Here is a 72,089-nt window from a genome sequence, read left to right as displayed (position 1 = left end):
TCTGGTAATTAACACTTGCTGAGTGCTTTCACCCTAGACCACCAGGGAAAGCAGAGTTATAATGGATAAACTGCTTATTTTAAAAGCAATTAAATATGCTTATCTAAAACCACACAAATTAAATGTGAGACATCATTTTATATATATATATATATATATATATATATATATATATATATATATATATATATATATATAGTAGTACAAGGAGGATGCGGCACTCATCAGTCTTTATAATTGGTTCTTTATTGTTGCTACCTGTTGGTAGCAACAATAAAGAACCAATTATAAAGACTGATGAGTGCCGCATCCTCCTTGTACTGTTTGGAACTCCTTGTTCGAGTGAAGGCACCGGAGCATTCATATAACCAGCTCTAACAGCAGAGTGCCGGATTGATTGGAATATATATATATATATATATATATATATATATATATATATATATCCTGACCCTAACCTCCTCCTTGCCCCAGTACTGCCAAAACTGCTATCTACCTTTACCATATAAGCATTTAATGGTAACTTCGTGGCAATGAGCATGAAACCCCTGTATTTGAGCAAGAAACCCCTGGTAACAAGCATGTAACTCCTGGCAATGAGCATGTAGGTAAGCGACACTTATGTGGCATAATATATAACCGTCATTTCGGTGTGTGGTATAATATGTATTAGGCATTATGTCATGTTATAATATGTAATAGGCATTAAGGTTGTGGCATAATGTGTAATAGGCATTACAGTGGGTTATAACATGTAATAGGAATTATGGTGTGTGACAATGTGTTATGGGCACTACGGTGTGTGGCAATCATGTATAATAGGATTTACTGTGTAAATTTTGCGCGCACTATCACTGGTTTTGGGGTGATAACACAGGGCACCAAAATATCTACATATGGTATTGCTGCTACTAAGCCCATTATGTGTTTTTTTTTTATCGTGCGTCTTCAGCAGGCATTGAGAGCGCACATTTTTAGTTTGCAGGGGGACGCCGAACACCCTAGCACCGGCCCTGTCCACAGGCCAGATCCTTACCGCACAAAACAACTTTCCAGTAATGAAGAAACTGAGGCGACGCTGTTCACTACACATGCACAACTGGGGAAAATTCCATGCCATCTATCAGCAAGTACATTAACTCGCTTCTATTAGATACAACACCTCTAGGGGTAAGCAGATATATATATATATATAAACACTTAGTGAAGCACTAAAAAGAAAAGGATTGACAGAAAGGACAAGCAAAGAAAGAAGTGGGTTAAAAAAAAAAACTATTTGCAAAAATAATTGGAAGGCAAAAACTGTAAAAATATATATATAAAAAATGTTTAAGCTCTTTTATGACAATTATAGAAGTTCCCAGAGTTTCATCAACCCATTCTTAATTGCCGGTCCTGACAATTGAAGCTGACTGAGTTGCAGCTGGTGGTGTGGGCCGTTGAGGGACTGTGGCAGCATACAGATATGAAGTAGCGGCCACGAGTGTTCGTGGCTGGTGACCACAGACAGTGTAATCCCTCTGGTGTATCTTAAAAAAGTGCTATCAACGCATGAAACGTATAGATCCAGTAAACAAGAAACCCGGAGTCCCTCTCAAACCCCCTGGCCGTGAACAAGTTTGTAAGCCGGCAACCAACATCTGCAACAAGGGACCCACTGCACGCACCGGAGGGATAACAGAGTGAACGCTGTGCATGGTCGCCTGCCACGAACACCCGTGGTCTCCACTTCATATCTGTATGCTTCCAAAGTCCCCCAACCGCCCATACCACCAGCAGCAACTCCATCAGATTCAATTGTCAGGAGCAGTAATTAATAACATGGGTAGATTAGGAAACCCCAGGAACTTCTTTCTAAAATTGTCCTAAAAGAACTTAAACATGATTATATATATATATATATATATATATATATATATATATATATATATATATATATATATTAGGGCGGAGTGAAAAAACTTAAATTGAGAAATTCAAAATCGGCTAGTGTGGGAAAGTTGTGACTTGACCTGAATAAGAAACGTGCAAAAGCTTTTTGATCTGAGTCAACATCTTCTGTTCTGGCAAGAGGCCTAAAGTTTCACTTTTTAGGTGAAAATAACGAAACCTATGAAGATGCTCCAATCTAGTTATAATTATGTCAGGATGTCTTAGAGTGGTTCATTAATATACTTTAGCATAGTAAAAAACAGTACGAGCTTGTCCTAGTGCAAAGTGAATGACTAGCGGGAGAAAAAATCCCTAATAATTGACCCATTTTCATGGTCACAATTGTGAATATTGTGTGTTTTCTCCTGAACGTGTTTATAATAGAAGAAGCACAAATACTCTAAATGGAATTTCAGTGACACTGTGTGAAATATAACACTGCATAATAGCCCTTAATCAGACCTGATTGCATGTTACATCTGCCCCACCTGCAGCTGCATTACAGCATATAATTATGCCAAAGATAAGCCAATATATTAACAGTTAAATACATTAAAGTACATTATGCTGTAATAAGTATTGCTGATCAATCCTGCCTAGCAGGGCCGTCTTTTTGTATGGGCTTAATGGGCACTTGCCTAGGGGCCCCAGGCGTATAAGGGCTCTATGTTGATAGCTGAGGATCCCCTTTTTCCAGGGATACCAGAATTTTTAAAATCGGCCCGGGGGAACTGCAGATATCCAGCTTCAAAGCAGCAGTCCACATCCGACCTGTTAATTACAATTTCCAGTCATATTTCTCAGGTTCTCCCTGACACTAGCGGCTTGTCTCTATCATGCCCAGAACCAGAGATATCAGCCTTCAAGCAGCCGGTCCCTGCTCCAGCTCCAAACGTCTGGTGTAGTTTTATATTTTTGTCAATGAATTGCTCTGGCTGCTGATCTCTGATACCCAAGTTCCCAGCACCTCCTGAAAGTTGGGTTTTTATACTAGGCTAAGAAATCTATTTCCAGATAATGGCGATATCTGCAGTCAAACAAGTTGCCCTTCCACCGGAAAATTACGAATATTAAGCCCACTCCATTATCCAACCGTCCCCTGTGTATAAAACACCCCCTACCTCCCTGGAAGTCATTTACAAGGGACCCTTCATTCAGCTCAGTGCCCCCTTCCACACCTTAGTGTTCACCCTCCCACCACCTGTGCAGTAAAGGAGTAATTAGCAGAAGTTACTGCTCCAGGTCCTGCATGTTGAATGGAAGATAGAGCACCCCCTGCCACCCGTGGGACATCACAGCTGCTGCTGATAGCACCCCCCACCCCTAGGAGGGGAGAATTGGTAAGGGCCCCAGTGCATTGCTTTGCCCAGGTGCCCACACTGCTGTTAAGACGGCCCTGCTGCCTAGAAATGAACACAGTGATTGGCATATATGTACTGCTGGACACCACTCATAGAATGATTAACCTGTTATTTTTTGAATTTTTTTTTATTTATTTTTTTCCTAAACATTAGATGTATTTGTTTATTTATTTATTTATTTATTTACAGTGTCTTATATAGCGCAGCAGATTACGTTGCGCTTTACAATAGTAGACAGTGATAAAACAAACTGGGTAATGACAGACAGACTTGGGGGTTAGAGGGTCCTGCTGCAAGCTTACAATTTATTACATCATAATACACTTCAACGTATTTAACAGTTAATATATTGGCTTATCTTTGGCATAATTATATGCTGTAATGCAGCCCAATCATGTTCCCAGTATAGGGGATGCAACACTGTTTTTCTGTCAATAAACAGAAGTGATATGTAAAATGATACATTAGACAGTTCACACTGTTACTTGTAAAACTTATTGTAACAGTTACTGTTTTTCAATAACAGACTGCAACAGTTATTTCTTATTTATATACACAGGATTGTCTATCTTTGTATATGCACTGCAAAGAGAGCAGCATAAATCCAATTTCATGTAGTTCAGTGACACTGTGTGAAATATAACACTGCATAGTGGCCCTTAATCAGTGGCGTAAATTCTTTCCAGTTGCCCGGTGGCAAGATATATATTGGTGCCCCCACACATGCGCGGTCACACACACACACGCCTATATAACCTTAAATAAAATATATAATTTTGTTAAGAAATATAGATATATATCGATAGATAGAGAACACATATCTTTCAGAACTCAGCCACATAAGCAATATCTTTTGCTTTTAAATAACTGATTTAGGGGCAGATTTATTAAGCTTGGAGAAGAGATAAACTGGAGATAAAGCGGAGAAAAGGTAAAAGGAGATAAAGCACCAGCCAATCAACTCCCAACTGTCTTTTTCAAACACAGCTGATTGGCTGTGCTTTATCTCCTTTTACATTTTCTTCGCTTTATCTCCAGTTTATCTCTTCTCTAAGCTTAATAAATCTGCCCCCTAAACTTGCAGGGGAGGAGAGGTGCCCCCTTGGGAGCAGGAGCCCGGCGGCAGATGACTCCATTGCCTCCCAGAGTTCTGCCTCTGCCCTTAATCAGACCTGATCGCAGTACAAATTTGTTCTCAAAATGGGCAAAAAAATGCTGGACTGCAGGTGGGGCAGATGTAACATGTGCAGAGAGATTTACGGTGGCCATACATCTACAGATTTATTGTCCGATCTGTCTGGTTGGAACAAAATCCTGTTAAAAGATGAGAGCAAATGACAGTTGACCATTTGCTTTGAAATGCTGAATAACTGTCATTCAGATATTACCAGCTGTTTGTTCCAACCGGCCCAATCTGACAATCGATCTGTAGATGTATGGCCACCTTTAGATTTGTGTGAGTTATTTTGTTTCTGTGCAAGGTAAATACCGGCTGCATTATTTTTACACTGTAATTTAGATTTCAGTTTCAACACACCCCACACAAATTTAACTCTCTCAGCACGTTACATCTGCCCCACCTGCAATGCAGCATTTGTTTTGCCCATTTTGAGAACAAATTTGTACTGGGATCAGCTCTGATTAAGGGCTATTATGCAGTGTTATATTTCACACAGTGTCACCGAAATTCCATTTAGAGTATTTGTGCTTCTTCTATTATAAACACGTTCAGGAGAAAACACACAATATTCACAATTGTGACCATGAAAATGGGTCAATTATTAGGGATTTTTTCTCCCACCAAAGTCATTCACTTTGCACTAGGACAATCTCGTACTCTCTTTTACTATGCTAAAGTATATTAATGAACCACTCTAAGACATCCTGACATAATTTTAACTAGATCGGAGCATCTTCATAGTTTTCGTCATTTTCACCAAAAAAGTGAAACTTCAGGCCTCTTGCCAGAACAGAAGATGTTGACTCAGATCAAAAAGCTTTTGCACGTTTCTTATTCAAGTCAAGTCACAACTTTCCCACACTAGCCGATTTTGAATTTCTCAATTTCAGTTTTTTCACTCCGCCCTAATATATATATATATATATATATATATATATATATATATATATATATATATATATATATAGTCCACAGAGCAAACGCACACGCTGACATATATTGAAAGACCTGTGCCAGGTATCAATTGCATAGAAGTAGAGTCCTGAACAGTACAGAACAACCGGCACCAGGAAATAAGGAAGTCCAAATTAAATTTCTTTAGTGCATATTTAATGCAAACACATCATCAAGCTCAGATAGAACAAAGCATGGTATACATCACCCATCAGGCATTGAGATACAAGGTACTTACTCCCGTCTCCTCGACGGCCGTTTCGGTGCAACAGCACCTTTTTCAAGAGGGTTTGACAACATACTGAGCAAAAGACCTGTGTATTATAGGGCATACAAGACACACTCACCTGCTCTCACTTGTGCTAATCACAGAGATCACGGTCGCCCACTCCATGTGTCTCCTCCACATTGCCGCCGACAGTATCCATCATCGCCGCGCACCGGAAGTGCACACGGCGTTGTGGAACTGATCTTCAGCTAATGTTGGAGGAGGACAGCAGATAGGTTCCCCCGTCCCCGGAAGTGACGCAAGTGCATAGCAGTAACCATGGTAGCCCACAAACGCCAGTCATTTACGTGAATAAAGACTGATCAGGAACACAAAAACTGCATTCCACAAAATACATATACTCCACACGGAAAAGACATTGAAAAAGACAAGAAAAGGGAAAAATATTACATGTGAAAAAACGGGATCGCATAGTTTTTGTCTGACGGGATCGCATAGTTGTTGTCTGACATGTCACTCATAACCTGTATGTCACGTGACCCACGCCAGACAACCACACATCTCTGCTATGCAAAAAACACATCAATCAAATATAACATTTTCAGCAAGAGGGTTATTTGGAGCGGTGCAGATATCAACCATAAATGCATATTAGTGAATAAATGGTGAAAATGAGAACTCCTCATTTAAGCCCATGGGACGCATACAATTTAACTCATATATCCAATAACACTCTTTCTTCATAAGTAAAGCATGTCTGTCGCCACCTCGCCTCAAAGGGGGCACATGTTCCAGTGGCATAAAGGCAAAGTCTCTAATCGAGTGTCCGCTGTTCACAAAATGCCTTGCCACTGGGGGCGTATTTGTGTCCATCTTAGTATAGGCTTTGTTTATTGAGGACCTATGTGCCCCTATTCTCTCCTTGAGCATTCGCATAGTTTTGCCCACGTACAATTTGTTACATGGGCATTTAATCAGATAGACAACATATCTGGTCTCACAGTCAATGGTACTCTGCAGTCTCCCTGACTGCCACACATCCTACAGTCTCCCTACAGTCTCCAATCATTTCCTCTATTGGCTCCATTTGCCAGCCGGTCTCGCAGTACATTGATTTATTCCTGCAGCCGGTGGTACAGGAGAGTCCGTACTTCTTACGTGACACCACTGATTTTTTAAATAAACTCAGCAGATTTGGGCAACCAATCGAAGGGTGTATGCTGGTGACACTTGATGTCGCCATCTTATACACCAATATTGCACATGTTGAGGGTATTGGAACGGTGCGAGAGTGTATCAGTGCCAGTCCAGTATATAAAGGTCCTCCCATTGATTTTTTGTTGTTACTACTGGAATTAGTTTTGAACAAAAATTATTTTTTGTTCGATAACGGATTTTTTTACAGCGCCGTGGTACTGCGATGGGGTCAAACATGGCCCCATCGTATGCCAATCTGTTTATGTTCCAGTATGAAAAACAACATATTTTGTCTAATCCCATTTTTTCCAGGTTCATCAAGTGTTACGTAAGGTACATTGATGACCTGTTCTTTATATGGACTGGCACTGAGGCTCTTCTTAATTAATTTGTAATGTTTCTGAATAACATCCCTGGTAACATTAGATTCACCTCCAGCAGCAGCCCAGTGAGCATACATTTTTTGGACGTACTCATTTCCATTAAAGATGGCATGTTTGTAACATCTTTATTCAAAAAGCCAACAGATAAGAATACTCTGTTACTCGCCACCAGTTTCCATCCCCAGCCGCTAAAACGCGGCTTACCTTATTCTCAGCTCCTGAGAGCAGTACGCATCACGTCTGACGTAACATCTCTGGACAGTGTACTCGATGACATGTGTCAACAATTCATTGAACGACAGTATGACCGCAAGGAGGTTACTGAAGCCAGAGCCAAATGTAAGGGTCTACAGAGGTCTGAGTTGCTATCCCCCAGGGTGAGGGAAGAAAAGGAACAGAGGTTACACTTTGCGACAACCTATTCGGTTGCGTCAAAATCCATAAAGGAGTCTGTAACGATCAGATCAGGTAATCGATCAAATTAACGTATGCCTCCTGTTATGATTATCTGTCCGGTGAATGTATGTCTGATATTGGTGTAATAGTTATGTCTCCTGTGAGTATTGGAATCAGGACTTGTATGTAAACTGTAGGTGACCCTGGTTTGAGTTTGAGGCCTGTATTCCCTCAGTGTGACATCTGTGGTCTCCTCCGGAGTTAGGATGTAAGATAAGATCTGAGCCCCTCATAAACCATGGTCCAGGAGAAGAGGTTAGAGTTTGTCCCCTTCCTTCACATCTCTTATCAGTGGGTCTGCTATGCAAGGAAGGAGGATCAATCACTTTGAAAACAGCAGACTGAAGAAGATACATTGCCAGGGACCTTCCACACTCCTTCAGCATGGAAAGAGTGGAATCCCAAGGGTGGGAGGGATGAGGGAGTCTGCAAGGTATAACTAAGACCTTTCTCCCTATAGTCAGTGTCACTACCTGGGGGTCTAGCAAACAGGCTGTAGGCGACGAGAGATTTCTTGTGGAGAACCCCCCCACTTCAGGATTGTAAGATACGGTTCTGTCTTTTTTCCCTGTTTATTTTATTTCTGAAATTTGCATTTAATCGTTGTGTGTACTTTTAAAATCATTGTAATGTCTTGTAACCATTTTGTTTAAAGCTCTGTAGTATTTCTAGGAATAAATAATATATATTCCCAGTTCTGGTTCTGTGTTCCTAAAACTCATTAGCCTCAGAAGAGAAAGGCTGGAAAACGTTACCATTGTTATCTTGTATTGTGCGAGCCAAGCCGCCCCTTGCGCAGTTTCAGGCGCTAAAATCAGGTTTTGGCTGGTGGCAGTGTACCTCAAGGAAAGGACCCGAGTGTCCTGAGTGAACCCCAGTCACGGCCGGCGCTGCTCAGATTGACGTATCGGAGCAGGCGACCGGTGGGTCCGTGACATTTGGTGGCAAGCGGTGGGGTGGAGAATTCATTTTTCTCTTTAAGAACTTAAGTGAGTGTGGGTAGAATTTTGTGAGAAATACCCACATCACCAGAATCAGAACTCAGAGCTTTACTATAGTTTTAAAAGTCACACAGTGGATGCAATTTCTGTTCCCTCCCTTCTCTTGGTTTTCTTTCCTATCATTTTATTTGACAAGTGTGAGACTCCGGATGGCTGATTACCAGCAGATGAGGAGAGATGACCTGGCGGTCGTGTGTGTGCAGAGGAATATCCCTTGGTCTGGCCAGAGTAGAAAACGTATGATTCAGGCACTAGTGGATGCCGATCGGACTCTAGCTGCTGGAGGAAACCAGTCCATGGACAATCCTACCCCAGGGGCTCAGTCAGCACTGGACAGTACAAACGATTCCGCGCCAGGGTCAAACACTTCTGCTGGACCCAGCAAGTCTACACTGCAGAGCGACCTTCTAGCTGCTAGCAGGCAATTGAAGAATGTGAACCCCGTATTCGCTTTGCAGCTGGTGCAGTTCTGCCAAGCCATTGTCGACAGAGAGGCTGCGGAGCGCAAAGCCACTGTGGACAGAGGGGCTGCGGAGTGCAAAGCCAGACGAGAGGCTGAGGAGCGCAAAGCCGTACGTGAGGCTGCAGAGCGTCAGGCTGAGCGTGAGCACCAGTTGGTGCTGGGGAGGCTCAGAGGCCTGATCGCTGTTGGTGAACCAGTGGAGAATGATACAGAGCATCATGATGGCGAACCTTTACGTGAGACTTTATCTGCCGTGGCTACTGAGTTAGCAGGAGATGGGCTTCGTACTGAACTTTTACTGTCTGCGGAAGTAAATAATGTGTTGGATCATGGTGTGGACTCTGTTATCAATCATGGGGAGCCTAACAAGGGACAGAGGTCCCAAATGACCGCTGACGCGAATTTCACCGGACCGCGTCATGCACAGTTCCCTGTCTTGGAAGCAGACAGAGGAAGCCAAGTGAGTGTCAGCTTGGTTGTGAGTAATGAGCTGGCCCTGGACACTACAACCGATGCTCAGAGAGGTGACATCTCTGCGAGCACCAGGGAGACTGTAGGATGTGTGGCAGTCAGGGAGACTGCAGAGTACCAATCCCCTACAGCACCAGAAGAGCCCAGTGGGTATATTGACCCAGTGGAGGATGATGATATGTTTACCCTACTGAGCACAGAGGAACTAACGGAAGAATGCCAGCTGCAAGGTATCTCCTGCCACAACCATACTCGTGGGGAGATGATCACGCAGCTCACCCAGGCCAGGGACGATGAGTGCAATGCCTTCAGCCAGTATCGTGCAGCATTTCGTTTCTGGGGTCCATCCGCGTCTCCTTGGGTGCTGCTGAGAGAACTGGGACAATGTTACAAATTTGCGCAGCAGGAGGTCGATGCTTGGAGAAAGCTGGATACCCCATTTTGGGGAGATCAGTGCCGCCGGATAGGTGTGGAGTGGCGTCGCCTAGAACAGCTGTTGTTACCAGCTCTGGAAGCAAAGTTCCAGTTTAAACGGTTGGGAGAAGCAGAATCTGAGGATGTCAGCAGCTTGCTCTCACCAGGGGTGCCCCACCAGGGCAAGGTGCCTCTGCCTACTACAGCAGTCATGGAGCCTGCCCAGGAGACCTCACATCACAAGGCCCAGTTTAAACTGCTGGAAGATGTGAGCAGCATGTTCCCACCCGTTGCTCCAGATTTGTTGCCGGAAGCGGCTGACTGCATAGTGAAAGTATGCAGGGATGAGACTATGTCGGAAATAGGAATGGGACTTTCTGACTGTATGCACACAAGTATGTGTGGGACTACTGATGTGGGACTTTTATTAACTCCACACATATCTGTCAATGTCGCTAACCCTTCTGAACCATATGATGCATCTCAGGTAGTATGTAACCATGCTGAACATTGCAATGTTGTTATTTTGTGTGAAGCCCCTGGGATGATCTGTGATAGTGCCGTACCTTCGGTGGAGGTGGAGGGTGAGTTAGAGACAGGTATAGTGGGTAATCCTTGCCAGTTTGTGGGGTTAAATGAATGCCCTAATCTGGTTGGGAATGAGACACCCTCACTCATCAGTGGTAGGAGTGCTGAAGGTGATGTCATTAAGGTTGCTGTGCCAGACGTTAACCCTGTTCTTCCAGTGATGTCTGGTTGTGACATCGTGCCAGGGGTCGCTAACTGCACAAATGGGACAGATCTGTTTTGGTTGCAGGCAGAGCATGTACCTGCCAATAAGTTACTGGTGACAACATGCTCAGATAACCCCATTCCTGCTCAGAGACAATGGGATCCAGATATAGCGTTTTTGCCACGGTGCAATTGTAAGCCAGCAGGATGGGCCCCATGTGTTGTGGAAGATGCACAGGCTAATTTGCAGGTATTGCAGGATGTCTCCCCAGGTTATGATATTGATGTTACTGTTGATAATGTGATGTCTTGCGCTACTGTGGGAAATGTGGTACCAGGTATAATAAGTGACCCGGTGGGTCCTGTGTGCACTGTAGACCTGTCAGATAGGGAGAGAGTGTCCCTTACTGCAGCTTTCCCCCCAAACCCCCCTCCTTACTGTAGCCACACAAACACAGATACAGGAACACAGCAGGGGTACCCTCCAGACACTGAGAACCCTCCAGAGAGTGCATTTTTCCAGCATCACTGGATAACGGATGCCTCTCCTGAGAACCTCAGTGGCACCACCCCAGCCACAGAACCGGCGGGTCTGGGAGGGAAGGTCAGGCTCAGGAAGGTGTCCTGGACTGCCATGGAAAGCTTGGCTTTCCACACAGAACTGAGAATCAACCCTGCACAGGCTGCCCCATACCTGGGAAGTGGGAAAGATACCCCTGGGTACAGTGAGAGGGTTGTGTCAGGAATAGAGCCAGTGGCTAGTAGGGAAGCTGCTGTGTGTAACCAGAAGGGTGGGTGGGCCCGCGAAGCACAGGTAAACTCAGCTCCATTAACCTCGGAAAGGCTGAGCTGGGATGTTCCCAAGACAGGGGACAATGACCTGCTGGTATTCCCCCTTGCAGAAACGTGCCCCCCTTCACAATTCACACACACAGACACAGAGGGCGAATCTCCTCACAAAAGGATGAGGTGTGAGGTGTTGAGTGAGTGGACCTTCCCCCCAGTGAAGGGGAGGGGGGGTCAGTCAGCTCAGGAGAGGTGCTGGGAAGACATTTTTAAATCTGTATATAGTGCTGGGAGAATGCCCCACACCTGTGGTATAGTTAAACGTGCCGAGTTACGAGTCCCAGGGGGATGGCCGTTTGGGGTGTGGAGGAATGGTCTGGTACTGATCTCAGTGAGTAAGGCCAAACTGCCAGCTGCAGGGGAGAATCCGTGCCCAGGAGTCCGACGCACAGCTGTGGTGGGCTGTGTCAATATCAGCCGGGATGGACACAGCTCCCACTATATCAGTGTGCTCACAGACTATGGGTTCGAGGACACCTGTGTGCTTTTAGTTTGCCATCTCCTGCGAGAGGGACAGGGACTATGCCCATTGCCCACCCTAGCCACGGCTATGGCGTCAGGTGGTGCCATGACAGACGTCAAGTATAGTGAAGTGTTAGTACAGATCCCGCAGAATCAGTGGCAGTCTGTCTAAGCACAGAGACCACTGCTACCTGTCCAGGTGATGTAGTTAATAGCGCAGTGATGAGACGGTGACGTGGGTCACCGCCTCTGTGCGCCATTTTAAAAGGGGGAGGTGTAACGATCAGATCAGGTGATCGATCAAATTAACGTATGCCTCCTGTTATGATTATCTGTCCGGTGAATGTATGTCTGATATTGGTGTAATAGTTATGTCTCCTGTGAGTATTGGAATCAGGACATGTCTTGTATGTAAACTGTAGGTGACCCTGGTTTGAGTTTGAGGCCTGTATTCCCTCAGTGTGACATCTGTGGTCTCCTCCGGAGTTAGGATGTAAGATAAGATCTGAGCCCCTCATAAACCATGGTCCAGGAGAAGAGGTTAGAGTTTGTCCCCTTCCTTCACATCTCTTATCAGTGGGTCTGCTATGCAAGGAAGGAGGATCAATCACTTTGAAAACAGCAGACTGAAGAAGATACATTGCCAGGGACCTTCCACACTCCTTCAGCATGGAAAGAGTGGAATCCCAAGGGTGGGAGGGATGAGGGAGTCTGCAAGGTATAACTAAGACCTTTCTCCCTATAGTCAGTGTCACTACCTGGGGGTCTAGCAAACAGGCTGTAGGCGACGAGAGATTTCTTGTGGAGAACCCCCCCACTTCAGGATTGTAAGATACGGTTCTGTCTTTTTTCCCTTTTTATTTTATTTCTGAAATTTGCATTTAATCTTTGTGTGTACTTTTAAAATCATTGTAATGTCTTGTAACCATTTTGTTTAAAGCTCTGTAGTATTTCTAGGAATAAATAATATATATTCCCAGTTCTGGTTCTGTGTTCCTAAAACTCATTAGCCTCAGAAGAGAAAGGCTGGAAAACGTTACCATTGTTATCTTGTATTGTGTGGTCAGGGGCGAGCCAAGCCGCCCCTTGCGCAGTTTCAGGCGCTAAAATCAGGTTTTGGCTGGTGGCAGTGTACCTCAAGGAAAGGACCCGAGTGTCCTGAGTGAACCCCAGTCACGGCCGGCACTGCTCAGATTGACGTATCGGAGCAGGCGACCGGTGGGTCCGTGACAGAGTCCATTCTGCAGCATTGGCACATCCTACGCACCAATCCGATAATGGGAAAAATTTGTCAGTGTCCACCCCTGTTCTGCTTCAAGCGAAGCCACAATCTAAAGCAGCAACTCACCTTTTCGGATATTAGCCCTAAAGTGGACCAGTCAAAAAATTGGCTCACAAAAATGCTCCGGTTGTGTCAACTGTCGACACATGATCAAAGCAAACACATTTATACACCCCATCACAGGCAAGAGACACAGTCTCAAGCATACCATTGACTGTGAGACCAGATATGTCGTCTATCTGATTAAATGCCCATGTAACAAATTGTACGTGGGCAAAACTATGCAAATGCTCAAGGAGAGAATAGGGGCACATAGGTCCTCTATAAACAAAGCCTATACTAAGATGGACACAAATACGCCCCCAGTGGCAAGGCATTTTGTGAACAGCGGACACTCGATTAGAGACTTTGCCTTTATGCCACTGGAACATGTGCCCCCTTTGAGGCGAGGTGGCGACAGACATGCTTTACTTATGAAGAAAGAGTGTTATTGGATATATGAGTTAAATTGTATGCGTCCCATGGGCTTAAATGAGGAGTTCTCATTTTCACCATTTATTCACTAATATGCATTTATGGTTGATATCTGCACCGCTCCAAATAACCCTCTTGCTGAAAATGTTATATTTGATTGATGTGTTTTTTGCATAGCAGAGATGTGTGGTTGTCTGGCGTGGGTCACGTGACATACAGGTTATGAGTGACATGTCAGACCACAACTATGCGATCCCGTCAGACAACAACTATGCGATCCCGTTTTTTCACATGTAATATTTTTCCCTTTTCTTGTCTTTTTCAATGTCTTTTCCGTGTATATATGTATATGTATTTTGTGGAATGCAGTTTTTGTGTTCCTGATCAGTCTTTATTCACGTAAATGACTGGCGTTTGTGGGCTACCATGGTTACTGCTATGCACTTGCGTCACTTCCGGGGACGGGGGAACCTATCTGCTGTCCTCCTCCAACATTAGCTGAAGATCAGTTCCACAACGCCGTGTGCACTTCCGGTGCGCGGCGATGATGGATACTGTCGGCGGCAATGTGGAGGAGACACATGGAGTGGGCGACCATGATCTCTGTGATTAGCGCAAGTGAGAGCAGGTGAGTGTGTCTTGTATGCCCTATAATACACAGGTCTTTTGCTCAGTATGTTGTCAAACCCTCTTGAAAAAGGTGCTGTTGCACCGAAACGGCCGTCGAGGAGACGGGAGTACTTACCTTGTATCTCAATGCCTGATGGGTTATGTATACCATGCTTTGTTCTATCTGAGCTTGAAGATGTGTTTGCATTAAATATGCACTAAAGAAATTTCATTTGGACTTCCTTATTTCCTGGTGCCGGTTGTTCTGTACTGTTCAGGACTCTACAATATATATATATATATATATATATATATATATATATATATCTCACACAAATGAAACAGCACTCTCGGGTCTTGTAACGATAATAGTGTGCTGTTTCATTTGTGTGGTTATGTTATACGGACTTGTCCGCGTCCCTGGCACCCGGGCACACTGCTCCTTTAAAGAATTTTGAGTGGGTAACGTATATAATAGAGGAACAACCGGATTGATGACCATGAGCGCCGAGGCTAACTCGGAAGTGATGGTTCCATCAGATACAGCAGTATTGAGTATATCCTTCAAAAGAATAGAAAACTCAATAGTGGGATCCTTAACAAGTGGTCTATAAACAGTTGAATCAGACAATTGCCTTGAAATCTGCTTATAGTCACACAAGTCTTGGATTACCACGGCACCGCCTTAATCGGCGGGCCAAATTACAATATTAGTGTAGTTCCCAAGATCACGCAAGGCCACAAGCTCCTCTCTGGACATTACTAGAATGTCGGGGCAAAACATCACTAGATACCGTACAATGTAATGCATGCATGAAAGTTTTAATAGTGGCGTTGTTAGACATATGTTCAAACAAAGATTTAGGCTGTAATTTAGCTAATTGCATGGGAATGTCAGGTACAGCAGTGACAAGCAGTGACGCCGCTCCACCCCGGGTGACGCATGCCAGCTGAACCCAGAAGTGGAAGGAACGACTGTAGCAGCGGTGTGGACCTGCTGCCGGCAGCACTGCGGGAAGTGCGGACGCCGGTGAAGACTGAAGAGGACGCGAGGCAGAGATCACCTTCGCTGCAGCAACTGCCGGGTATCGGGTAAGTGTCCAGGTGCACCACCGGAGGGTTTTTCCATGTTTTAAGTGAGAATTCTCCATAAAACAGATGATGAGGTCATAACAGCCGACTACTGCGAGGTGACCTGGACTGCAGAATCGTCCTCAAGTCAACGAACAAAGATAAAGCACAGCAACAGGAGACCCAAGTCAGGTAATTAATGAAAATTAATTACTGATTATATGTTTTTGGTATATATTTGAACTTCACAAATAGGACTTCTAACTAGGGACTTTTACATTATTGTACATTGTGATTACTTTTAAATCGATAGAGAGAAATAGAAAGAGTAAAAGATAAACTAATACCTTCCTCCTTCACTGTCCGCTAGGGCAGCTTGGCGAACATTTGGGGGGGGGAACTCAGTAACCCACTTTTTTTTCATTCAACGCCTTATCTTCCTGTGTAAAAGTGCAGCTTGACCAGCAGGGAGGGTGAGATTCTTAGGTGGGTAAGTAGATAGATTCTAAATCAGTGGTAGCCAACCCTAGCCCTCGAGAGCTACTAACAGTACACATTTTCCAGACAACCCAGCTGCTGCACAGCTGCACTCATTTATCACTGACACATTTTAAAAGATACACAGATGGAGCTAATTAGCTCACTTGTGATTCTGTGAGGAGACCTGCAAAACATGCACTGTTGGTAGCTCTCGAGGACTAGGGTTGGCTACCCCAGTTCTAAATCATTAGATAAATAAATGGGTAGGTGGTTGAAGCGCAACACCTGTAAATAAATATATGGGTGATCCCTCACTCTTTGTGTAATAGTGCAGCTCGGCCAGCAGGGAGTGGTTATCCTTTGGGACCCACATTTTTTTCACTGAGCGAATTAACTGTAGTTATGTAGATAGATGGGTAGGTAGTGCTAGTGACCCAATGACCGTATCCCATCCTTTAGGACTTACAGATTTCTTTCACTGAGCGCATTAACAGCAGATAGATAGATCGGTAGGTAGATAAATGGGTGGGTCGGTGGATAGATAGTGAATTATTAGATAGACAGATAAATGGGTGGGTCAGTAGAAAAATAGTAAATCATTCCAAAGATAGGTAGGTGGGTGAAGCACAATACCTGTAAATAAATAATTTGTGGGTGATCCCTCACTCCTTGTGTTATAGTGCAGCTCGGCCAGCAGGGAGTTGTTAATCTTTGGGACCCACATCATTTTTTCACTAAGCGCATTTACTGTAGATATATAGAGAGATCGATAGGTGGATGGGTAGGTAAATAGATGATAGTTCATTAGAAAGACAGATATTATAGTTAGATAGATGGTTTGGTAAATAGGTAGATAAGTACAGATGGAGCCGATGTTATTATTGCAAGGGCTGGCGTCAGATGGCGAGGTCTGGCAGATCTCCCTGCTGCTGTCCACAGCCTTCCCGTTACCATTCGCCGGTCCCCACCGGCTCCCCCCTCCCCCCCAAAAACCTGCCAGTCTCCCTGAAACGGAGACGGGCAGGATTCGCATCCCTCGCCGGCTGAAAACTGGCACGTACGTGCGTGTGAGACGCTTGCACGTCCCAGTCAGATGGAGCGCCTCTCCACCAGCAATCACTAGCGGCGACATTCTGGTGATCCCCGGTGCTGGGTCAGAGACGCTCCATCTGTAATTCGGCCAGCAGGGAGTTGTTATCCTTTGGAACCCACATATTTTTTCACTGAGCGCATTAACTGTAGATAGATAAATGGGTGGCTGGGTTGATAGGTGGATAGTGAATCATTAGATAGACAGAGGAATTGGTGGGTAGATAATTCATTAGATAGATAGGTGCGTGGGTGAAGCTCAATACCTGTAAAAGAATATGTGGGTACTCGCCCGATTAATGAGGTCACCTGGACGCGGTGGGAAAGCCGTTACTTATCGCCATAACAATGCGAAGAACCCCGCACAAAATGCTAAATTTTATTGCAATGATTATTATTAATACATTAGGAGTTTGAATTGTGTGCCTGCAACCTTGTGTATGCAGTACTACTGAAAGGTCTCCGCAGGGTCGCACCTCTCATTACCGGTGTGCACACCAGGACCCCACCTCTGTATAATTACCAGTTAAACCATTAAATGCACAGGCTGCTACAAATGTGCAAGGCAGCAGTGTTGTCGGGAGAAGTGTAAGTCATGGGTGTTGGCTCATCTAGTTTTAACGGATTACAAACTAGTACAGGGCTAGAAACAACTCTTTCATTGCAATTCTGCACCAGGAAGTGCTGGCATCACTGCTGTTTGTACAAACATATATTAAAAATCAAATCAGACATCAAATTCATAAGCGGCTTAATCAACATTTATTTCTTTATGCTTTTAAAAAAAAAAAAAGTTGATCAAACGTTTGCATGGTAAGAAAAAGGTTGTGTTTTTTTGTCTGAAACGAGCACAAGTTCCACAATGACACGGAAAGCAGTGATAGAACCATCAGTGACCTTTGACTAAAGGTAGTTTTAATACAAATAAAGAAATACCAAGGAATTAAAGCACTGCCTTGCCATTACCAAACATTGGTCCAAATGTACAAAAAATAAGCACAAATGTGCCATACTCTTCACAATTCTCGCAAGTGCCATGGGGAAAATCTATAGAGGATGCCCTTATAATGAATATCGAACTTAAAAATGGTAAAGTACAAAATAAAGATTTTCTTTCCTCACTAATATTTGTCAACGTGTAAAGTAGTTACTCAGCTCTCACACAGAATGAATTGCAGTTATCGATCTCCCTTCACTCAGTTAAATGTTGTATTGCAAGACCAATTTTTTTTTTTACATAAAAATAAAGCTGTTGTCAAATTCTCAAGTCTATTATATGGCTGCTGTAAAATGCAGCTTTGCTGAAAAGAAAAATCATTTCGGATAGAAATATTTGCCTGAGGGAAAAAACTATTTAGAATGGTAAACCCCTCCCACGACCTCTGGCATACATGCCCATATGTCCTCCATGTTCTTGTGAAAAGGCAGGTCCCTGGTGAGGAGAGGCCCATGGAGGTCTGTGCATTATAGCAGGGTGACCAGGGTGCTCTGGTACATTAGTGCTGTAGCTAAAGTTATGCATTTTTGTTGGCATCATATGACTGTCCAATCCCGAAGGAAGATTATGGTTTCCCAGAAGAACAGTAGGGCTGGGACTATATTGAAATCTGTGGTCTTTGTCCCCACTGAATAACATGGAACTAGCGTTGAGGTAACTGTCCCTGTAAGTGGTGGCAGAATTACAAAAAGGCTCTGGAAAACCAGAATGCACTGGCAGCCGATTGCCGATCTGAGATGAAGAAGCACTGTAGTTATCAATGGGCTGACTTTCAGGGCGTCTCTCCAAAACACTAGCAGACATAGTACTAGCTCTGTCACTACAATATGTGGGTGGGAGAAAAGATTGCCCAAAATTTTCAGTGCAGTCTGGTGCTTTGACAAACGATGCTCCCCCAGTGTATCCTGTGTCACCTGCGTCCTCTTCCTGAGGCTGGTGCGGAGTCATAACCTGTAAGAGGGATGCTTTTACTCCTGAATGAGGGTCACAAGCAGATATGCTGGTGCTTTGTATATGTTGCCTCTCTGTCCGGTAATCAAGGTCTTCCTGACATGCTGGAGGTGGTTCTGGTGGTTCAGGAGGCCTTTGATCTGGAGGCAATATGAAGGGAAGTTTTTGTTCAGGTAACTGGTCTTTGACGTGTGGATCATGGTGGTCCTCAGGGACATTTTCATCTAAAAGTAAAAAACAGGATATCATAAGCAGCTGTTCAACTGCAATAAAAACATGACCACTATAATAAAACGGATTTTGGACTTGATAATTTCAAAAAGTAACAATTTATCAGCAAATCAACATTTGGGTATGGAGTCAAAATGAATCATAAAAGAACTTGACAAAACTAAAGTCATCATCAAATTAAAAATTGCAAGTAGAACGTGCCATACACAGTCATTTTGTTTATCTACTAGTACACTCACTATAAAGAAATGAAATAATTAATTAAAAGCTTTAAATCAGGGGTTCTCAAACTCTGTCCTTAGGACCCCACACAGTTCACATTTTCCAGGTCACCTGGCAGGTGCATTCATCCCTCATTGACACATTTTAAAAGATCCACAGGTGGAGCTAATTATTTCACTTGTGCTTCTGTGAGACCTACAAAACATGCACTGTGCGGGGTCCTGAGGCCTGAGTTTCAGAATCTGTGCTTTAAATCAATCAAGTTCTCCACTCTAAAATTGCTCCACAGAGTAGCTGCCAAAGAACGGATAGGTTATGTCCATTCTAAGTAGTTTTTACTACTGGTTCCAGAGAACGTCTTTGAGGAGCGCAGAGTACACCATAGACCAATTGACCTTTCAATGCTCTTGATTTCTGTGTACAATTTAATTCTTTGTAAAATATACCAATTTATATTTGTTCCATCACTATTCCTGACATGTTTTTCTTATCACTTTAATTAGCAATGCTCAGGCCAGAAGCTATGTCATACCTGTGCTGCTACACTTTTAATGATATGGTAGAAGTTTGTGATGAACAGCAGATATTTTAAAATAATTATTTATGACAGGTTGGAACCTGTTATCTCAGTTTCTCCACATTTTCATTGATTGTTGTGTAAAGGGAAACAAATAATTAAATTCTGATATCCTTCATCTTTACATGTTTAACTAATCACTTGCTTGGCGTGGCCACATCGTTTGTGAATGCCCCAGTCTGTGCGTGATCTGGCCTGGTCACCAAAAAAGGCAGCCAGTAAAACACAGTGTGGCCGAATGCTGAAATATATTCTTCTAGCAGCCGCCAATCACATCCTCCCCCCACTGTCTGTCATGCTGCTGATTGGTCAGCACAGAATAACCTCCCACCTTGTGACTGAACAGAGGAACTGCCCCCAAGAATATATATATTATATATCTCACATTAATTTTTAACCAGTTTGTTGGTTAATGGAAAAAAAATCTAACGGATGTCCACATTTTACTGGATGTACATACCAAAATAAAAAGGTCAAAATGTTTACATATAATTAGATTATATCCTTCACTTGCTATTGGTTTTAAACTATTCTGATCTCATGCAAGGTGTGTATTAATATTGGAAGGTTGAGGCTGTACAGTATAGCAAACAGGGCCCATACTACGACTCCTTCCCTTACAGACCCTCATCAAACCACAGAACTCTGGTAAGAGAATCCTGCTATAGTTAGTCCTGCTCACTGTAAATAACAGTACAATATTCTGACGTTCTATACAAATCAATTACCCAAAATTAGCAAAATAGCTTAGTATAAGGAAGAACTAGGAAGCCACTACCATTTTTAGTGTTTATCTATTACTTTTGTAAATGTTTGTACCCGCTGTAATGGCAGGGCTGGCTGGAAATGTTTTGGAGTGTGTGTACATGGTGTACATCTGGCACCCAAACAGAAATGTATTGCCTACCCCTGGTAAATAGAATTCATTTTTTAAAACAAGAAGTGCATACCAATGGGTGCAGGACTTGGAGGTCGCTTGGCCTTCAGTATCTCCTCATTCACCTTCTCTTCAGGAGTCATTTGCGCTTCCTCTGTGTTTTGCTTTGGTTCCTGATCTTTTAACAACTGAGACAATAAACCTGCAAAAGTGTTCTGAATAGTGGCTGGAGCGCCATCCGCTTTCGCATTGAGTAAAGATAATGAGGGCAAAGAAGGGGGCTCAAGGCCCAGGGCTGAGGGTGGAAGTTGAGGCTCCTCCTTGGGCTCTGGTGGTTTATCAGCTGAAGTTAGAATACCAGCAGGAAGATTGAGATCATTCAGTTGTTGCCGAGTATCAGAGTTCACCTTCATGTCCATAATTTGGGAAAACTGTGCCATACTGACATTAGTCTGAGACTGCAGTAAATTCAGCAGAATGGCCATTTGATTCGGATTCAGCTGCTGTCCAGAACTTGAGTGACCTTAGGTTAAAAAAGAAAAGAAAAGAGGAGTATAAATACTGACATAATATTTCATGTCACTAAGACCAGACGGAGCGGGGAAGTGACCTACTGCAGTGTAACATGGATATCCTGTTTTACAGTTGTACATTTATTTTGTAAAATGTTTTGCATTATCACTGGGGGATATTCTGGTTCATTCGCTCAGATGCAAATTCGCATCCTTGCAAGTGACCCAGATCCCCCCCTAGGGAATGGTGGTGCCCCGGCCCACCATTCGCAAGGTGCGTACGTTCGCACTGGCTGCAAATTTATGTTTTACATAAACATCCATTCGCAACCTGCGGAGTAACACCCACATCATTCGCTGGTCGGCGAGCATTGAATGATGTGTATATGTGTGATGTGCAAATGTAAGGTTGATCTGAGCAACCTTACATATGCGCGTACGCTCGGGGGGGGTGCTTCACAGATGTCAGCTTCCCGCCCCGCACATGTCTGTCAAGGCTCCATTAGCATGAGAACGCCCAGAATTCTCATGGGAACACCCATGAAATGCTGGGGGTTCCCTTATGCTAATGGTTCAGACCTCCGCGAGTATGGGTGCGTGCACCCAGCGGCCATTTTGGTCACCGTAGATGCACGCACCAAGCGCATACATAGAAATGCACAATGCAAAAACATCGGCCCTATGCAAACACACATCGGCCTGCAAACGGACCAGAATAAGGCCCACTGTGTGTAGATCCATGTTCCATGTTTGCTGCAAGTTGAAACACCTACCTAATCCAACAGCAGGAAATCCCTGAGTCTTCTGAGAAGAGGTCTGCATGCCCTGGGGAGTATTACTTCTGCTGTCATCCAGGCCTGCAGATAAATCTTTCCTCGGTACCTTTGGTGCTGTTACATCATCAATCATCCCCATTTGTTTTTGCCTTCTACGTTTCTTACTCCATAATTCGTGGCAGTCTTGCCAAAGAGGAAGGCTGAAAGAAAGATTTGGATTTTACAGAACCTACAGCTATTGTAATGGTCTCCAAACAGCATATTACTACAGGGAATTAGATCCGTTAAATATAACTATATATGTGAAACAAATCATAATAATCAGCATACTTCATTATCCAGCAAAACATGCCACCCAGATAAGGAGAAGCAGATATTACGTACTCAGGTGGTGCCATCTTGGATGGGTCCACGTCTCGCAGGAACTCGCACTGCAGGGCCTGTTCAGCAGTACAGCGCTTGTTGGGATCCAATGCTAACATATGATCAAATAGATCTAATGCTGCTGTGGGTACGCTGAAATGAGTAAACATTCTTTGTTAACTAATTTACTGACAACGACCACACTGTTATGGTAATAGCTGTTTAATAAAAAAAAAATCAGTTTATGCAAATAAACCTTCTGTTGCTACATTCATTACATAAAGTATTACTTTATTACAATAATAGCTTTTTTTAATGACTTGAAAACTGTGACATGGCTCTTTCAAATAGTGTCTGCTAATGTAATATGAAGCTGAATATAGCGGAATGCTCTCATTGGTAATGGTTTTCACCAGAATTTAAGGATGAGAATGAGAAGAATTAAGACTAACGGTGCTAATACACTATGCCATTTTGGGCCAATTTCACGCGTTTTCTGCGGGTGAAATCGGGCCAAAATCGTATGTGTGTAACATTTGATCCGATCCGCGCTCCCGTGCGCATCGGACCGGATCAGAAGGTCAGACTTGCAGCATGTAGGATGACATCCGACCTCCGGCAGAGGGCGGGCAGCGGCGGCTATTAGAATGTTAAAATAATGTGTCAAATGACTAGCTGACTTCTGATTGGCTAAGATATAGCACACTCAGCCAACCAGCGGCCTCCCTCCAGGCATCTGCTGATTGGCTGAGCGCGCTCTATCTCAGCCAATCAGAAGCTGGCCAGTCATTTGAAACATTTTTAAATTCTAATAGCTGCCGCTGCCCACCTGCTGCACAGATTACTGCCATTGCACCTGCCCCACTGCTCCTCACTGGCACCGCCACTGCACCCGCCGCCTGCCCCACTGCTCCTCACCACCCTTCAGCTCCCCGTTTTTCTTTTACATGTGATAAATCACATGCAATTTATCACATGTAAAAATGGCACATCAAGTGCCAGATTGTATGTGAGCCTCCAGGGGAGCTGCCGGGCAGCTTGCAGGAGAATTGGGTTTGACTTGTCCTTAGTACAATGGACTTTAGAAAACCATGATGTTCCCACTACTTTGAAGACAGCTTCCATTTTTAAACTTTCGTTTTGTCAATAAAGATTACCCTATTTAAAGAAGAAAAAGGAACAGTGAAAACATCCTCGATAAATCACTGTTGGGTGTGAAAGGCGTTGAAGAGAAAAAAAGCCCCCAGGAGAAGAGACAGAGATCTGCTTAGAAAGAGGCCCCGAGAACCCGGCGGGTGACGTCACTGCCAAAAGCCACAGACTCCCGCTGACAACTAAAGGCAGTGGACTTCCGCTAATAGCCTCAGCTGAGTTTTGTCATTTTACATTTAGTTTCATTTTTAAATTGATTTTATTTTTATAGTTATATTTATTTTTATTTCTATTTACATTTTATTTTAATTTTATCATCATTATTCTATACTTACCTTTATTTCCCTACTTCCAGCCTACTCCCACATCCCTAATTGTTTGTCTATCCACCACAATCCCCAAGTGCTTGATCTGGGTTGTGTTTACACAGCCTTAAGGCTGCCATACACTACGCGATTTGGGTGAAATTGCCCACATTGCGTAGAGTATGACATACGATCTGATCCGATACACGGTCCAGTGCGCATCGGATCAGATCCGGAGGTCAGAGTCCAGGATAGCGTTGAGCAGCGGGAACATGGAAAAAAAAATCCTAAAAAAAAATTATATATAACTGGTTGGCCCAGTCTTTTGAATAGGATTTTTTCTATTCTCCCGCCGCTACACAGGACCCTGCAGCGAGCGGGAGAATAGACAAAATGAAATTCAAAGGACTGGACGGCCACCACTCGCTGCGGGGAACGGCCTCTGCTCTCCAGTTCCCGTTCCCGGCCACAGACCCAGACCCTGCCGCTACCTCTGCTGCAGCTCCCCTGGACCCTGCTCTCCTGGGTTTACATGTGATAAATCGAGCCAATTTATCACATGTAAATAATGGCACATCAAGTGCCAAATCTTATCAAGGGAAGTTGGGGCCGACTTGTCCTTAGGGGAAGTCGGCCTAATGTATGGGGGACCTTACATTATTACAATTGCCCACATTTAATCGAGCAGCTGCACATCTAGCTTCACATTAAAAACCACATGCGATTGCTCGTGGAATTCAATAAATATTATGTGCAGCACATAATATCTATCGACGCAACATTCGACAGCGTGCCCGCGCATCGTGTTGAATGTCCCCTTAAAAAAAAGCATACAATCATTTGATTTATTGGCCAGATGTGGCCGAAATCGAATGATTGCATGCAAGATCTCACATGTGTATGGGCACCATAAGACATATTTAGGGATATAAAAAAGGAAAATTACTTTGTATCATTATTTGAATGGCTTTTGTATATTGTATGAGACTGTTGACATTTCTGACAAATTTTGGAGAAATGATCCCATGTTATAAATACAATTTTGATATGTTCCTCTGAACTTGCTACCTTTGCTATGAAACCATAACTATATATTCATTATTTTCTGCACTGCAAATGTAGTGTAAATGGAAGAATGGATTCTTACAAAGCAAACTCTTCTCTGATTTTTCGGCGATATTGCTTCTTTGGTTTCATGGTGTTAAAATATGGTAACTTTATCACATCTGGCCAAACTGCAGGGCAAGGACTTCCACACATGCGGCTTATTAAGAGAAGAAAGAAAAAAAAAAGATACACAAACTAGATTAGTGCATATGTAGCTGGGAATGAAAGGTTGACCAGAATTAGGGGGACACACAGTACACATAAATAAATATATATACTTTTTTTTTTTTAAATAGAGCCTTTCCTCTAGTAAAAATATCCCTAGGATTATTAGAATAGATTCTGAGGACTTGGCAGCCAGTCACATGGTGACATATACTTACCATCTTCTGTCCACCAATGTCTGGCTGAGAAAATAATTAATCTAGGTCTATAACTATCATAAACTATCTTCTAAAAATGTTTAATATTATGGGTTTAGATATTAAATTCCTAACAAAGGGCATAAATTGCCATGGCTTCTTCTCGAATTCTTGGTTCGGCCATCTAAATGCCCGATTTGCACAAAATCACTCCTCACTACCCCATAGGGTAGCAAACATTTGATGCATGAACCTGTTGCTGTAAAGCTAATTTGGCCAAACTTAGGCATTTGCAAAGAATTGAATTCCCCAATATGTGTCAAATAAATAAATATATCAGCAATTTGGAAACTGATAAATGCACTGAACTCTATAGAAGACATCAAATGCATATGTAGTACTGCACTGACAATACTGGTAATAAATCAGAAGAAAGGAAAGCACTGACTAGACCGGCGAGGACCCATTCTGCAATATGAGACAGGCATAGCCTCACCTTATTAGTTCAAGTTGTGCTAGTTCTTGATTTGCTTGGAAGATAGGTTTCTTTGTAAACAGCTCCCCAAGAATACACCTGACAAAAACAATACAGTAAGTTTGGTAAAATACATAATTTTATTGGTACTGCAAGTCTAATGCTTCTAAATCAAATTGTGAATAATCTGACGTGGTACAATTGGTAAAATGCTAAATAGACAGGCAGGACATTTCTCCAATGGGCAGCACTCCCCAATATCAGGCTGAATCAGACCCAGTGCCCAGTACAAATAGTGAAAAATTATGTCGATCTCAAAGAATATTTTCCTGGAAACCAGCTATTCTGCAGCAACGATAGAGATTTTGCCTGGATAAAGATGTTTGCAGCGCCTGTACACTCATATATATACACATATTGTTGACATGCCCTGCCACAGTTTTAGCATTGCCTAACATAAAATCTATTGTAGGGAATGCTGGAATGTGTAGTTCCACAGGCTGCCTAGCCCTGTTCTACAAATATCTTGATCTGACAATAAGGTACATCAGCCAATGAATATAGTAAAAGATTTGTTCCGTAACAGCACCCCAAGAGTATGTTCATAAGGTTAGCAAGGACTAAATCATGTAAAATTAATCGAAAGGACCAACAAAAGTAAGTATAATCACTAGTATCTGAGAAAATCACTTGTGTTGGTGGTGCACCCAAGAGTCAAATTGTAATTGAGGTCATAAGCAAGAAAACAAAAGGAGGAGGACTCTGGTTCTGGGGCACTGCTTGTATAGAATTTATTTAAAATTTCACTTTTATAAGGTACATATTAAAATAAATCAAAATAATCACCCATGATTATAAACAAAATTACTGTAAAATGTAACAGCCGTTCTCAGATGATCCCAATGGTCTGGATAATTTATTTATCCTGTTAAATCACAATTATTAAGACTGCACAGTTAATAAACAATAGAACACATAACCAAATAGTGCATCGAGTTGATGTCTTTGTATTATGTGTTTGGCGAAAAGTGGGTAAAAAGGGGACTGTGAAATATTTATCATTGTATTAATCACGTCACGATTAGTCATCCACACAACTGGTAAGTGAACTTATGATAGAATGATATACATCTGTACTACTCCAATAGACCCTGTAATAAGGGTGTAGATTGGATCCCGTGACCTAGGTCCCACTTTGTATCTGCTGTCCACCCACGTGCCTGGCAGCAGTGAACGTGTGGATGAGAGTGGGCAGTTACCTGTAACCCCTGTTGGAAATATCCAGTGCAGGGGGTCCTGGGAATTTCCCCATGATGAAAGTTCAATGAGATGTATATAATCAAGGAATTCAATGTCAGTGTGTATTCACAGAAAATTCCTTGTAATATGTGCATGGGTGATTAGTTTGATTTCTTTTAATGTATTCCTAATGAAAGTTATATTTTAAATGAATTCTATACAAGCAGTGCCCCAGAATCAGGGCACATCAGGCAATGTCAGATCAGTATTTACAAATGATCAGTGTTCTTGTGTATCTGTACTTTATGACTGGTCCCTATGATTTATTGGTGACATTACGACTGTTAACATCTATACTGTGTATACCTTTTGAATATCGACATTATGACACTCTCAAACTCATGACCTTTTGGTTGTCGACATTTCAACTGATGATATTTTGATGTTGACTTGATTGATAAGGATTGTTTACATTTTCATTGTCAATATTTTGGCTTCATGACACCAGTGGACTACTAAAGATCTGTAAAAGGTCCACGGGACCAATTAATCAAAATGTGAAATCTTTGGTTCATTATGCACCATTATGCATCAAAAGTTCCATTTGCCTGGATTCAATAAGATAAAGGGCCGTATTCAATGACTTTTACCGCCGGCCACGGCGATTCCGTTTTTACACTCGCCATCAATTCGCCGGCTTTTTTGCGGCGATTCGCCATGTATGGCGATTCGGCGGGACTCGACGAGTCACCCTATTCAACGTGGCTGAGATTCGCCACCCCTAACGGCGAATCTCAGCCAATCCGGCGTATCCCTAAACAGCTCCATTACTGTAGTCAGTGTTTAAGAAATTGCAGTGAAATGCAAAAAAACCGCAAAACAGCAGACTGCAAAAGCTGTGTTATCCCCTCAAAGGCCAAACGAAGGAGTGAGGTGGGGATGAGATTCATGGGTAATTGAGGTGAATCATGGGTAATAACAATGCATTGTGGGAGAAAAAGAAATACCAGAAAAAATTAAATATATATTTATATGGCACTTCTACAACCATAAGATCACACAGGGGCAGCAAATAATATTAGATTACACTTGCAGAGTTAAATTAAACACTTAAAACCAATTATTTCCAAAGTTCGGATAAAAGTTCACCATAAAAAGATGACGAGGGAAACCCGGTGAAGAACGGCGATAAAAACCAAGAAAAAGATTTGCCATCTTCTCATTGAATACACTAATGGCGATTCATGGCGAATCCCGGTGATTCTCAATGAAAAATCCTATTGACAAAGCCCGGCGATTTGCTGCGAATAACAGATGGCGAATTGTCCGTCATTCGCAGGTCGCCATCGGCGAATATTGCTTATTGAATAGGGTGATTCGCTTTTGGACCTCCAAAAATCGCCTACACACACGAAAAAAGCACAGATTCGCCAGAAAACATGGCGAATTAGGCTCATTGAATCCGGCCCAAAGTATAGTGTTCCAATACTTAAATACACATTCTGTAGGTAAAAAGATGCTTAATAGCAAATGTAAACAAATTATCTTTTCTTCAATTTTGAATATTATTATTAATCTCATTGTAGTACATTGTACCAAGTATTGTAAATTCCTCCGTATTTGTAATTGGGCAATTGTAATGACATTTTCACCAAATGTCAGCAACTCCCCATGCAAAGAAATCACACCATAGATGTGTATTTAGATGTTCTTTTCGATGCTGTACCATCATTGTAAGGTGACCTGCTGCCTTTGTTTTTCATTCACTGGTCTTATGTGTTCATTTAATGGCTTTGTGCATTCCATCACTGTAATGGCTGCACCTCTCCTGTTTATTGCTTGTAAAATTCTATTACTACAATCTTTAAAAAAACACAATTTCTTAGATAAATGTATGGCCGTACAGATCTCAAAATGTAATTTGTTATATCAGCTACACGTCATCCTCTTACGCAAGAGATCCTCCTCAATTGTTCATTCACTGGTCTAATCACATTATATGGAGGACAAAATGTCCTGGTAATGAAGTTCCCAATTCTATAAGCAATTAACAGAAGGGTCAGTATAATGTTATCCGCTATGTGGAAAGTATAGGTCATCAAATACTAAGGATAATAAAGGAGTTTTGAGGGAGAAGCAGAACCCCTGCTCCTATAATGATAACAAATGCATGTACATATAGGTATTACACATATACAGTCTAAGTTATTGAATGCAGCAGTAAGTAATACCCAATATCCACTTACCCACAGCTCCAGACGTCTATAGCTGGAGTGTAGCGTTCCTCACCAAGTAGTAGCTCAGGTGGGCGATACCATAGTGTGATGACCTTATTGGTATAAGGCCGACTAAACAGAAGAAAATACAAAAATGCATTTCATTAGTCAGAAACAAAGCCAGACTGCAAACTAATGAATTTCTCAATTAATAACACCTAGAACGAAAATAGAAGTAAAAGAATGCTGCGGTTTATATACATTGGGCGAGATGTACTAAGCCTTGAAAATTGCTAAAATGGAGAGTGATAAACCACAAGCCAATCAGCGGAAGCAGTATGAAATCCCGGCGGTCGGGATCCCGGCGTTCGAAATCCACGCAGCGGGCCCGGTGCCTCGCTACGCTCGGCACACTAATTTATTCTCCCTCCAGGGGTGTCGTGGACACCCACGGAGGGAGAATGTGTCGGGATTTCGGCGGTCGGGATTCTGAACGCCGGGATCCCGACAGCCGGGATTTTAACTGCATCCCCAATCAGCTCCTACTGTCATTTTTCAAACACAGCCTGTAGCATGAAAGTTAGTAGCGGATTGGCTGGTGGTTGATCACGCTCCATTTTAGAACTTTTCAAGGCTTAGTACATCTGGCCCTTAGATCAGTGTTGTCAGCTGGGCTGTCCTAGTCTGTTCTGCAGCATTTTAGGACTCACTGTACATGTAATTGGTGTGGCATTAGCTGGAGGGGTTCAGACTAATACTTTGCAATATGAGCAATGTTTAAATCTTTATATTTAATTTGAACTTCAGATTAAATGAAATAATATTTAAAAGGCTCTTGCAGATATTGACTGCTTCCTGGCCTGGATACAGATAGAATGGAGTCTAGAAATGATCGCTGGGACACAGTACTACACACTGAGGCTTGGTGCCTGTCTGTAGTCTGCGTCTACCCTCTCTGCAATGTTTCCACTTGCCAAATCATGGCCTGCCTCCTAAATGCGAGGGAGGGTTACTGTGCCTGTCACAGTAATGTAAGTGCAGCACAACAACTGATTTTGCCCATCAGACCCCCCTGGAGCAGGATAGTGCTGTGTGGCATATAAAAAATGGCTGTGGCGCTCATGAACTTGGTCCTGGGAAGAACATAAAAAGATAAATCGGTACTTGTGTATTTTGGCGGCGCCCATCGCATCGCATACCATAACACATACGATGGTATGCGATGCGACGCGATATCGTACGATAGTGCACGATGGCATACAATTTTGAAATTGTATGCCATTGTACATGGCATACGATGCCATACGATGCGATTAAACATTGTATAAGCACCCTAATGGGTGCTTATACAATGTTAAGCACCCAAATGGGTGCTTACAATGTTAAATGCACCCCCACGCCACCCCCCACTATAAACGTGAACCCGAAGCGTGGCGAGCGCAGCGAGCCCGCGAGGGGCGGCGGTACGCGTCCTACGACCTTTTCATACCCCCACTATCCACGTCGGCGTGGAGTTGAGAATAGAATAGTGTGGTGAGCGCAGCGAGCCACCGAGCCCGAAGCGTGGCGAGCGCAGCGAGCCCCGCGAGGGGACGCGGATACCTTCACAGGTAAACGCGTCCCCTCGCGGGCTTCACAGGTGTCCGCGTCGCCACGGACACCTCTGAAGCCCGCGAGGGGACGCGTATAACTGTGAAGGTATCCGCGTGCGCTCGCCACGCTTCGGGCTCGGTGGCTCGCTGCGCTCGCCACACTATTCTATTCTCAACTCCACGCCGACGTGGATAGTGGGGGTATGAAAAGGTCGTAGGACGCGTACCGCCGCCCCTCGCGGGCTCGCTGCGCTCGCCACGCTTCGGGTTCACGTTTATAGTGGGGGGTGGCGTGGGGGTGCATTTAACATTGTAAGCACCCATTTGGGTGCTCAAAAGCACCCTTTAGGGTGCTTATACGATTTTTGGTCGTATAGGGGGTCAAAATCGCGTCGCATCGCATCGCATGCCATCGGGTGCATGGCATGCGATGCGATCTGTTCGTTGTACGACGGACATCGGGGGCGCCGCCAAAATACACAAGTACCGATAAATCACTAGGAATTCAGCAATACAAAATGTGAATGTACAGTGCCCAGAAACAGACTGTCAGCAACTGTTCCATAAAAGGCGCAACTCCAATCAGTAATTTTGGAAATACAATCCCAAAATATAGGTTCCATACACTGGCAGATGCAGCACAGGCTAAAACGAGCAGACAGGGAACCAGATAAACACCAACTGTGCCTATAAAAAAATCTTGTATAAGAGAATCAGATCAGCACTGTGTATTAAAGTCAATGCCTCTGGGACATATCAATCAGCATCTTCTCCCTATATCAGCCCGCCAACTCCTAAGCAAACTAGCCAATGCGAGTCTGGCATACGGATTCAGTATGAAATCCAGGAGGTCGGGATCCCGGCGTTCAAAATCCCGACGCCGAAATCCCGACAAAGGGGGGGGGGGGACGTGGATCGCCCCCCCTTGTGGGCCCGCTGCGCTCGCCACGCAGCGGCCCGGTGCCTTGCTACGCTCAGCACGCTAATTTATTCTCCCTCCAGGGGTGTCGTGGACACCCACGGAGGGAGAAAGTGTCGGGATTTCAGGGGTCGGGATTCCAGCGTTGGGATTCTGAACGCCGGGATCCCGACCGCCGGGATTTAAACTGCATCCCTGGCATACATAAGACTGAGGCATTGATTGCTGTGTCCGGGTTGCAGCAGCTGTGATCCATGGGGTTGATGCCAGAGGTACAAAACAATTACAGGTAAAGTTATTATTTATGTTTCCAGCTCCCCCTAGGCTAATTTTGGTCCGCCATGCAACTCCCATGGCTGACCAACTTTTTTAAGAAAAAATAATAATAACAAAAAAACAAACAACTCATGGTATAAAAATATATTCAAATATATTGCCACGTATGTCCACAAGATGGCACTACATATAATAACTTGCCTTTCTTCTGAGCTATACAGTCTAGCAAGTCCAAAATCAGCAAGCTTGATCTGCCCCCTTGTGGAAATAAAATAAATATATAAATACACACGGAGGTAAAAACAAGCCATTTTATAGAACACCAGCATAACAGAAAGACAAAACACTTTAAAACTTTGAAAATTAAGCCGTCATCCCTTGAACATACTGGTTTTTTTTTTAGACCTCATAAGTACCATTGATCTGTTTTAGTATAAGACATGACATTTCTGTGTTTTTTCTACCTGTGTTAATATTAAATGTTTTGAGTTTGTTTTGCATTATTTTTATCCTTTATTTATATGGCGCCACAAGGGATCCACAGCGTCCACTTATAGTCTACAGTTGAATAAAATATAGGACAAGTCCAGGGTACATAAACATAGCTGCATCAGCAGAGGACACTGGAAAAAGAATCAGAAAGCCACAGAACTTGGTGCCATTAAAGATGGTTTAAGTAAGAGAAGCAAAAGAACACAAAGAAAGAGGTCCCTGCTCACGAGCTACCCTCATAAGCAACTGGGTCAACACTATACCATGATCTGAGTTCAACACTGAACATTTGCCAGGTTGAAATCCCATGCAAAAAAAAAAAAAACCCGGGTTATATGGGCTGGTCATAAAAAATTGTATAACTGTGGGGAGGTCTTGGTACAGTACATGACAGAAAGCCTGGTCTTTTTTTTTTAATGGATGCAGGTGTATTAGGGTGGGATGTACTGAAGAAAAAAAATGTGGTAAAAACCATTACTGCATTGGTATATGTACTAAAGCCCCTCCTGGCGGGGCTTTGCTGTGGAGGGTTACACCAGCTCATGCTGGTGTTAACTCAATAGAAGCCTATGGCTCCTCTCCACTGCTGTGTGAGGGATCAAACACTGATCCCTCCCAGCATGCCCTGCGGCCTCCAGTGTCTCTGCGCATTCGGGGACTACCATTTCAAAGACCTGGAAGTCCAGGCAGCGACAGGTATCGCAAAAGGCAGCTATTATTTTGAGAGCTGCCCTTGCGTTGTGTGTCGCAGAGTACATATGCAATGAGCGGCGGGATGTACTGTTTTGTACATCCCACCCCCAAAGTGTTGTATTATTTTATCAGTAGTTATTTTAACTTAAAGGTGCCTTGAAAAAGTAATGGAGACTCAAAGGGTGCCTTGGACTGAACAGCGTTATATTAAACAAAACAGCAATAAAGAAATGAGAGGGAAAAAAAAACAGAAAATCAATCACAATGTGACTATACAGCTGATGCTGGATTTATCAGGCTTCATGGGTATTTTTACAAAACACAAGCAAAGCTTACCTGTTATTCAGTAGAATATTTGAGCACTTAATATCCCTGTGCAAAAAGTTCTTCTTGTGACAGTAGTCCAAGCCTTCCATAAGCTGCCTCATGAAAGACCTTATATGAAGTTCATTGAAGTGCACCAACCCGGATTCCAGCAGGCCCATCAAGTCATGATCCATATATTCAAACACCAAGTAAAAAGCTCCTGCATGTATACAAAGGCATTGATGTACAGAAATAACTCATTACCAACAACTTAGACTTTTTTTCTGCTAATAATGTACAAAATGTTCTACCAGAAATAAATGAACAAAGAACGATCTGACCTGGGGCCAGATTCTCTAATCTTCAAAATTGATAAAATGGAGAGTGATAAATAGCCAGTCAATCAGCTCCTACCTTCCATGTCACAGACTGTGTTTGAAAAATATCAGACAGGAGCTGATTGGCTAGTTGTTTATCACTCTCCATTGTATCACTTTTGAAGCTTAGAGAATCTGGCCCTTGGGTCTTCACATGTTGTGGGTGATGATGGTTGGAGATACAGCAACAAGTATACTCAACAATTCCATAGGCCAAGTTATATTGCTAAATAAGAAACACAAGATTCAAGTGTACATTTATGCTTTATCTTAGAATGAGGCCAAACCTTTGTCTTTCTTGAAGTCCACAGCATCTTCTTTGTCTGTCACAATTTCCTTCATGTTAATAATACTCTGGTGGGTGAGCTGACGAAGGATCTTAATTTCCCTAATAGCTGTGATAGGGAAACCTTCTTTCTCATTATCCAAACGCACTTTCTTTAATGCCACCATTTCTCCTGCAAAACAAAAATCATAAGTGAATATGGGTGCATCATCTCAGCAACCATCAATACAGTAGTAGGTCCCTTTGCCGCAGAGATTATTTGGGCCTTTTTTGGGATGGTCATATTCCAACATCAATATCCATAATTATAATTTGTGTGGGTTCTGCATAAATATCTAGTTATTTTATTGAAGATTTAATTTCCTAAAAAAACAGCATTTCTCCTCTACCCAAAGAAAATGTGTTATTTTACTGGAATTACAAGAATGTAAACTAAATCAAATGGGTTTTTTCCCCATTCACCAAAAAAATACTTTATGGTTCTTGCCATTTCATGTGTCATAATAAAATATGCACTAGAAATTGAAAATGTAATTATATTTAGGTGCTTGAATGAAAGGATTCAAATCTGCAGGAATAATACGGTAGCCCATAAAATATAAAAATATGAAAATAAACCTATTGCATCAAATGAAGACATCCTGGGTTTACCGATGCCAGGATGGTGGAGATCTGGTTATTGCAACTCTCCGAGTTCTGGATTTCATATGTGTCATATGTCATTGTGGACACAGAAAATACCTACTAAAGCTGCATATACAAACTGGAATTGAGAAAGCCGCCCTGTGAGTGGAGAAACGCATTTTCAAAAGGAGTCTGATTTGGAAGCTGGCCGCCCGGTTCATTAACACCGCAAAGTGACCGCGTGTAACATCTACACCAAAGCACGCCTGGAGCAGTGGCAGAGTTCCCCCAAGTACTGTCATACCACGAGAGTCCGGTGAAATCCAGCCGCCGGGACATACTGAGGCCAGATCCCCTACACGCTAACACCGGACAGAAGCACTTACGCGCGGTGTTACCCACACTGCAGCCGCATCACTCAAGCGGCGTCTCCAGTTGCTAAGGTCCACTTTGAAGACCCTCCATGAAGCGGTGACTATTCAGCCCAAGGACCGGTAATATACAATTTATTGCTGACATTGTCCATTAAAGAGTGCCGGGCACATTGGCCATAATTATTGAATGCTGGATGTGCTAATCATAGCAAAATCTGAGCTTTTTATCACCATAAAGGATATCCTTAGCTGGAATTAAACACGTGCATAAGGACATAATATTAAAACACAGACGTGGGTAATTGCACTAATCACTTATGGACAGTGTTATGTGCCTATTTTAGGCTGACATTTAAGTGCTGTTATTTTGTTCTCTATATTCAATTTGCTGTTTATCACATTTTTTTTTTCTTTATGTTTTTTGGTTTTTCTTTTATTTTATGTACATCCTTAAGGAGCCCATACACACTCCGTTGTGTCCGGCTCCGTTCTGTACTATGCGATTCGTGCTCCCGCGCATCACATAGTACGGTACAAAAAGTATGTGCTGCACATACTTTTTGTACTAGCTACACATCGTATCGGATCGCAGTGCATGCACAAGGCATGCGATCCGATACGATGTGTACTATTTAAGTCCCGAACGGATCCGTTAAACGGACCTTGTATGGGCACCTTTACTCTGATTTACTATTGTGCACATGCACAGTATCATTTGAGTTTGTGTTTTGTGTACCCAATAAATTTTACTAAATTTTGTGGATTTCAACAGTTATCTTAGTGCTACTTGTTTTTTTGTTTTAAATGCAAACGATGCAGTCATAATCGATTTTCTCTCGAACTCCAGGACAAAAGATATGGTGCAAACACACTATGCAATCTTGCTAAAGATGGTGTCAACAGCCACAGCAGTATGTCGTCATTAACTATACAAATCTTCCTGCATGTACAAAAGATCAGTGGGAACGTGTAACAGCATTGTCACAGAACATACACACTGCATGGTTTACATACAGGATTTGTCATTCAGAACCAGTCATTGTCGTCCACATAATTTGAAAAGTATTATATGTACGCAGCTTAAGAGGGAAACATTTTTGAATGATGGAGCCTCCCTCCCCCTAAAGTGGTGTGGGCTCTACTAGTTTTTCTGGCTTCTAAAGGTGTAGGGAATTGGTAGAGCTTAAGGACATCATATCCTGATAAAATGGTGAAATCTAGATTGCATTCGACATGGGGAACAACTATAAGTGGGGAGGGTGGAGAGTGAGAAGAGAAGGAAGGAATCTTTCAAGATGTAAGATTCTTGAGACCCTAGATCAGTGGTTCCCAACCCTGGTCCTCAAGTACCCCCAACAGTGCACGTTTTCCAGGTCACCCAGCAGGTGCCTCATTATTCAGTCACATTTTAAAAGATCCACAGGTGGAGCTAATGATTTTGCCTGTGATTCTGTGTGGAGACCTGGAAAATGTGCACTGTTGGAGGTACTTGAGGACCAGGGTTGGGAACCACTGATCTTGATCATTGCCATCACTATATTTATGGAGACTTGGGAAGTTTTTTTCTAGCCACTAGCAATCTGCAATTTAGCATGTGCTGAAGGAGTTTGTCAGAGAACTTGTCCGCTGTCCTGACTGTACAGAGCCAAGAACGATCAGATTGTTTATGGTGATGGGTATCCTAATATGGCTGGAAAACTGGATGCTCCGCACCATGCGTGGAAAAATTAACTTGTGTTGACAGTTCCTCGAATATATGTGAGACAAAAGGACAGGCAGAGTGCAATTTAGTAGGGAACCATGTACCATCATACCCTACTGCCATTATGCTTCGCCATAATATTTATAGATGCCCTGGCTATGTGTGATGGATTATAGACAATCATTCAACATTTAGATCAACTCCAAGGTCATGTTCCTATGTCTGTTCAAAAGGTTCTAAAAAAAAAAAAAGGACAGGAACAAACAATGGGGCAAATGTATCAATCTGTCTATAATGTTTTTTAAATAACGAGCCCTGCTTCTCCAGCATAACGTGGAGAAGGATAAAGAGAGCCGTTACGCCCACATAACAGTAATATAAACTAGAGAAAAATGACCCATAACGTGCATGAACTTATCCAGCTCCCTAGTAGACCAAACCTGTGCATAACATGGACTGTTACCCACAAAGGGGATGAAACGTACTCTGTAATGAATAGCCACCCATTTCTTGGAACCAAAGATAATGCGGTTAGTATTAGCAATTCCCAAAAATGAGGAGGCCAAGACCAGTGTTCCCTCTAAGCTGTGCGCGTGTGCGCGCGCACACAACTCGACGAGCGTGCGCACACAACTCGACGAGCGTGCACACAGACATTACAACAGAGCGCACAAAGCAGCAGTGGTCCCTTTTTGCAGTTGTGGACTCTATTATGTGTGTTTCACCCAATAACTACATTGTGTGCTGTGTTTTGAATGTGTAAATGTTTAATATAATTTTGAAGTAAAGTTAACACAAATGCTGAACGTCATTTTCCAGTGACGCACAAACATTTAAATTTCCTTCCAAAGTTGCACAGCCAAAATCTTTTGCCGCACACAGCCTTCGTAAAATTGGAGGGAACATTGGCCAAGACCCCCACTGTAGATGGATGTAGCTAAACAGACTATCTTATTTATTATAAAGAAAAATAAAATTTTGGGTTCAAGGCTGCAAATTCATAATGATTTTCCCTAAGAAATATGGCGGTAACCCCAATTCTTTAAATCTTGCTGAAGAAGATCTGAGAATAGAGAATATTTGGCATGAGACAGCTGGACGTAAGTTCAAGTTAAAGAAATTCCAAAATGCAATGTATGCCATAGAAAGTTAAAATTTAGCTTTAGAAGCTTCTCTGAATTTGGGGAAAGGTGGAACGTGCTTCAGATTTAGAACTGTCAATTTTGTAACTAACAGGCCAAAGCTCTCAAGCTCAGCAATAAAAAGTTAGGGAGGGAGACCAGGTAGGGTGAGAGAAAAGTCTTCTATAACCAAAAATATTTGATACTGAAAATTACAAATTGCAATCCCCTTCACTTTTGGATTCTGTCTTTTCCTGACTGCAAGGAGCTCAATGCAAAGGGCATAAATCAAGGGTGAAAGAGAATGCAGAAGTATGGTGTATTCATTCCTCAAACAAAAGTGGAGACCTCCTATCTATACAGCAAGTGAGAGCTAGCATGCTACAAAACTTTTGAAACATCAACTGGAGCTGTAATCTGTAATTATTAAGTACACCTTGTTTTCAAGCAGAGCTGAGGGCAGGTTAGCATGTCTGATTATCTAGGGGTAAAGTTCATGTATTTGAAAAAAAGGAGTGTGTGCAAACAGATAATGGTGTGGCTGCAGATATTTACTGCCAAGTCCCCTTCAAGAAGTTTGAAAATACGTAAGTGGGACAAAAAAAGAAATGTAGTAATCTTCTAGTCTGCATATTGTTGTGTGGGAGAAGAAGCCCCCACCCGCACACAATCTAGTCACCTGTTGGCTCAGGCCAGAGAATTGAACCTAGTGCATGTTGATCAGCCATGTGCATGACCAAATTGTACACTCATATTTGTCCAACTACATTTTCGGTTGTACGATCGCATAGAAAAAAATAGAATGATTTGGCTAGAACGAAAGGTTATCATATATATACTAATTTGCTGTATGAAATGTTAGTGTGGGGACATCCAAAATACTGCATGTTCTCTTACCAGTGTCTTTATCTCTGGCTTTGTATACTTGTCCATAGGTGCCCTCCCCAATGATTCCAATGATATCAAACTTGTCCACACAACGCTTGCCCCAATCAATTTCATTCTCATGGATTTCCCCACAGCGTGGCCCACAGATCCTTAAAGAAAGAGATGGAAACAGAGATAATTAGCTTCCTAAACATTACAGGGGGAAGAAGTTTGGGACTCAATATAGGGACTACAAGTCTAATGTACTTGTATAGGGTCTGCCTCTCTTTATTACCTTCTTTAAGTATCAGAATATACAAGGGAATATCTGTGTTTATTTTCTTTCTGAAGTATTACATATTTAGAAGAAATACTGCCTGGTTTTTAGTCTCTTCGTACATATTAATCAGTTCTAATACAGGTCACTTGCTGCTGTCTTTCTTCATTTTAATTTCTTGCTGAAAGCATTGGCATCGTGAAAATATGGATATCTTCACCTTAGTGAATGTGAGGCAGTGTGTTCTGCCTGCATTAGGTAAATGCCGGGATTTGCAATATGCCAAATGTCAATGTAAAAACATGGAATTGTCAATTGGTTTGTGGCGAGTTGCCTTTATTTATTACTACTGATTCAGTCCCTACTTGTGTGAAGAGATGACCTCTATGAAAGTGTAAAAAACAAATGGAGATGGATCATAATAACTGTCTAAAAGCCCAGACACTGCTGTGACGTCTCGCAGCAGTGTTCAGACACCCGATAACCTGCAAGCCGCCAGAACCTTCCCGACAGCAGGGACACATGTGATCCGTTGTGATGGATCGCATGAGTCCCTGCTTCCCGCCTGCCTCGCTGCCTAGAGGGAGGTCCCAGAATTGGACCGCACATCAGACCCAACTGTATGTCAGGGAGAGGCGATTTGGTCCGATTTAACGGGCCGATTGGTCGCAATCAGCCTAAATCGCCTCAGTGTATGGGCACCTTAAGGGATCTGGATCTGGATCTCTTCTGAAAATGGCACCGAAGAAAACCCAAATGTTCAGGGGGAAAACAATTATTGCTGAAATCATCACAACGCTCTTAACATTGATAAAGTATAATATTGCAGAGGGATCTATTATCTACCCAGATCCGGCCCCCAGTGACTTCTTGGTTTTCCTACAAATCAAGATTCTTTGTATTAATGGAAAGCTGCAGTGGGGACCTTCATCCAGCATGTAGAAGACCTATCTGCTTCTGATTGGTCCAACTACTTCAACAAATGGATTAAGCGCATGCAACTTTTCAGACGCCACAGGTGAATAATATTTAATTTGTATGTAAATGGAATACTTTTTGTTAATCTGGAAAAACTTATTTATATCCATCTTTTGATTTGATCCATACCAATTGACCTTATACAACGAACGCCTTTACTTATAAATTGAAAACATTAAATCATTTTAGAGTGAATTAAATTGTTGTAGACAAACACTATTTCCAACCGAAAAAACAACTGATATGAAGCTAACTTTCTAAGACTACAAAGTAGAAAAAAAAAAAAACCCCATTACATCAAAATGAATGAAATGTATAAGTGATTGTGGAATATAGGAGAAACTGAAAGTGGTAGCAATTGAAACTCTCCAAACTGCTGTTATGAAACTATTCTAGTTCATTATGGAAGTGCTCAGGTACAATCTGGGTCCTTTCAGAGTGACAAATACAGTGATAACTCAAGACAAAAAAAGATCATATAGCGTAATGCTAAAGTCTGAGCAACGTATACAGGTGTGATGTGTGTTAGATTAACACATTTTGAGGAGCTATAAACTGTAGAAGATTGGCCAATAACCCTGCGCTAAATGTCAAACTCAAAAGTTCTTACCTTCATGCCCCGCCCCTCTTACTGCCTAGCGCTATCACAATAGAATCATGTGATGACTCGGAGCACTGTGATTATAATCCATTACAAAAATCCCAACGATACAGACATACAGTATCCCTTGCATTCAGCTTGATGCTGCAAGCCATGAGCTTTTTCATTAACCCTTTGTCAAAAATAGGTGTGAAAATGGACAAGCAAACATTTGTATTCATCATAATGACCTGTAATGTTACCTTATATAGGAAATATAATTTTTTCGACATATTTTTTATTTGAAGTTAAATAACATATTTGAGTGACGCTGGCATTTTTAACAGATATTTTGCACCTCTCTCACAGAGCTGTTGGCACTCAAAGGGTTAAGCTAGTTGGCTCTCCTGAATTGGGTGAAGTGTGGCAAGTAAAAAAATTAAACCAATATAGGTCCTGAAACTTTACTGAAGCCTATAGGCGGTATTCAATACAGGATTCCAACTGGATTCCGCATTTCTAAACTGACCATGTAAACAGGCCTTGAATCCACTGTTTCTAAGTGCCACCACAGCAAAGCGGCAGACTTATTACTGCTGCATTCTAGTTCCCAAGTACATATCTTGGTCGTTTTCCCTTAATCGTTGGTAAACGCATCAGGAATTCCTAAAGTGACCTTTACAACAGTAGTACTCTATTAAGATCACCACTACCAGGTACTGTATGTGGCCTAATACTATATTTACTGTTTTTGCAAAATAGCTTCTATTATACACAACTAGTCCAAACTGGCAATACCATTAGTTTTGTCCATAAAGTATAGGTGACACACGTGCAGTTGTGGAAGATATTGACCGATAAATGCATTATCATACAAACTAAAGTTTACTTTCCAAAGAGGTAAATCATACTTAGGTCTCCTTTTATTTTTTAATGGAGTTTTCTTTCCTTCTGGGCTACACGACAAATCCACACTTCCAATGTGAACAGGTGGGAGAGGTAAATCAGATAGGAAGTGCCAGAGTTTTCTCTCCATTTCCTTCTTGACAGACTTTCCTGGGATACAGCCTCTGAAACTAGGAGACAAGACAATCATGATGTAAAACGTAACTTCATCATCTAAAGGTTTCTGGTGGAGTTTACTCTGACGACATCATCATAAATCTGTACACATAACATGGGCAACGGACCAACACTGCAAAAAGGTGTGCTCTTTGCAGTGTTTGAGTTGATGCACAGGCTATGTGTACACAGAAAATGTCAGCAGAACCTTCACCAATTTCTTGCATTACATTCATACAAAATGTGACTAATGTTGGGCATACACAGCATAATTATCTTGCAGATCAGTTGGATATCGGCAGATCGCCCACATAATTAAACATTGTATTCCCACAACCAACCACTAAGAAACGTTTCCTCCTCAGTGAATGAACACGGACATTATGGCCATAAAATTTGAAATATCTTCCAATATGTGGTCACGATATCTGATGGTTTCTGCTTGTCGTATAACAATGTCTGTCAGTCTTACAATGTACTGCAATGCTTTGGTCTCAGTATGTGACAAACCAAGAAAAGGCATCAATCAGCTTCACCTGGCCCAGGCACTAAAGGTTTCCATGTGCCAGGAGACTATGCAAGCACATGGTAGGACAGGGAGATGTTGGCTGATATAGGTTACTTTCTGACACATTGGTGTCACAGCTCTGGAAACCACAGTATTCCACTAGTTTGGGAATCTTGAGGTAAAAATAAAATTAAAAAAAGCCTTTACTATTTGGGGTTATGTATAAACTGACTGTAAATGTGGTCTGCATTGTCCAAGTAAATTAGCGCTTTACCTGCTAGAACTATAGAGATTATACATTTTGGTGCTACAATGCTTTGACAAAAGTTATTTTTACTGTAGTCACTATTACTCAAACAAAATATGTAATTAAATATTTGCCTCACTTCTAATTGGCTATATCTGAACAAGAGCCTTGAACAACAAGGTTTTTCGAGCTTAATTCACTCATTTAGTTAATTTTTTATTTGTATATGTAAACAATTATATAGATATTGGTTTGATACCAAATGAAAAGAGAGACCCACTGGAAAATTAGGCTGGACAGCTTAATCATTCTTTGTAAAACCGCTCCAACATCACGGTTTGTTTAGTTAAAATAAATAAACAGAACGCTATTTATGTGGACTAAAGGTGTGTACACACGGCAGGATATGCCGTGAGATGCGAGTCCCGATACGATCAGATCGTATCGGGACTCGCATCGCACGGCATGCATGCAGAGGGACAATTTAGACTATAGTGCAGACCTGCACTATATAGTCTTGGCTGCCCTCTCTATTTCACTGCGGGAGCGCGCATCGGGCTTGCAAGCCCTAAGAAAAGCATGCAATATGGCTTCCGATGTTCACTATATCGGCAACATCGGAAGCCATATCGTCCCGTGTGTGCACACTATTAGTAAAAAACATTTGTGTGTTAAATTTCTGTATCAGTGATATAATGTACACTTCACATACCATAAGGAATGCACCACACCAACATTTTATATAAAACCCTTAGAAACTGTACTGTGTGTGGAAAGGATCAGCTCCTCTCCGAGGAAAAGATCTACTCACAATAGGAGACTTAGCAGACCAAGATTGCACCGTGAAGGCTCACTAGCTTCATGGGAGTAGGCTGGTACAACACATATAGGCTCTAAAGCACATGCGCTTAAATTAAACCCCCTACACCAATGTTAATCATTTATGCATTCTATTAAAAAGTGAAAGTTTTAAATTTGAATACATTATGGCATGATAATTCTCAATACAACACTGAAATTGCAAGAAATGATTACTTGGCTAAGACCACCTGATAAATTGCTGCAGGGTAGAGAGAATTCTGAGGACTTTCTGCTCATAACAGGTTAGTTAAAGGGGAACATAAAAGCATAGAACACTATGAAACAACATGAATGGAAAGTTGTGCAATCCAATAACTTGTGATTTACCTGTTTGCATCAAGTGAGAGAGGAATGGGAAGAGGTAGCGATGAAAGTGTAATTGGGGACAACCCAAAACTCTTAGCTTTCTCAATGCCAGTTGAACCAGCCTTGTGTGCTTTGATCTTCTCTTTCTGAGGCGGTACATTCCCTTTAACAGTATCGGTCTTATTCACCCTCCCACTGGACTTGGCTGTTTTATCTACATTTAAGTTAATGTCCACAGCTGGTGTCTGATTCAATGACTTGACCATGGCTTTATCACTCTTTGCTGAAGGGGAAGGGGCAGTGTCTGTTTTCGTTTTCTTCTGCTCCTTGGCATGGTTTGCTTGTTGGGTATTGCTGGCAGCCTCTGAATGTCCCTTAGTAGGAGTGGAGGAGCTGGAAGCTTTTGCTAAGACTCTGGCAGCCTCGGCTTCCCTAGCTTTTTTGTTCTTGTTTAACTCTGCAGCTAGACTACTCTTCAGAGTCAGTGTGCTAGGGGAGATGCTTGACTGCCTACTCCTAGACCTCGAAACTCTGTGTCTACTACGAGACCGAGATCGTCGTTGCTTGTAAGGACTTCTGCTACGTGACCTTGCAATCCGCCTGTTGGAAAGAAAACAAGCTGTTTACTACTCCATAAATTACGCAGATACAAAACATGATGCTCTATACAACTTTTTACTGTTTAGTGTGATGTGTCTACAATAATACAAAACTCTGAGGCTAAAAACCGCTGAGGAATATAAAGAGAAAACAAAAAAATTGGTAAACATTTTTCCCTATGCTCAAAGTGATAAAATGGAGAGTGATGAACTACCAACCAATCAGCTCCTAACTGCCATGTTACAAGCAAGGTAGATGTATGAAGCAGTGATAAGGGAGAAGTGATAAAGTGCCTGGTACTTTATCACCGGCCAACCAGCTCCTGACTGTTACTTTACAGGTTGGGTTTAAAAAGGAACAGTTTGGAGCGGATTGGCCAGTGGTACCAGGCACTTTAACACTTATCCTCCCTTATCACACCTTCATACATCTACCCCTGGGTTCTAAAAATGACAGAGCGTGATAAACAACCAGCTTGTATCACTTTATGAAGGTCTACTGAAAATTATTGTGTACATATTTAGGGCTATACTCATAGGACATGTTATGAACTATGCTAACTACACATTAAATGGAATATATTTAGAAAAGTCAGATTTAGAAAAACTACAACAATACTAGCTGCAATTAAGTCATTGGCTGCACATTTTAAAATAATTTTACACCTTAAAAATTAAAATAATATATATACACACACTTCATATCACAAAGAAAGAGTAAGAAAACCCTAATTAATGTATAGGAGATCAGATTTGTTGTACTCAAAAGCATACAGAGTACAGGGAATCATGGACACATTCTGATGGCGTGCTGGGGCATAGTTTACCCCATGAGCTGAATTACGTAAGAAGTACTTTACAAATGATTCTTTAAGCTCCATAAATTCTTTAAGCTTAATAAATTCATACCATGTCCATTCTTCTGATTACTTTACTGTTGTTAGGGGGAATAAATTTGGGTATCCGGTCTACATTCACTAGGTTGACCGCTAATGGTAGAAAGTGATTAGGCCGACAGTGAGAAAAGGTGACCATTGGGAAAAAGTACAACATCTCGCCAACCTCTATGTCCCTGGGATACTTTCACTATGTCAAGAAGCATTAGGTCAACATGGGTTAGGTTGACAGGGTCATTAGGCTGACAAGCATTAGGTCAACATGGGGAAGGACGACAGTCAAAAGGTCAACCATGGGGCTTTTCACCTTTTTTTTGAGCCGACATGTGCCGACAGGCGGTATTTCATGCCCTACCATCCACTAGGGCAGAATAAAAAAAGTGTGCTGAGCAAAGCAAGCGCAGCGAGCCATGCAAGGGGACGCGGTGCTACATTTCAGTGTCCACTGTGTCGACATTCAGGACAAACGTGAAAACCCCCAGGTCAACCTTTTGACTGCCAACCTTCCCCATTTCGACATAATGCTTGTGTAGACCTTCCATTATGTAGACCTAGTTCATGTCTATCCAATGATCCATACCCATGCTACCTTGCAGATGGAGAGACATTCAAACAGACTAAAAGGCCCCATACACTAAACTGATATTGATTTGATACCTTGGCAACTGCCCGCTGGGAAGTTGCCAGGCTCCCCAGCAGCTGGACCGCATACGATACATCGTATGTCGTCCTTTTGCATGCGTTCCCATTTCCAGCTGCAGGGAGGCTATCCGAGTCGGAGGTCAGATGTTCAGCACTTCCAATCTCCCACTCCGATGCGCATGGTGCCACACATCCGATTGGATGTCAAATGCATGCAGGCTGGTCACTTCACCCGATCGCTCCGCCCAATCCATCAGAATTGGGTGAAAAGGAGCCAATAGTGTATAGTATGGCCAGCTTAAGCAAATCACACATTGCAGAAGGCTAGACAGTAACTGAAGCACTGTTTTTCACCATTATATTTGATTACATTATTATTGCACCAAAGCAGAACATTATACAATATAAAGATTATACTATAGATTAGAACACATAGAAGTTGATGGAAGACAAGAATCACTTGTCTGCCCATGCACATATCACACTTAGATTATTTGTCTACCAGCAAAAGTTAACCCTACCAACATAATTTTAGATTGTAGAAAGAAATTGGGGTACCTAGAGAAAATCCACGCAAGCATGGGGAGAATATACAAACTCCATACCGTAAGGGCCATGGTGGAAATGGAACTGGCAACTTCAGTGTTGTGAGACAGTATAGCTAACCATCACACCATCCATGCTACCCACAATACATTTAAGGATAACACTTTGATTTTCTTAATTTTAGTATTTAAAATGTAATCTAAAATGCTGTACTACACCCTCCATTGCATCAATCCAAGATAATGGAGGTTATGGTTAGTTCAGTGGTTCCCAAACTTATTTAAATCACAGCAATAAGCAGTAATTGTCTTATTGAGAAATTTAGAAAAATATATTAAAGTAAATTGCGTTTAAGTGATGCTTATATTCAATTATGTTATAAGGGACAGGATTTGCTTCTGTTTGTCCACATATTTTATGAGTGGGAACCACAAGCACTGGTTTTGTCTATTACATTGACCATAAATAATTTTAATCTAAGGCACCCCTGCAAGAGTGCCAGGGCACACAGTTTAGGAACTAATGGTTTATGCACTAGGTCAGGGGTAGCCAACCCGCGGCTCTCGAGCCGCACGCGACAACACTCTTTTCACACAGCAGGTGGCACCCCCCTCACTGCACAAACAGTGGGTGACTGCACAGCGGGTGCCTGTGTGCCCATCTGAACCTGGGGGCCTGAAGTTCAGTGCCCCAGGTTCAGATTGGCAGAAAAAAAATAACTGCAGCATCTTAACTGTTATACTTGCCTGCAAAAGTAAACAATAAAACATAATCAGGCTGCCAGGACGCCCACTTGCAGATTGAACAGATCCCAACTCTGCTGCCACTGGACCCTCTTGGGGGTCCTCACTGGAATCTACATTGCACCCTCTTGGGGTAACCGGACGTACTGGGTACATAAGAAAGGTAATTGTACCTAAGGCTATGTAAGTAGGGTCGGATCTGTCTGTGTGTCAACATCTGTCTTTGTGTCCATGTTCTACTGCCAGCGTCAGTATTTCAATAACTGTCTGTGTATCAGCAACCATTTGTCTGTGTCTGCCAGTGTCTCAGCATTAGTGTGTCAGTTTGAGCGTGTCAACGTCTGTCTGTGTATTAGCATTCATGTCTCAGTGTCTGCCAGTGTGTCAGCACCTGTGTGTCAACATCTGTCAGTGTGTCAGCATCCATCTACCTATCAAAATCTGTGCGTCACTTTCATCATCTGTCTGCGTCTATGTATAAGTGTGTCAGTGGCTGTCTGTATAGCATTGTTAGAGTCCCCTATATATAACTGCTAGAATAACCTATGAGGTTGGGCTGTAAGTGAAGCAGAAGTTTATTATGTGAATCTGGCTTTCTCAATGTATTTTAGGAGTTGGTTTTAGGGTGGGTACACACTGGTCTAGTGTGTACCCACGATATCATTAACAATGTGTGCTCCCATGGTCATCACTTCCCCCTCCCCCGTCATCTGTTCATGTAGTGACATTTTGCCTATGCCATTTAGGACTAGGTGTGTATCATTCAGTGTGTATGAATGATGAAACAAGATGGTCACTGGTAAAGAAAACTATATATTTAATGTATTTCAAATTGTTCATTCCGGAGCTCTGGAAAGTTCAAGGGAAATTGTTAACGATATCGTTAACTGAGCATATTGTGTACTCTGCTTTAGTCTATAATAGAATAAGCACATTTGTGGTTTCAGACTTGTAAATACATTGATACATTATAAAACCAGGCCTCACATATTGTTTCACATTTTCAAATACATCATCTGAGGCTATCTGCAGCAAAAGTTCCAATAATAACAGGTGCCGGACAGTTTCCTGACAGTCATTACCCTGACATTGAGATCCCGACAGTTAAAACCTCGACACTTGGGGTCCCGACGGTCACCGGCTATTCTCCCTCATGGGGGTCCCACATAGAGGGAGAATAGAATAGGTGGCGAGCGTAGCGAGCCACCGTGCCCGCAGCATGGCGAGTACAGCGAACCCGCAAGGGGCTTTGTTGTGCTCGCCATGCTGTCTGAGTCCAGCCAGTCAGGATCCCAACATCGGGCTAATGACTGTCGGGAACCCGACTGTCGGGACCATATACCACACCCAAGCAACCAACATGGATAATGACAAAGGGGCTTATATGACCTCGCTATAAACAACAACTATACATACCACACATTGCATAATACACAGTCCAAATAATCACCATAAGACACCAATGCTGCCCCTTATACCACTGCTAGCTGTTGAGGCCGAGACCTAGGTACTGAGGGGCAGATTTATTAAGCTTGGAGAAGAGATAAACTGGAGATAAAGCGGAGAAAAGGTAAAAGGAGATAAAGCACCAGCCAATCAACTCCCACCTGTCTTTTTCAAACACAGCTGATTGGCTGGTGCTTTATCTCTTCTCCAAGATTAATAAATCTGCCCCTCAGTGACAGCACGTACAGAACCCCCAGTACGGGGCGACAACATGAGGGTCAGGCGACATGATGACATGATATATAACAGTGCTGAGTGACAGTAAGTGGGTCAGGGCACGGAGTACATAACACTGCCGGTTGATGGAATGGGGGTCAGGGAACAGGGTATATTACACTGGATAACGGTACAGGAGTCAGAGCAGTGGGCACAAAATTGCTGGGTGACAGTATGTAAGTCTGGGCAAAGGGTACAAAACATAGCTGTGTGACAGGATGGGGATCAGGGCACAGGGTACATAGCACTGCTGGGTGAAGTTACATTGGCCAAGGCACATAGCACTGTTGGGTGAAGGTACCAAGGCAGCACACTGGGTACATAGCACTGCTGGGTGACTGTATGGGTACCAGGGCAAAGGGTACATAGCACTGCTGGGTGACGGTATGGGGGCCAGGGCACAGAGCACTGCTGGGTGATGGTTCTGGGGTCAGCGTACATAGCACTGCTGGGTGACGGTATGGGTGTTAGTGGTTTATGGTATAGCGGAGAGAAGCATGTTATGGTCGACCACACTTAGTTGAACCCGTCTAGTTAGAAGCCTACAGATAGTCGACCACTTTTAGATCGACGGTAATGGAACCAGAGCAACGCCAGCACTTTTTTTATGTGGTGCCGAATGTCACAGGGGTCCCCATGGACACTGTATATGTGCAGTGTCCACTCGCATGGCTCGCTGCGTACACCATGCTTCGGACGGGGTGCCTCGGTATGCTCTGCACACTATTTTAATGACACTTTATGTCCACTTGAATAGTAAAGTATGAACCAAGACGACCTGTGACATTCAGCACCAAAAAAAAAAAGAGAAAAAACTTGTGCCGGCCACATTAGTGTTCATTCGAGCACCCATGCAGTTCCTGTTCCCTGCCTGGGGTGTCGCTGTCTGCTGTGGTGTTTCTAGCAAAGGTCTGGTTTGCATGTCAGTGCTGATATACAGGCCACACTGTGCTAGAAGCACTACAGCAGACAGCAACACTCCAAGCAGGGAGGAGGAACTGCATGGATTTTCAAAGATCATGTGACCATCGATCTCGCTGGCATCTAACTTCTGTTACTGTCGATCTAGTGGTTGACTATCTTTAGGCTTCTAACTAGATGGGTTTGACTAAGCGTGGTTGACCATAAAACAAAGTACATAGCAGTGCTAGGTGACGGTACGGGGGGGCAGGGTACAGAGCAGTGCTGGGTGACGGTACGGGGGGGGGACAGGGTGCATCGCAGTGCTGGCTGACGGTACGGGGGGACAGGGTGCATCGCAGTGCTGGCTGAAGGTACGGGGGGACAGGGTGCATCGCAGTGCTGGCTGACGGTACGGGGGGACAGGGTGCATCGCAGTGCTGGCTGACGGTACGGGGGGACAGGGTGCATCGCAGTGCTGGCTGACGGTACGGGGGGACAGGGTGCATCGCAGTGCTGGCTGACGGTACGGGGGGACAGGGTGCATCGCAGTGCTGGCTGACGGTACGGGGGGACAGGGTGCATCGCAGTGCAGGCTGACGGTACGGGGGGACAGGGTGCATCGCAGTGCTGGCTGACGGTACGGGGGGACAGGGTGCATCGCAGTGCTGGCTGACGGTATGGGGGGACAGGGTGCATCGCAGTGCTGGCTGACGGTACGGGGGGACAGGGTGCATCGCAGTGCTGGCTGACGGTACGGGGGGACAGGGTGCATCGCAGTGCTGGCTGACGGTACGGGGGGACAGGGTGCATCGCAGTGCCGGCTGACGGTACGGGGGGACAGGGTGCATCGCAGTGCCGGCTGACGGTACGGGGGGACAGGGTGCATCGCAGTGCCGGCTGACGGTACGGGGGGACAGGGTGCATCGCAGTGCCGGCTGACGGTACGGGGGGACAGGGTGCATCGCAGTGCCGGCTGACGGTACGGGGGGGGGGACAGGGTGCATCTCAGTGCCGGCTGACGGTACGGGGGGACGGGACAGGGTGCATCGCAGTGCTGGCTGACGGTACGGGGGGGACAGGGTGCATCGCAGTGCTGGCTGACGGTACGGGGGGACAGGGTGCATCGCAGTGCTGGCTGACGGTACGGGGGGACAGGGTGCATCGCAGTGCTGGCTGACGGTACGGGGGGACAGGGTGCATCGCAGTGCTGGCTGACGGTACGGGGGGACAGGGTGCATCGCAGTGCTGGCTGACGGTACGGGGGGACAGGGTGCATCGCAGTGCCGGCTGACGGTACGGGGGGACAGGGTGCATCGCAGTGCCGGCTGACGGTACGGGGGGACAGGGTGCATCGCAGTGCCGGCTGACGGTACGGGGGGGGGGACAGGGTGCATCTCAGTGCCGGCTGACGGTACGGGGGGACGGGACAGGGTGCATCGCAGTGCCGGCTGACGGTACGGGGGGGACAGGGTGCATCGCAGTGCCGGCTGACGGTACGGGGGGGACAGGGTGCATCGCAGTGCTGGCTGACGGTACGGGGGGGGGGGGGACAGGGTGCATCGCAGTGCTGGCTGACGGTACGGGGGGACAGGGTGCATCGCAGTGCTGGCTGACGGTACGGGGGGACAGGGTGCATCGCAGTGCTGGCTGACGGTACGGGGGGACAGGGTGCATCGCAGTGCTGGCTGACGGTACGGGGGGACAGGGTGCATCGCAGTGCTGGCTGACGGTACGGGGGGACAGGGTGCATCGCAGTGCTGGCTGACGGTACGGGGGGACAGGGTGCATCGCAGTGCTGGCTGACGGTACGGGGGGACAGGGTGCATCGCAGTGCTGGCTGACGGTACGGGGGGACAGGGTGCATCGCAGTGCTGGCTGACGGTACGGGGGGACAGGGTGCATCGCAGTGCTGGCTGACGGTACGGGGGGACAGGGTGCATCGCAGTGCTGGCTGACGGTACGGGGGGACAGGGTGCATCGCAGTGCTGGCTGACGGTACGGGGGGACAGGGTGCATCGCAGTGCTGGCTGACGGTACGGGGGGACAGGGTGCATCGCAGTGCCGGCTGACGGTACGGGGGGACAGGGTGCATCGCAGTGCCGGCTGACGGTACGGGGGGACAGGGTGCATCGCAGTGCCGGCTGACGGTACGGGGGGACAGGGTGCATCGCAGTGCCGGCTGACGGTACGGGGGGACAGGGTGCATCGCAGTGCCGGCTGACGGTACGGGGGGGGGGGGACAGGGTGCATCTCAGTCCCGGCTGACGGTACGGGGGGACGGGACAGGGTGCATCGCAGTGCTGGCTGACGGTACGGGGGGGACAGGGTGCATCGCAGTGCTGGCTGACGGTACGGGGGGGACAGGGTGCATCGCAGTGCTGGCTGACGGTACGGGGGGGGGGGGGACAGGGTGCATCGCAGTGCTGGCTGACGGTACGGGGGGACAGGGTGCATCGCAGTGCTGGCTGACGGTACGGGGGGACAGGGTGCATCGCAGTGCTGGCTGACGGTACGGGGGGACAGGGTGCATCGCAGTGCTGGCTGACGGTACGGGGGGACAGGGTGCATCGCAGTGCTGGCTGACGGTACGGGGGGAAGGGTGCATCGCAGTGCTGGCTGACGGTACAGGGTGCATCGCAGTGCTGGCTGACGGTACGGGGGGACAGGGTGCATCGCAGTGCTGGCTGACGGTACGGGGGGACAGGGTGCATCGCAGTGCTGGCTGACGGTACAGGGGGACAGGGTGCATCGCAGTGCTGGCTGACGGTACAGGGGGACAGGGTGCATCGCAGTGCTGGCTGACGGTACAGGGGGGGGGGGGGGACAGGGTGCATCGCAGTGCTGGCTGACTGTACAGGGGGGGGGACAGGGTGCAGTGCTGGCTGACGGTAAGGGGGGACAGGGTGCATAGCAGTGCTGGCTGACGGTACGGGGGACAGGGTACATACGGTAGCAGTGCTGGCTGACGGTACAGGGGGGGGGGGGGGGACACAGGGTACATAGCAGTGCTGGGTGACGGTACGGGGGGACAGGGTACATAGCTGTGTTGAGTGACAGGCAACAGGGTACACAGCACTGCTGGGTAAAGGTGCGGGGATCAGGGTACATGGTACACAGCACTGCTGGGTGACGGTACAGGGATCAGGGTACACAGCGCTGCTGGGTGACACTATGAGAGGCAGGCCGCTTACCTGGTGCCCGGGCTGTACGGGCGGCGGACAGGAGATGAGGACGTATCCGTTCTGTCAAACGTCCCGTAGGTGGGGGAGCGGCGGCCCTGCCGATGTCCGCCATAACCGTGGTTTGGGGAACGAGCAGGGCTGGCGGGTTTCTTGCAGTGGTTTGCCTGGGAAGAGGCCCGGAAGGTCCGCTCCTCCCTGTAGGCCTTGGGCGGCTGCTTGCTGGGCGCCGCGGCTTCTTCCCGTTTAGGCCTGAATGAGGCCGCGGCCCTGAGTTCTGTTCTCTTCCCGGCCTCCTCCTGAGGCCTCCAGGGCGGAGCGAGTAGTAGAGGCTCCGGAATCAGCAAGTTTCCTAATCCCAGTCTGTTCCTCCTGTCCTCGGGCCGGCCTTCCTCCTTACGCCGGTGCCCGGGTTCCGGCCTCCTGCCGCCCCGCTTCCTCCTGCTGCCGGCCTCCGTGGCCCCGGCCTGACGTAGTAGAGGTAGCGGGCGCTGCACAGTGGGCGAGGGGCATCTATCAGACGCCGGGGACGGCATGAAGCCTAGCTCCAGCAGCGGGGCCCCCTGAGTGACCGGGCCCGGCTCTCCCCCTGACAGGGCGCCCTCTGACAGCGAGCTCACGTCGTCATACTCCACCGTGGCAGCCGGGGCCCCGGTCTTCCTCAGCAGTCCCCTCCGGTCCCGCTCTCTCTGCCTCTTCTTCCTGTCCCGGCGTCGCCTCGGTCCCCGCGGTGCGGCCGGGACCTCTCCTTCCTCCACAAGGCCCATGGCTGAGACCAGCGCCGCCTGATCCTGGGGCCTGCGCTTCTTCTTCCTGTGCCGGTCTTTCCTCCGCCTTCTCCCCGAGGGATCTCTAGGCCTCCCACGGTGCCCTGACACTGAGGAGGCCGCAGAAGAGGAGGTGGAGAGGGCCGTGGCTGGGGGATGAGGGAGGGCTGAGCTCCCCGGCATCGGGGGGCATAGAGGAGAAAACATCCCTCCACCCTGCCTCTGTGCACCCCGTGTACCGGGCCTGCTGCTCTATGTCCCCCCACCCCCGTGTACCGGGCTTCCCCCGTATACCGGGCCTGTTCTGAGTGCCCCCACCCCCGTGTACCGAGCCTGCTCTGCGTGCCCCCACCCCCGTGTACCGGGCCTCCTGTGCCCCCGGGGTCGCTGCTCTCACCACTGTGCACTTTAATAGTAGCAAAACTTCAATATCCCTGTGTGCGATCTCTCTGCGATAGGGGGAGACCTGCAGAAATAAACAGGTGTCTGTGCAAATATATTTATATATAGATAGATATAATAATACTATGTGACATATATTACCTATGTGCTATGTCTGTCCGTCCTCTAATACTCATGGGAAAAAAGTGCACTGACCTTCCTATAAATGACGGAGAAACACATGTTGTGTAAATATATTTAAGAGAAGCTAACCCATTTACCGAGAATCATTAGATCTAGGTACAACGGAACCCAAAACTAATACATGGGACGCAGGGCTATCTGCACTCTGCCCTAACATAGCTGACACTACACACAGGCAGGAATTAGTTAAAAAAAAAAAAAGGGAAACAAACAACTTTCCAATGTAAAAGGAGTATTTAAATGTGCCCTCATTACACAAAAAAGTCAGCCCATGATCAGACCTGGCGACCTATAAATAGTGTAATCCGAATACCATCAGGAAAATAAAGCAAATTGGAAAACAGTCTTAACAATCCTCCAAGTTCCTATGTGATTTGAAGGAGCAGGGAAAGTCTCTTCCTGATGCTGAAGTTGCAGCTGGCATGTCCCCAGGAGAGAGAAGGCAGCTGTAGTAGTGGTTCTGTATATGTCACCCAGGCCTGAAACTAGCTAAACAAGGAAGTGCAGCCGGTTCCATAGTCTTCTTCACTTCTCACATCCAGCAATTACAAACCTTCAGCCCTTCAACACATACATACACCTCCCACTCCAGCACATGGCAGGGAGGGGACTGGTGATCAGAGAGGACATTCACAATCCATAATGGCAGAGGGGAATACAACCCAGCAAGTCCGACATCTTCTTATCCTTGTAAGCGGCAATGAGTTGTCTTGTGGGCCTGTCCCTTCTGTTGTAGTTCTGAACTCTGTCATGTAATATTATTCCAGAGTAAGACTGTAGATGGCACACAGGAGGAGAGGAGAGAGATTGCATACGCAACTCTTCAGCATTAGCTTCTAGTCTGCTTTACAGGCAGGGACAGCTTTGGCATTAAGTATTATTATCCCACCCCCCTTACATATCTCCACCTCCTTCTCTTCTGCCTGTTTTATATGTCTGTTTTCAGTTTCACTAACTTGATTTGGCAAAACGGTCACTGAAGAAATAATCTGAAAATAGTGTATTTGCTTGGTATATAGGTAATGATGCTTTAACGTGTACACCACGTGCATGCCGAAAGTCAGGCCTGGGGGCCAATTGCGGCCCTTGCTGTCATTTCAAGTTCCCCGCAGCCTCCAGCTGGAAGCGGCCAGAGCATCAGATGTGGGAAGCACAGGACACTAAAGGTGGGGCTCCGGAGAGCACGCCTTTACCTTACTGTCTGCTGCAGTGAGGAGGTGCCGGCCGCCACAGTCAGATGTGTTTGGCGTCCTACCCCTGCTGCTTCAATCGTATATCACCATACTCCAGAATTACAGTGACAGCATTGTTTGGGGAGGGGGGGGCAGCAAGGGGGAAGCTTGCTACCATAACATGCAGAGCGGAGGAGGGCAGCAGCGGGAGCCCAAGCATCTCCTGTCCTTGCAGTGCCTGCTTTGCCTCTCCTTCCTCTGGCTCACACTAGGGGCTAGGAAACATACAGAGAAGGGAGGGGTCAGAGTGGGGGACATACAGTGAAGGAGGGTCCGGCTGGGGGACATACAGCGATGGCCATTCAGTGAAGGGGGAGAAGGGGCAGGCTGGGGGACATAGAGTGAATGGGGACAGAGTGGGTTACATAGTGAATGGGGGTCATACAGTGAATGGGAGTCATACAGTAATGGAGGGTCAGGCTTGGGGACATACAATGAATGGAGGCACTGATGGACATTAAGAGAAGGGGGCAGGCTGTGGGACAGAGTGAATGGGTGCAGAGTGGGGAACATACAGTGAATGGGGGACATACAGTGAATGGGGGCAGGCTGGGGGAAATACAGTGAAGGGGCAGGCTGGGGGACATAGAGTGAATGGGGCAGAGTGTGGGACCATTCTGATGTGATTAATGATTCAAAGAATGTCAGGCTGAATGGTCGGCCCCCCACATTTTCCGGACCCCCACAAAAAGTTTGGACACCCCTGGTGTACACTAATAAAACCTCACCTTTTTCCATCCTGCTTGTTTATGCTTGCAACATGTGTTGAGTCCTGGGCTTTGGATACTTACTGTAATGTACCTACTAATTCGCGTTTTCTAATTTATTCCAGATGTCTGCGGGTGCGGCATAATGGCCCAAACGTCAGTATACCGTCATCAGAATCCCGACCGCCAGTACTACGACAGGGGGTAAATGCAAAGAAGCCACTTGAGGGCTCACTGTGCTCATCATGCTGTGGGCTGTTGGTAGAGTGTTGCAGTGTTTGATAGTGATGTTAATTCACACAATTTGATAGTTAACCAGACCGTTGGTTTATTAGCATACAAAGACAACAGTGGTTAATGCGGAAGATGTTCTGGAGCAGCAGTAACTCACTCATATGTATAACAGGCTGGTACAGTGAATGTACGGTAGTACTTATCAGTATACGTCATGCAGCTGTGATAAGGTGGCCTCTAGCAGTATGAGATGGCAGGCTGCACATCCGTGCAGAATGACTCCCATTGGAAGGATTACATACCGCCCAATGCTCTCCATCCCGCTCAGACAGTGCGACGCACGCTTCAGGAGGAACTCTCCAGCACACTCCCGGAGGGACCGCTCTCTCATCAGTCTCCGCTTCACAGATACTCCAACAATATAGGGTAAACACTAGACCAGCGGGTCCCAACCTGGGGTACTTGTACCCCTTGGTGTACTCTGCAGACCAATTGAGGGTACTTGAAACTAAGGTACTTGTGGAGTATCACGGCTCCCACGATGCCCATCATATGCAAAAAAATCGCATCGCATCGCATGCGATTTGTTTGCTTGTGATCGCATACAATTTTGCACTGAAAAGCATCCAAATGCATTGGAATTAGTATTAAACATGTTCAATGGCCCCCAACTGGCATTTTTGAGGCTGTACCACCCCCACTATCAACGCGAACCCGAAGCGTGGCGAGCGCAGCGAGCCCGCGAGGGGCGGCGGTACGCGTCCTACGACCTTTTCATACCCCCACTATCCACGTCGGCGTGGAGTTGAGAATAGAAAGTGTGGCGAGCGCAGCGAGCCCGAAGCATGGCGAGCGGACGCGGATACCTTCACAGGTATACGCGTCCCCTCACGGGCTTCACAGGTGTCCGCTGCGCTCGCCACGCTTCGGGCTCGCTGCGCTCGCCACACTTTCTATTCTCAACTCCACGCCGACGTGAATAGTGGGGGTATGAAAAGGTCGTAGGATGTGTACCGCCGCCCCTCGCGGGCTCGCTGCGCTCGCCACGCTTCGGGTTCGCGTTGATAGTGGGGGTGGTACATCCTCAAAAATGCCAGTTGGGGGCCATTGAACATGTTTAATACTAATTCCAATGCATTTGGATGCTTTTCAGTGCAAAATCGTATGCGATCGCATGCGATCAAATCGCATGCGATGCGATTGCATACGATTTTGTAAAAAAAACGGCCAAAATCGGTAAAAATCGCATCGCATCGCATTCCACTATATATGGCATGCGATGGGAGATGGGTGATACTCCACAAGTACCGAAACTAATATTGGTAATGGCTGATGAAGAAGTCTCCTGATGGCAGAAGAAGTCTTCCATTGCCATAGATAAAAAGGAAGAAAAGGAGATTGTGCTGCGCTTCTTTTGAAGTAGATAAAAAACTTTTACTAAGCAACAAATATATAAAAAAAATTACATCTAAAAATAATAACAACATAAAAAGGTGCATTTCTGTAGAGCCAATTTGTCCCAAAATAAGTGGAAAAAGCGTCTCTCTTTATCCTGGGAGCAATATGCACATTCCTTCGGTGTATTTATGGCAAGGTGGCTTTCCTTTGTGGTGAGACGGCAGTAAGCTGTATGATGTCAGCTGGCTGGTTATGTCTGTCTCCCTTAATGCCAGTTTATGCAAAGGTCGTTCCTGGAGAGTGTTAGAGAGTTGCACAGTAGTTGGTATAAATGGGGGTATGGCAGATGAGCTGTAAGTCCAAGTGAGGGTGATCGGGATCCCAAAATTGCAAATAGCACCTCTCCACCAACGCATTTCGCTGTGATATACACAGCTTTTTCAAGGTGGCCATTGAAATTAACTACATTGCGTCACTTTGGTTCCGTTTTCAGCGTCATCAGCGTCTTATTGTGCTTTTGCCTGACCAGCAATCCACTGGGAGCTACCAGCACTGCCCCTAGAGATCATCTGCCCTATGCTGTCACAGGTGGAGAAAGCAGCCGCATTAATCCTATGGGCTTTAGCAGGAAGCCACAGAGACAAAACAGAGCCAGCCAGAGGGACCAAATTCCTGGCGGCACACTAGTCCGCTACTCCTCAATATAATGTCATGCCTGCTGCTCACATCCACTTTACTCATAATTACTGTTTATATCTAAAATTGAGAGGAGGGGCTACTCCTAAATAAATAGCCTAATCCAGGGGTATGGGAGAGAAAAAAGGTTGGGAGCCGCTGCACTAGAGGATGCATACCTGGTGTAATGCATACACAGGAGACAGGCACTGAGTGCACTATATTCCAAAATGGGCTGTGCTCTCCACAAGTTCTATTCTCTCTCTATGTGGGTTGTGGAACCCCACTATGTAGAATAGCCCCTGTCAGTCTTGAACCCAACTGTTGGGCTATCATCCAGCCCCTCAATCTCTGCATATGCTTCTTTGGCGGACTTGGGGGGGGGGGGGGGAATGGACCAGACCCCAGAACGTCCGACTGAAAAAACTCCATTCATGAACTCTATTCCGGAGCTTGTAGTATCTGGTGGGTATGCCTGTCCAGGGGTGTTCCATCTTAGGGGGGGCTATAACAGCTTTCACCTGGAAGATGGGGAAGGAGAAATGACAGCCCCATATAGTCCGGACTGGTTGTTTATTTTTGAAAATATGTTTATTCAGGTTCAAAGAAATAATATACATTATTAATTCACATAGAATAAATTCACATGAAGTCAATATGGCAAGATAGTTGACATATACAATGAAGGATATCACAACTTAGAGGCAATCCATCCGGATATAACAATATACAATAGGAAACATTAGCAATATCCTCATCATTGGTGTGAGAGAAAATTGAGTATAATGAACTGTTATTTTCTAAATTAGTTTTCAAGAACATGGGTGTGTGTGTGTGTGTGTGTGTGTGGGGGGGGGGGTATGGCATGATATTTATGACAGAAGTATATTCTTTTAATTGCAAGTTATATTAGTGTAGGGTAGACACAGTTAAAACATGGAAAAGCCAGGTATAGTACATAGAGTAAATTTCAAACCATATATTGCTGCTGACTGAAGTGTAGAGCATCATTCAATTAGGTATCAGGTGAGATAACTGACGTCTTGTCAAAGGGACATAAATGTGTCCATTTCAAGTTTCATAGTCATCAATATGTATCTCAAACAGGGTAGTTGGTTTGCTTTTGATAAATGGTCCACATATGTGATAAAATCGGGAAAAGGGGGTGTCTGAGTATATCATATCTGTCATAATACATGTATTTCAGAAGCAGAGAGTCTACTTCCAATATAGTCGGCACATGTGCCACAATCTAAAGGTGCCCCTACACGTTACAATTATTGTATACAATATTGTATACAATATCGCATCTCATCGCATCTCGATTTTGCGATGAGATGAGATCTAGTACAAAAAGTATGTACAGCACATACTTTTTGCACTAGATCTCATCTCATCGCAAAAATGAGATGCGATGAGATGCGATATTGTATACAATATTGTATACACTAATTGTAATGTGTATGGGCATGTTAAGTATTAAGGATTACTTTCTTTGCTACAAAAAAATTATCGCTAGAATTGCTATGAAATAGGTCGGGGAGGAAGGGACCACGTATCAAAGTTGGCAAAAAGTAATGGTAGGAGACAAGGTGGACGTTCAACAGGAATTTATAGTTGATGTAATAAATAAGCTTTTACCAGGAAGGAATTAGAATGGTGCCCACATTTGAGACAGGAGCCACTTTCCTCAGGAACATAGTGGCTGTGTTGATGTTGAGAAATGTACGCTCTATGGAGCATTTTAACATGACTTCCTGGATTGTCTTATGATAATAATTATATAGTACAGGCTCCCAGGTTCCCTGGCAGATCATGTTAACCCCTGGCATAGCGGGTTAACCCCATAGAAACAAGCTTTTACCCCTGGCAGAGCATGTTAACCCCTGGCAGAGCATGTAACCCCATTGGCAATGAGCATGGCATCAAACCTGAAACCCATAGCAACAAGCATGTAGGTAAGCAAAACTTATGTGGCATAATATGTAATTATGGCATGTGGTATGTAATAGGCATAATGTGTAATGAGCATTACGATGTTTGGTATGATGGGTAATGTGGTATATGTAATGGGCATTATGGCGTGTGTAAATTTATGGTGCGTGCCTTAGGCATGCACTGTCCCTATTTTTAGTTTGTCTGGCTCCTACATTTTCATCCTGGCTCCTAGATTTTAAAGACATTTTTCGAGCCCTGGCGTAATGTGTAAGGGGCAAGTATAAAGGGGTCTACTATTGTGTTGCATAATGTGTATCGTGTGGTACACTACACTCAAGGAGACCCCCCATTTATGTGTCCACACCCTCTTCTGCATGGCCACACCCATTTTTCCTGAGTGCGGCCCTCGAACATTTGCTGGAAGTGTTAAGCGGCCCCCCAGCTGAAATTATTGCCCACCCCTGCTCTATAGAGTGCGTATAAATGAGATAAATCGGGTAGGAAATTAGAACTTGTGTAAAACAGTAAACAAGTGGTCCCAGTGGACCATGTTGAATGCCTTTTCGGTGACAGTATCGCCACTGGAGCGTCTGACATGCCCCCAAGGAGCGCTGTATCACCGACAGCACTCTCCTATATTAGTTACTGTGTTTCGGCTTATTATGAATCCTGTTTGGTCAGAATATATCAGGGTGGGTAAAAGAGTTTGGTACTTGTTTCCTAGAAGGGCGCACATCGTGGGCATCGCATGTAAATCGCATGCCATTATAATGGCATGCGATGCGACCGATGCGATGGCCGCAATTTTACATAGAAATGAATGGTAAAATGTAAATCGCGTCGGTCGCATCGCATGCGGCCAAAAAATCGCATGCGATGCGACCGACGCGATTACCGCGATTTTACATAGGGAACAATGTTAAATGGCCCAATTGACCCGGTTTAACATAGGGAGCAATGTGAAATGGCCCACAGACCCCAAATAACCACCCTGAAGTGTGAAATGTCCCCCCCCCCCAATTGTTAACGCCACCCCACGATCAACCTCAACCTGAAGCGTGGCGAGCGTAGCGAGCCCGCGAGGGGCAGCGGTACGCATCCACCGACCTTTTCATACCCCCACTATCCACGTCAGCGTGGAGTTGAGAATAGAAAGTGTGGCGAGCGCAGCGAGCCACCGAGCCAGAAGCGTGGCGAGCAGACGCGGAATACGAGCCCGAAGCGTGGCAAGCGCATGCGGAATACATGTTAAGTAATCCGTGTGCGCTCGCCACGCTTCGGGAGCGTGTTCCGCGTGCCCTCGCTACGCTCGCCACGCTTCGAGCTCGCCACGCTTCAACTCCACGCCGACGTGATAGTGGGGGTATGAAAAGGTCGGAGGACACGTACCGCCGCCCATCGCGGGCTCGCTACGCTTCGGGTTGACGTTGATCGTGGGGTGGCGTTAACAATTGGGGGGGCCATTTCACACTTCAGGGTGGGTATTTGGGGTCTGTGGGCCATTTAACATTGTTCCCTATGTAAAATCAGATCAATTGGGCCATTTAACATTGTTCCCTATGTAAAATCACGGTAATCGCGTCGGTCGCATCGCATGCGTTTTTTTGGCCGCATGCGATGCGACCGACGCGATTTTTTTCCTTGCGATGCCTAAGATCAAAATCGTGGGCGCCCTTCTAGGAAACAAGTACCAAGAGTTTTTAGTCTTTCCGCTAGTGTTTTTGTAAGAATCTTATAATCTATGTCCAAAAGTGATATTGATAAGCGGTATGAGCTTGGGTCAGAAAGGTCACGTCTGGGTTTGGGGAGAACATTGATCGTAGCTGCATTAAAAGGAGGGGGGGGTCTTTTCATTGTTTAAAATGGGATCAGTGCTCAAAGTGGAAATTTAAAAGTGGGAGTATCGAAAAGTAAAGGAATTAGTTATGCGTCCGCCTCTGGGAAAAGGGTGTGTGGCCTAATGGAAAGAAGGCGTGGCATTACACATTATACCACACATCGTAATGCCCATTGCACATTTTAGCGAACTTCGTAAAACAGATTACACATAAAGCCACATGCCGTAATGTCAATTACACATAAGGCCACACGTGATGCTCATTACATACTATATAACAAACTGTAATGCCCATTACATACTATATAACAAACCGTAATGCCCATTACATAGTATATAAAACAACGTAATGCCCATTACACATTGGGCCACACACTGTGATGCCCATTACATACTATAAAACACACCAAAATGCCACTTACCTACATGCTCATTGCTAGGGACTTCATGCCCGATGCCATCAGCTTCATGCTCGATGCCAAGGGTCTTCATGCTCATTGCTTGGACTGATATTGCTTGTTGTTAAGGGGGACTGAAATTGCAGCCATTACTCCCCTCATAGCGAGGCACAGCTGCCCCTGCTACCCCAGCCGCTATGACAACAACTTCAAGCAGTCCCGGCAGCTCAGTGCTGCCCACTGCCCAGGGCTCCGCTAGGACGCTAAGGGATGGTTTTTGCGCTTCTATTTTCAAGTCTCCCGCTGGACCACGAGCCAATAGGAGCTTTCGGGCTGCTGCTCCTATTGGCTTGTGGTCTGACGGGAGACTGTGAGCAGGGGTTATAGTATGGAGGTGGTCAAAGGGAGGTGTGAGGTGGGCACAGGGGATTGTGAGTTGAGGGGGGAACCAGGAGGGATGAGGGGGTACAAGGAAATTGTGAGGGTCAAGGGGGTCACAGGGAGTGGTAGGATATCTGTCAGGTCACCCTAGCGGGGGGGCTCTAGGGGATGCTTATCACGGGGTACAACACAGGGGAACTCACAGAATGCAGGGACACACCTTAATTCCCCCCACCCCCCACATCTTGATCATAATTCTGCGTTACTCACCACTGTGCATTGCACAGATCCAGCGGCAGTGGAGAGAGCAACAGCAGGCAGGGCATGATGCACCTACACAAGCAGTTGCTCCTATCAGCAACAGCACCTCCTGCTCCTCACATCCACTGAATGAATGGCAGCTGGCCAGTCTGCAGCATTCGATCATGTTCCGCTGCTCCTGGCTTACAGCACTCAGAAGTGCCTGTTAACGGGAATGCAGGAGTTGGGACACACCTGCCCAGACGTCGAGTGTCTGAAGGACAAGGGGGGGTGGGACTGTACACACTAGCCATCCAAGTGCCTGAGAGAGTGGTGGATGGCCACGCACACCAGCTGTATGGTCCTGAGAGGGGGGGGGGGAGAGGAATGCATCAGATCAGACATGCTGGGTGCCTGAGGCAGGGGCTGGATCAGACATTGCCGCCAGGCGGCTGCATGGTGTGTGGGGGGGAGGGACACAGTCTCCGGGTGCTTGAGCGGATGTGGGGAGGCAGGGTGCATGGGGGTGAACTTACCTGCAGTGTCCCTGAGCAGTGGGGGGGGGGGGGGGAGTGTGTGAAGGCCCACTTCGAGCACTGACTGGAATTATATACTTTCGCCACTGTAGGGGCTATCTTAGGTGCTAATAGCTTAAAATATTTAGATCCATCTAGGCCTCGAGCCTTGCCAGGTCTCAACAAGGCAATGGTGGATAGTACTTCTTTGAGGGAGATTTCCTCACCTAAAATGACAAGATTCAGGAGATAGTTGCACGAGTGGTAAGTCTTCCAAAAATTGAGAAGCTACATTGTCATTAGAAAGGGGGTCCGGCAGAATATAGAGAGCCATAAAAGAGATTTAAAGTTTGGGCTATTTGAGTGTTTGATGTCGTGACAGGGCAGCGTAATAGGTGTATAGTTGAAGGGGGGTGATATCCTTTTAGTAGGTTTGAGAAGAGTCTACACAACTTATTACCATATTTATGGAATTGAGCATTAGAGGCACATGCGTAAAGGAATTCAAATTTAGTAAACAGGCCTTCTAAGGTGCCAGTTGGTAGTCCAACTTGGTAGTAGGGGAGGGGAAGTCTTTGTAGAGGTGAAATTTAGCAGTTGCAGCTTGGGTAAATTCATGGGTTATATGCTTCTTTTGGTAGGCAATCTTGGAGACTTGCCAGAACAGAGGGGGGACAGACTGGGCTGTAGGAGCATTGTCCAACACATAGTTATCCCATCTCTGTAGAACCACTGACTTCAGAGATTCTGAGGTGGACATGGAAGCGCCAAGAAATAAAAGTGCTTTTTTTTCTGGAGAATGGCGTAATGATAGCCAGATCACCGAATGGTCAGAAATTGTGATCGGTTCAATGTGGGAGAATAGTATTTTAGGAAATAGGGAACTGGAATTAAGAATGTAATTAATCCTAGATAGGGTACCAGTAGCTGCCGAGAGGCAGGTGTAGTTTTTTTCAGTAGGATGGAAGATGTGCCAGCTATCCAGGAGGTCTGAGTGGCAAAACTGAACATCATTTACCTAAGAAGGGGGACGCATAGGTTATACCTATGGGATTGTAAAGGGGTCCCAAGGATCGCCTGAAGCCTTTGAGGCTCCCTCCTGCTTAGCACAATAACAGCAGAACTAACAACATTTAGAGCACTACCCAAGTGGAGACATTCCCAGCCTATATTTATTATTATTTATTTATTTGCAGTTTCTTATATAGCGCAGCAGATTCCGTTGCGCTTTACAATAGTAGACAGTGATAAAACAAACTGGGTAACAGACAGGCTTGGTGGTTAGAGGGCCCTGCTGCAAACTTACAATCTATTAGGTATATAGGAGCGAAACACAAGGACAGGCATCAGTAATAGCATAGCAGTCCCAACAAGTTACAAGTCCAGAAGGGAAGCTATATAATACATAAGTGCCTCAGAGGGTTATGCGTGTAGAACTTAAATATGATAGGCTTGCCTGAAGAGGTGAGTTTTCAGGGAACGCTTGAAAGTTTGGAGGCTAGCGGAGAGTCTAATTGTGCATGGAAGGGCATTCCATAGGATGGGAGCAGCCCGATGAAAGTCCTGTAATAGTGAATGGGAGCTAGTGATCCGCTCAGATGAGAGACGCAAATCTTGTGCAGAGCGGAGTGGTCGAGATGGGAGATATTGTGTGATAAGTGCAGAGATATATGCTGGTGCAGTATGGTTAATAGCTTTATATGCAAGTAGAAGTGTTTTATATTGAATACGGTAATATACAGGCAACCAATGGAGGGACTGGCAGAGCGGATCAGCAGACGATGAGCGTCTTGCAAGGAAGATCAGCCTAGCAGCAGCATTTAAAATGGATTGCAGTGGTGAGAGTCTGTTCTTGGGAAGTCCAGTTAGGAGACTATTGCAATAATCAATGCGGGATATAATGCGTGCATGGATAAGAGATTTAGTAGTGTCTTGTGTGAGATACGGTCGTATTTTGGATATGTTTTTTAGATGCATGTAACATGATTTGGAGACAGATTGAATGTGGGGAACAAAGGACAGGTCAGAGTCGAGGGTGACCCCTAAGCAACGAGCTTGTGGGGTAGGGTAGATTGTCGAGTTGTCAACAGTGATGGAGATATCAGGATGGTAACTGTTCTTAGCTGGCGGGAATATAAGTAATTCAGTTTTGGAAATATTGAGTTTGAGTTGGCGAGAAGACATCCAAAGTGAGATGGCAGAGAGACATTCAGAGACTCGGCCCAAAACCACTGGTGACAACTCTGGGGTTGATAGATAGATTTGAGTATCATCCGCATATAAGTGATACTGAAATCCGAAGGAGCTGATTAGTTTGCCAAGCGAGGAGGTATAGATTGAGAAAAGCAGAGGACCTAAGACTGAGCCTTGCGGAACTCCGACTGACAGAGGTAGTGAAGAGGAAGTAGAGTCAGAGAAGCGAACAGTGAAAGAGCGATCAGATAGGTAAGATGTGAACCAGGAAAGGGCTGTATCATTAAGACCTAGGGAGTGTAGTGTTTGTAAAAGGAGAGTGTGATCCACAGTGTCAAACGCAGCAGAAAGATCTAGAAGAATAAGCAGTGAGTAATGGCCTTTAGACTTAGCTGTTACCAGATCATTCAGCACTTTAGTCAGTGCTGTCTCAGTGGAGTGTTGAGAGCGAAAGCCTGACTGAAGCGGGTCTAATAGTGTGTTGGAGTTAAGAAAGTTTGTTAGGCGAGAGTAGACAAGTCTCTCGAGTAGCTTGGAGAGGCATGGGAGCTGAGAGATAGGACGATAGTTAGAGAGAGAGTTAGGGTCAGAATTGTGTTTTTTCAGAATGGGAGTAATCGCTGCATGTTTGAGCAGAGATGGAAAAGTACCAGTAGCAAGAGAGAGATTGCAGATTTTAGTTAAGGTTGGAATAAGCACAGGAGATAGATTTTTAATGACTTGTGCAGGTATAGGATCAAGAGGAGAGGTAGTAGAGTAGGAGGATAAGAAGAGTGCGGATACTTCCTTTTCATTTGTGGGCTCAAATGAAGAGAAAGTGCCAGAGGGTTCAGGTGTGGCAGAAAGAGGGTTAGAGATTGTGGAGCATACCATTTCATCTCGGATGTTATCAATCTTGTCCTTAAAGTAGGAGGCAAGTTCTTGTGCCCTGATGGTAGCCGGTGGGGGAGGAGGGGGAGGGTACAGAAGAGACTTAAATGTGTTAAAAAGTCACCTAGGGTTGGTGGCATGAGAAGAGATGAGAGATTGGTAGTATGTTTGTTTGGCCGTGTCCGAAGCATTGCAGTAGGAGTGGTAGCTAGTCTTATATGTGAGGAAATCAGTAATATTACGAGATTTACGCCATTGGCGTTCAACTTTACGTGACTGATTTTGTAGTTGTCTTGTTGTGTTGGAGTGCCACGGTTGGCATCTAAGCCTACGTGGGGTATAATGGGTAGCTGGAGCCACTTCATCAAGGGCTGTTTCAAGAGTCTGGTAGAGGTGGGAAACAGCAGAGTCAGGAGAGGTAAATGTAGAAATTAGTGAGAGCTGTTGTTGCAGGGAGGTGGAAAGTTGTGGAAAATTAATAGCATTAGTATTTCTGCGGGTTAGAGTAGGCTTGCATGATTTCTGTGTCAGTGAGCTTGAGGTAATGGAGGAGAGTGAGAGAGTAATGAGATTGTGATCAGAGAGAGGGAAGGGAGTGTTAGTAAAATCAGAGACTGAGCACAGCCTGGTGAAAACGAGGTCAAGGCAGTGGCCTTCCTCATGAGTAGCGGTGTCGGACCACTGGGAGAGGCCAAGAGAGGAGGTTAGAGAGAGGAGTTTGGAGGCATGCAGAGATGGTGGACTGTCAATAGCAATGTTGAAGTCACCCAGGATGATAGTGGAGATGTCAGAGGATAAGAAATGGGGGAGCCAGGCAGAGAAATCTTCCAGAAATTTAGATTTGGGAAGCCCAGGTGGGCGATAGATAGCAGCAACACGCAGAGAGAAAGGGGAAAAAACCCTAATGGAGTGTACTTCAAATGATGTAAATGTGAGTGAAGGAACTGGTGGGAGAACTGAGTATGTGAAGTCTTGTGACAGTAATATACCAACTCCACCTCCTTTACAGTTACCAGGCCTAGAGGTGTGAGTGAAGTGGAAACCACCATGTCATCCACACCCAGCGGTAAGAAAGGACATAGGCTGCTCAAACCTATTAGATTGTAAAGGAGTTCTCTGAACTGCCTGAAGCCCACACGGTCTCCTTTCTGACATCGACATACAGACCTATTTGCTCACTTCACTTCAACCAAGGAGACCATAGACCCCATAAAAGGGACCTACGGAGGATAAAGGAACCCCACAAAGGGTTGCCTGAACCCCTGTCAGATCATCATCCACACCCAGCGGTAAGAAAGGACATAGGCTGCTCAAACCTATTAGATTGTAAAGGAGTTCTCTGAACTGCCTGAAGCCCACACGGTCTCCTTTCTGACATCGACATACAGACCTATTTGCTCACTTCACATCAACCAAGGAGACCGTAGACCCCATAAAAGGGACCTACGGAGGATAAAGGAACCCCACAAAGGGTTGCCTGAACCCCTGTCAGGATCTCCTCAGGGTGACACGGCTCTGAGCAAAATTCCCTACCCTAGGGGACACCAAATAGGTGTACCTCTAAACACCAATTAAACCAACTTTTAATCACCAGCCATTTTTTACCCCATATAGGAGAAAACTACCAATAAATTAATCCTATACACACAATCTTTTCGCTCTCAACCTGTTTCCACGCACAAACCAGCACCGCAATACAGACACAGGCAGCGCTTAAGCCCATCCAATAAATAACATTCTTTGTATACCTAAAAGGGATTGGGAAACCCTATTTGGCTATAGCAGCGCCACCACAAAATAGGAACACGAAAGTGACCGCGGTATAACATACTGTCCTACTTCATCCAGGAGCTGGAGTTTGGTGGCTATGGCAGTGATGCCCGGGGAAGGTAGTTTTCTGTGGTTTTGGAATTGTCTATCCAGTTTGGTGTCCGAGATTTGATTAAAATAGAAGGATGTGTAAGTGTGGGGTAAGTAGTTTAATGATATTTAGGTAAAAAGATTTGGAGTAAGAGGTGGGTGCATATATATTAAGGAGAATATATTGGTGTTGTTCTGATAGGAACACATCTCCTGCTCAGAACCACCACCCAACGGGCTTTCGAATTAAAGGAGGCTGAGGCCAACACCTGCCACTGTAAAATATTGATAGACTGGTTCCTTGCTAAAGCTGCATTTTGGGAAAGCAGTGAAACGCATTGGTGACCCACACTTTACTCCCAACATCTGCCCCTGTTGGACTCTGAACCAGCCCTATTGGACCTATATTCACATCAATTGTCCACACCATCTACCAACCTGTGAGAAGCACTACCTGGAAAACCTCCAGAGACCGTGCAATTCATCCATCTTTTCCGGGTCATTTGCTAGAGAGGATCCATCACAACATCTGCTGGGAGTTGTACATCCTCCATAGCCTATTGGGGCTCACCATACACCTCCGTAAAATCTAAGGAGAATTCCCTGGAATATTTGGGACCGCACTGACCCCAGCCAGTTGATTGACAGGAGGACTCCCATGCCATAAAAGTGCCCTACATCAGGGCGTATGGAGTGGTAATTGTACCTGTAAACCAATAACATTACATCAGTATTTTCATATTGCAAGAGAAACAGGTCCATCACGCACAGCGTTTCCGAATAACATGCACCTCATATCGAACTGTTTTTATTCCAACTTTTTATTCACTGTATACAGTTTATTTTTATTATTAGAATGTTTATTAATATTGTCTTGTAAAGATCATCCAATTCATTTTTTAGCAATATATGCACATTTTCAGAAAAAGTCTTCATTAGCGCTGCAAAGGAACCTTGTGTTCACTTTCTTTTCTTTCATATACTGCATCTGCGTTCCTACGCTGCACTTTTTATTGTTATTCATGCTCCTCTTATGGTACTGAGGGGCAGATGTATTATAGAGGCTTCCTGTTGCTTCCTGTTACTGTAACCCCATTGTTACTTCTTACTAATTAAGATATGAAATTTTAGATGTTATGTGTTTAAAATGTTTTCAAAGTTTTTTTTTATATACATGAATCATTTGTGGGACTTTTTAGATGTGCAGGTGCGGATTTCAAAACGGGATCTTATTGGCTTTAAAACATGTGACAGCTGGATAGCAAATAAGATCGCATTTGGAGAGCCAGCTAAATCAAAACCTGCACATCCCTAATACTTTTTTGGGACAATATATTATTGTTAGGACTCTGAGGGCATCCCAGAGAAGAGGTTACCGGGAAGGACAGGCCACAATCCCAAGCCTAACTCTGTTAATCCCTCCAGAGGTTATAGGAACCTGCAGAGCTAAGACTTCACCTATAATAGCCACGTTCGAAGGGGTAAATTAGGTTCACCCCAACCCTGGTGCCACCAGGACTTTGCAAAGAAACAAGGTGCCCAACGACTCCAGAGTGGACAAGAGAAAAACTAAAATCCTGTAAAATGGGAAACAAACAAAATGTGACACAGCTGTCCTCCATGGGAAGGGATCCTCCAGCAGACCAACGTACAATTTAACCACAAGTAACCCCCACGTAGATCAATTACAAAAAGCTAGTGAGGTGGAAAATAGGGGTACAATCTTCCACCGAACTACCATGAATGCAACAATGCAAGAAGATGTTATACATAGAAATAATACTTCCCAGCTAAACTTATGAGTGCAGAAATGCAGGAAGGTGTTAAACATAATATGTCCCAGCTGACCTCATAACTGCAACAATGCCTGAAGGTATTAATAATATACCAAACAATCCATGTGGAGCTGGATGACAAAAACATAAGAGAGACCATATAACTCCACACAGATATATGCTAGCAATGGACAGCAGAAAAACTGCAGGAGATAGACTGAGCACTTATCTTTGAATAAGTGCTCGTTCTATCTGAAAACAAGCAGAGAACTCCAAGGCCACTGGACACAGGCTGGATCTGGGAAGCTGAATAAACAGCAGATGAGAGGAAAGCAGACTAAGACAGGCTGCACTAAGAATCACCGGCACCTTGGTGAAAGGCAGCATGGGAGATAAAGGAAACACTCCCAATCAGAATAGCCAAGGCTAACAAGCTCCCTTAACGAGGATACATACTACAGGTAAGCAGGCTGACACACAAGGCCCAGAGATAATGGTTTACTTAAGCAGCAGCTGCGCTGCGCATTGAGGACACAGGAGTCAGGCTGTATTTACACAGACCCACCAGAGGCGGCTTGTAACAATTATTGTGATTTGTGAATACACCACGCCCCAAACAAGAAGAGGAAGGGAGTGTATTGTTCCATTTGGTATAAATATGTGTAAAGTAGACCTGCCTCCATACACCCTAATTAAGACCATTGGTCGTCGGTGTTTGGAGGTACCTGATATCCGTTAGTCTGGACTAATCATTAGGAATTTTTGGAGGCCTATACGGATGTGTACCTGGGTATTACATCCATCTGCCATATGCCAATGTACAAGCCTTTTGTTTAAAAGGCCAGAAACGGTACCAGGCTTTTGTTGTTGTTTTTTGTGTTTATAATATACAACTAAATAAATGTTATCGTTTTATGCTGTGAGAATATTTTGTATTGTCTACATCTCTGAGGCACATTGAATGAAACAAGGAAATTATCTATCGGCATGTATCCCCATTTATGCTGTTTCACCTTTCCTGTGTTGGGCCAATTTCTGGTACGGAGGATTGATTACAGTCTCATCATATGATTTACCCCCTGATTACCCAGATCTGAACCATGAATTGTTTCTGTTTTTATCTTTGAGGTCTGTCTCTGTGGATCAAGAATCAAAAGAAAGAACGGTACTTATGTACTAACTGGGCTGCCGATTTTGAAATCGGGTCCATCGCATCGCATCCGACCATATCGCATGCGATGCGATGCGATGGACCCGATTTTTCCATAGGATTCAATGTTAAAATGGACTGAGTCCATTTTAACATGGAATTAGATGGAAAAAGGGGTCCTTTTCATACCCCTACTATCCAAGTAGGC

The 72,089-nt window shown here is 44.9% G+C and overlaps 1 protein-coding gene across 1 annotated transcript; it reads right to left on the bottom strand.

Moving 5' to 3' along the window:
- Positions 1 to 17,829: 17,829 nt before the first annotated feature.
- Positions 17,830 to 55,339, bottom strand: CDK13 (cyclin dependent kinase 13). Its single transcript, XM_083188508.1, has 14 exons — positions 53,139 to 55,339; positions 43,918 to 44,496; positions 41,824 to 41,988; positions 39,108 to 39,247; positions 34,391 to 34,561; positions 33,757 to 33,946; positions 32,437 to 32,493; positions 29,479 to 29,580; positions 26,015 to 26,092; positions 25,197 to 25,313; positions 22,614 to 22,745; positions 22,227 to 22,429; positions 21,015 to 21,464; positions 17,830 to 19,258 (listed from the first exon to the last, which is right to left on the bottom strand). The coding sequence occupies exons 1-14, from the start codon at positions 54,098 to 54,100 to the stop codon at positions 18,441 to 18,443; spliced, it is 4,164 nt and encodes a 1,387-aa protein (XP_083044634.1). The 5' UTR covers positions 54,101 to 55,339; the 3' UTR covers positions 17,830 to 18,440.
- Between the last annotated feature and the right edge of the window lie 16,750 nt (positions 55,340 to 72,089).

Source organism: Crinia signifera, chromosome 5, assembly GCF_055691185.1.
Source record: "Crinia signifera chromosome 5, ASM5569118v1, whole genome shotgun sequence".
Classification (NCBI taxonomy): domain Eukaryota; kingdom Metazoa; phylum Chordata; class Amphibia; order Anura; family Myobatrachidae; genus Crinia; species Crinia signifera.
Note: the sequence above shows the minus strand (reverse complement) of the source record. Positions and strands in the feature narration are given on the sequence as shown.

Excerpts from the sequence above, each read along its gene's own strand:
- CDK13 (XM_083188508.1), bottom strand. The coding sequence starts at position 54,100 with ATGTTTTCTCCTCTATGCCCCCCGATGCCGGGGAGCTCAGCCCTCCCT. Across the intron at positions 41,989-43,917 it reads CTCTCACTTGATGCAAACAG|TTTCAGAGGCTGTATCCCAG; the intron begins GTAAATCACAAG and ends CTTGTCTCCTAG. Across the intron at positions 22,746-25,196 it reads ATCAGAGAAGAGTTTGCTTT|CGTACCCACAGCAGCATTAG; the intron begins GTAAGAATCCAT and ends TACTCATTTCAG.